The sequence below is a fragment of the Mangifera indica genome, chromosome 2 (genome assembly GCF_011075055.1).
Source record: "Mangifera indica cultivar Alphonso chromosome 2, CATAS_Mindica_2.1, whole genome shotgun sequence".
Taxonomy (NCBI): domain Eukaryota; kingdom Viridiplantae; phylum Streptophyta; class Magnoliopsida; order Sapindales; family Anacardiaceae; genus Mangifera; species Mangifera indica.
Window position 1 is genome coordinate 10,265,270 of NC_058138.1, and position 72,089 is coordinate 10,337,358.

The 72,089-nt window shown below is 32.1% G+C and overlaps 3 protein-coding genes across 14 annotated transcripts; all 3 read left to right on the top strand.

Moving 5' to 3' along the window:
• The first annotated feature begins 3,956 nt into the window (after positions 1–3,956).
• On the top strand, positions 3,957–6,155 carry LOC123202107 (benzyl alcohol O-benzoyltransferase). The gene is made up of 2 exons (XM_044617857.1): positions 3,957–4,489; positions 5,125–6,155. Exons 1-2 carry the CDS (start codon positions 4,043–4,045, stop codon positions 6,055–6,057), a joined length of 1,380 nt encoding a protein of 459 aa, XP_044473792.1. The 5' UTR covers positions 3,957–4,042; the 3' UTR covers positions 6,058–6,155.
• Positions 6,156–23,025: 16,870 nt separating this feature from the next.
• Positions 23,026–57,020, top strand: LOC123208309. 12 transcript variants are annotated; one of them, XM_044625734.1, is made up of 23 exons: positions 23,027–23,204; positions 23,376–23,454; positions 23,690–23,766; positions 23,992–24,092; positions 24,233–24,317; positions 24,408–24,485; positions 24,597–24,656; positions 24,783–24,887; positions 26,639–26,749; positions 29,235–29,276; positions 32,374–32,436; positions 32,554–32,723; positions 37,479–37,612; positions 37,685–37,791; positions 37,894–37,936; positions 38,024–38,115; positions 38,653–38,701; positions 39,342–39,412; positions 42,607–42,723; positions 43,227–43,312; positions 51,796–51,871; positions 55,560–55,605; positions 56,770–57,020. In XM_044625734.1, the coding sequence occupies exons 4-22, from the start codon at positions 24,028–24,030 to the stop codon at positions 55,566–55,568; spliced, it is 1,563 nt and encodes a 520-aa protein (XP_044481669.1). In that variant the 5' UTR covers positions 23,027–23,204; positions 23,376–23,454; positions 23,690–23,766; positions 23,992–24,027; the 3' UTR covers positions 55,569–55,605; positions 56,770–57,020. The 12 variants fall into 12 exon arrangements, with proteins under 12 accessions (XP_044481674.1, XP_044481675.1, XP_044481669.1 ...); XM_044625731.1 differs by having other exon boundaries at positions 23,028–23,204; positions 23,908–24,092; XM_044625732.1 differs by having other exon boundaries at positions 23,028–23,204; positions 23,407–23,454; positions 23,908–24,092.
• A 4,138-nt stretch (positions 57,021–61,158) lies between these two features.
• On the top strand, positions 61,159–62,441 carry LOC123207756 (RING-H2 finger protein ATL51-like). Its single transcript, XM_044625215.1, has one exon. The coding sequence runs from the start codon at positions 61,308–61,310 to the stop codon at positions 62,259–62,261; it is 954 nt and encodes a 317-aa protein (XP_044481150.1). The 5' UTR covers positions 61,159–61,307; the 3' UTR covers positions 62,262–62,441.
• Positions 62,442–72,089: the final 9,648 nt, after the last annotated feature.

Here is a 72,089-nt window from a genome sequence, read left to right on the forward strand (position 1 = left end):
GTTGTGAATAGTATTTTTATGATGTGGATATCGTCAACGTGTTCCCACTCGAGGTTAATAATATGAGGGTATTTTGGTATATTTGAGATCTTGAAAGATGTTTTTATTTAGTTGCCATGTGAATGCATGCTCAAAGTAAACTATGTAATGACATCTTCCTCTGAGGGGCAGTACTTCTAAATAGGGTTGTTACATCTTATGAGTCTTAGGCCTTGTCAACTAATCTTCTTAGGAAAATCCTAGTCACATGCATCAAGAAAGACATGATATAGGCACTGATTTCTTTCATAAGCCTAAAAAGCCTTAATATATAAACCTTTATTGTCTCATATACGGTTGTAACCAATTGCTAGTTAGGGGTGTTACATCTCATGAGTCTTATAACTTGTAAGGTAATCTTTCAAGGAAAATCCTAGTTGCATGCATCAATAATGAGATGATATAAGCATCGATTTCTTTCATAAGCCTAAGAAACCTTAATATATAATCCTTTATTGTCCCACATACAATTATAACCAATTGCAAGCCTTTTTGAGCCTTGATTGCAAAATGCATGTAGGGTGGCCATGCAAAATTATTCTTGTGAAAACAAAATTCACCCACCAAGCCATTGAAGAAAATAGTCTTACCCTTGCATGAGTATGTTAGTGATGAATGAGAGATAGACGTGAGGAAATTTTATTTGAAGGAAAGAGATGTGGGCAAATTTTCAAAAGAGAGCTTAGTCAAAATGAAAGTCAAGTACCCCAATTACGCAAAGAAATAAGTTTGGTGGAGAAAAAAAAGGAAAAAAAAAGGTGAGTTGATGCTTGTGTTTGATTGAAAAAAAGAAAAAAAAAAGGAAAGAAAAGCAAAGAAAAAGGTATATGTATGAATAAATGCATCATTGCCTTATCTACGAAAAAGAAAGAGAAAGCTCTTATGTAGGAAGACTTCTTCATTAATGATGTTGTATAATATTGATGTCTTGATCGTAGTCTTTATTTATGTGATCATGTTTTAGTGTTCATAATCCTTTATCCCATTCGTTTCATAGCCAATACCTCAATCCACATTACAACCAAACAAAAGACCTATTGATTCTTCGAGATGTTGCATCTACATTAGTAGAGATAGGTTGCATGGTTTTGCCTATGGGATTCGATTTGAATAACACTTAGAGACCATGGTGGTTATTGAGTACCTATATGTCTATCTAAAGTGGAACATCCTTGGTTGTGATGGTTACAGTTTGTATTTCCTAGTTAGATTGCGCGGTTGTGTGTCTTTCCAAGTTGAAATTGGAAGTGTTATAAACACTTGAGAAATTATTTTCTATCTTTTTAATTAACTTGACCATCTTGAAAACTTGAATTTTTGGATTTTGTTGTCTCATTTAGTGCATCATTTCATTCTTATTTGATTTTAATTTGCTTGAGAACAAGCAATAGTTTGAATTTGGGGGAATTTGATGTTTGCATATTTTGCACACATTTAGGGTCTACACTAATAGTTTTTAAATGCATTCCAAGCAAGTTTGGTTATGTTTAGGTTAATTTTATGTTAAATACATGATAATTTTCTCATTTTAGGTTTTATCTTTTGTTTTTAAGATTTGCGGAGAAGTTTAAAGGTAATCAGAAGCAAGTAGAACAAATTAGGAAACTTAGATATCAAAGCAATTCACGGAATACAAGTCCTAGAAGGATTATAATACAGGAGCTAAAATAGACAGATTAAATCGAGATTTCTAGAATCTAGAAAATCCAGAAACTCAAAAATTTGCTCTAGCTAGCAAACCCTACCTATATATAGAGTACATCATGTGCTAAGAAAGGGAGCCAACTATTTTGCAAATTAGCTCTTTTTCTGGTTTCAAGACTTAACAACCACTAGAGATCAAGCTTTCAAATGCAAGAACAAAAACACCAATTTTCAAATCTGTGGTAAAAAAAATTGACGTTTAAGTAGTTGATACAACACGCACATTGAAAATCTTTGATTCTTTACTCTTGAACTTACTATGATTTGCTTTGATTATTTGCACTGCGTTTTGGAAATTATTATGAGTGGTTGAATTTTTTTCTCTATGGATTAAGAGAGATCTTTCAATCCTTACTTCTTGTAATTATTTTCAGTTTTAATATATTTTCATGATTATGTATGATTTAATTGATGAGTACTTCATATCTTGTATTGAATTAAGGGTCCAACGACATGCATGTTAGTAGGTTAACGTAGATCATTGAGACTTGAGAGATAAGTGCGCAATCAGTTCATGCATATGTTAAACTTTGAATTTCAAGTATAGAGATCTATTAAAATCCTTGTGAAACCATTGATTATCATATAACTTAAAGGGTCTATATTAATTGAGTGCATTAAGAGTAGACATTCATTTAATATTTACACGTTTAGTCAATCTCAAGAGGGGAATTAGGGTAAACTTATCAACTATGACTGCATCACGTTTAACTAAGGGCAAATGGTAACACTACAAGTTTATGAGGAATTGTTGGTGAAGTTTAAACCCTATGATACATTATTAGTGAAGTCTAGATAGTAGGTAAGCAAGTTGTGTTAGTTGTGTTGGTTGATAGTTAACAACATTGTTGTTAGATAGTTTGGTTTAATTTAGACAACAACTTCAATTTCATTGCCTTAGCTAATTTAGGTCATGAAACGAACTAGTAGTTAGCTTCTTATCCTTATGAGTTCAATATTTAATATATTACTTGATTACTCGTGTATTTATGAGCAAAACACAATAAGTTTTTCCCATTGTTGTTGAAGATTTGTGTTACGAAATAATATTAGTATAATTTATAACCTTCCTAGACTTTTCTATTCTTCTTTTTTAGAATTTTTATTTTTACTTTTTGTTTTTCTTTTTTTTTTAGTTAAACTCTTTTGCATGTACCAAGTAATTTATGACCAGATCGAGAACATTTAAAATACTAGATTTTGATCTTGAGATTGAAAGAAGTCTCAAACACCTAAGAAGGAGCAAGCAGGAATAAGGAGGAGAAGATATTAAAACAGATATTAAGTATGTAAATAATATATTATTATTTGATTGAATTAATGATAATATAATACTCAATCTTATAACGATATATTATTTATATACTTAATTATATAGTCATAACCATATAAGCATTTTATTGCTTTATGAGTTTTTGGTCCTTGGCCTGAAAACAATTTGACCAATTGTAAATGAAATTGCAAAGAAAATGTATGCGAATAAGTTTATCAATATGAAACCATGAAAAAACAAGGTAATGCAGGCATTGACTTGGTTGATTTAACAAATAGTATATGAATTGCCAAGAAAATCTACACAAATAAGTTTATCAATATAAAAATATGAAAAAGCAGGGTAATACAGACACTGACTTGGTTGTTGAAATGTAAAGACGGGCTGGCGGCTAGTATAGTCACTGTCATGTCTATTTTAATAGTAATATAAAACTGGCTACTTCTGGGAAGCTGCGTTGAGCTTAAATATCCTCCATTCTACTGAGAGTGAAGAGGAGATTGGGTTATTACCCTCAACAACCCATTATCTGTTTTTCACCGAAACAAGAAAAACATATCCTTACCCTACTTGCCTGGCCACCACCAACCGACCAATTGGATTTTGCCTTGCTCTCAAGAAGGCACTTTCTATATATATATAACAGAGTTTGATTAAGGTAATTAACGAAAATTTACCAATTTAAATATTAAAATTAAGGTAGAGAGATAATTTGATATGATAAATACTCGTTTCACTTCGTGAAATTTTAAAAAAATAATTTCTTTCATCGTTGCTGTTGTAAAAAAATTTATATGAATTATTGAGCAGTGGGGCATAGAGTTTGATTAGTCAAGTCAATAATTAAGTCAATTCTAAGCAGCAGCATGGAAGCCACCATGCTTTTTCACAGTCACACTGCACTAGTTGCACCACCTTACGCTTGCCCTTCTCTCATTATAAATGCCTCTATCTAACCACTAAATTTTGCATGACTCAAACCTGATTAACACTGTTTTTAATTCTCTATTTCCAGCATCCAATCACATGGCGCCACCATCCTCCTCCCTTGTTTTCACAGTGCGTAGATGCGAACCTGAGCTTATTGTCCCTGCAAAACCTACCCCTCACGATCTGAAACTACTCTCAGACATTGACGATCAAGATGGCCTTCGTTTTCAGATTCCTGTGATTCAATTTTACAGGTACAATCCTTCAATGCAAGGGAAAGATCCGGTGAAGGTGATCCGAGAGGCCATTGCGAAAACTCTAGCTTTTTATTATCCATTTGCTGGTAGGCTTCGAGAAGGGCCTAAACGTAAACTTATGGTGGATTGTACTGGAGAGGGTGTTTTGTTCATTGAGGCTAACGCCGATGTTACACTTGACCAATTTGGAGATTCGCTTCAGCCTCCATTTCCAGGCTTGGAACAACTTCTTTATGATGTTCCTGGCTCTGCTGGGGTGGTCAATTCCCCTTTGTTACTTATTCAGGTATCAGTTTCACTTTCTCACGGTTAAATTATTCTTTTAAGATGTGCACTCCGAAAAGACTGGTAAAAGAATCATGGATTTGATTGTCCTTACTACTGTTGATTAATATTAAAAAAATAATAATAACAAAGGTAAGTGCATAAATAATTTATAAAATTTTATTAATAAATAATAATATATTATTGTATTATTAGATAATTTTAAATTAAAAATAAATAATATTAAACTATATAATAATATATTATTATTTATATTCAAAATAATATATATAATTTTTATTTAAAAAACTATAAAAATTATGGTGTTTGTCAATATAAGGACTACAAAATTTTGCTATATTACAATTAATTTACTAATTTTGTAATTTATTTTAAAATATTTAATTTAATTTGTAATATATTAAACAAATTTTATTGAACTAAACAGCCAAAAGTTTTGCCAGGTAACAATGAATCTATTGATTATATAAACAATAAAAATTATATATATTTAATTTTAAATATTTAAATTACATATTTATATATAATTTTAAATTAAAATTATATACTTAAAAGCATATATTAAATTTAAATATATTTGAAGTATCTTAATCAAAAAATATATATATTAATGATTTTATTGAAATGATACGATAGGTGACACGTCTCAAGTGCGGTGGTTTCATATTCGCGCTCCGGCTGAATCACACAATGAGTGATGCAGCAGGTTTAGCGCAGTTCATGTCGGCAGTTGGTGAGATATCACGTGGGGCTGAAGCTCCCTCTGTCCCACCAGTTTGGGAAAGACACGTTCTTGACGCTCGTAACCCACCACGTGTCACTTGTACTCACCACGAATACGATGAAGTAGCTGACATCAAAGGCACGATCATACCACTCGATGACATGGACCACCGTTCTTTCTTTTTCGGCCCCTCCGAAATTTCCGCTATTAGAAAATGTGTCCCTCTTCATCTCCGCGGTTGCTCCACTTTTGAAATACTCACCGCTTGTCTCTGGCGTTGCCGAACTATTGCTCTCCAGCCAGACCCCACTGAAGAAATGCGTATAATATGTATCGTAAATTCACGTTCTAAGTTTAACCCTCCATTGCCTTCAGGTTATTACGGTAATGGGTTTGCATTTCCTGTTGCTTTAACCACTGCGGATAAGCTTTGTAAAAATCCCTTGGGGTATGCTTTGGAGTTGGTGAGACAGGCTAAAGCTGATGTGACAGAGGAATACATGAGGTCGGTGGCAGATCTAATGGTGATAAAGGGTAGACCACATTTTACAGTAGTGAGATCATATCTTGTATCAGATGTAACAAGGGCTGGATTTGGAGATGCTGATTTTGGTTGGGGGAAAGCGGTGTATGGTGGACCTGCCAAAGGTGGAGTGGGAGCCATTCCTGGAGTGGCTAGTTTTTATATACCTTTTAGGAACAAGAAAGGAGAGGATGGGATTGTGGTGCCATTTTGCTTGCCTGCTCCTGCCATGGTCAGATTTGTCAAGGAGCTTGACAGCATCTTGAATGGCCAAACAGTTGATAGTGAGAGTAAATCCACTCTTATCATTTCTGCTTTGTAAAACAGCAGTATTTAGTTTTCTGTGGCCACAATTAATAAGGTGAAGGCATGTTAAATTTTATGGCAATTTTTTTTCAGTGGATTACGCTTTTATCCCTAGATTTTGGGTGCCCACTTTGCCCAACCGCTATTGAATACAAACAGTTTAGTACTAATGACATCAGTGCAATTAGCCGTACCACTTTTCACCCAAGTTCTGAGATAATTTAAAACTAGTAGCTTAATTTATTTCAATGGTACTTGTAAAATGCTCCCTTTTTGTGTCAAGTACCTGAAATAAATTTAAAAAATTGAATATACAAAATTTTAGTATTATTAATTTTCCTTTGACTTGACAGTTCCAACAACCAAAACTCTTGTTTGTTTTCACTTAAACAAACAAAAATTATAGACATCTTGGGTGCAATAAGAGCATCGTGGATCTCTGTCCAAGCATCATTCATGACAATAATTGACATTTCCATTCATACAAATCCCAACCTGTATACATTATGAGATGCAATAGAATCATCAAAGCTATTCACGATTCACAACGTTTTAAATTCTCCTCCGTTTCTCTTTTTCCGCTTCACCCGTCTCCCAAACACTCATCCAAGCCTTGCAAAATTGCAAGATCAATTTCAATCAATACCCTTATAAGGTTGTGTAATTTGGCGAATCTTTCTTAGCTTAAGAATAAAATAAAATATAAATCCATCTTTTTCATAGAAAAAATAAAAGAACTTTGAATCTCTACCACTTTTTTCTTTGAAAAAAGCTAATTTGATTTTTTCTGTAGAAGTTCAAACTATTGATTGCGTTATGAGTTTTCACTATGACTCTTTTTCATATACAAACATATATACAATGAATTTCTCCCCATCAAAGAACATATTTGGATTGGGAAGACAATTCTCCATAGCTGGTCATCTTGAACCATCATTGATAAGCTCTAAAACCCACAAGTAAACTCATGAGGTCAGGTATGAGCATCCATATTTTTTATCATATAAATCAATTTGTTTTTTAACCATATTTGTTTTATACACACCCATTTTAATCTAGATTGTACTTGGCCCAACCTATCCATTTTATCATTTAAAAACCATAAATTGACCACGTGTCTTTTTGTAGTTATTGCACCTCACTTGTAAGTACATAAGTCGTCAAATACTATAATAGATATCAATCTCACATGAATTGTGAGTCAACCACTAATTCTTTTCATAACCAAAGTTAGCTAGGAAACACAAACTAATGCTAAGATGAAATTAAGCTAATAAGATTAATTTAACTTCCAGTTAATCTATTCTATTAATGCAACCTATCTGCTGCTCACTGAACTTTGATAATAACAAACTCTAGGCATTAAGATTTCATTGACAATCTTATATAAACTTGTAGTTAACTATACACATGTTTGGTACTCGTGATGTTGTTAGTGTAAGCTCTAGAAACCATTTCTGTTGTCGGTTTTAGGGTAGTTTATCTTGAATGTATACTTGCAATAACTTGTTAATAAAAGAAGTAGTCTTTTTGTTCATATGCATAAGTAGTTTCTTTTATTTGCAATAATATAAAATATGTATGTAAACTATTCGGATGACTCACTTAAAATATAAGCTTAATCATCAAAATGTTCACTACAGACATGATATAAGTTAGACAATTATATCACATAGTAGACATATTGAATATCTTTTATCTAATGATCCTAAAATGATTAGACAAAAATGATCCTAAATTTGATTATTTTTTATCTAATGATCTCCTAACTTAAAACCAAATAAGATCAAAAGAAGAATTGAACTACATAAAACAACAATGTCTAGGCTCGTAATTTTTCAAATATCCAAATATAAAACGTAGTAGAGAGTGATTTTCTCAAAAGTTAGGACACATAAATATTCAATTTCAGCCTGGAAAGTAACTAGATTGATTTTAAGTGTTATTGGTTGACTATGTTAATCGTGGATCAGAATAATTAAAATTAAATAAGAATAATTAATTTCAACTTATGAATGAATGTTTGTAAATCCATGAATGTTCATGCATGGTTTCCATATTAACAGGATTGAAAGGAGCCACATATGCAATTTTAAACAAAAGGAACAAACATTCACTCGTAAGAGGAATGCCTATTCGTTTTGTTACGGAAATTATGTTTAAAAGTGGTATGTTCTCATGATTTTGGAGATAATTTCCCAAAGGCACAAAAATACCTAAACCTAGAGGAAAAGGGTGTTATGGAAAAGAAGTGTAACCTTTTTACTCCTAATTACAAGCAATAATTTCTAATGAGGCCTTTAAGGCGAAAATTATAGAGAGAGAAAGAGAGTTCAATAGTCTTAAGTGTTTGCTAGATTTCAATGAGAGATAAGTAGGAAGTTGTTTAACTTCTTTTTTGTGTCGTTCTTTTGGTGAATTTTAATAGATGCAATAACACATGACTGAGTATGAGTCTTGTGATGATGGTTGTACTACTTTGTGTGTATGTATATATATATGGATAATTTTGTGTTGCAATGCTAGCCAAGAGTTCTTAGGTACTTTAGAGGTCATTTTAGGTTTTGTGAATGGTAACATGATGATTCATATGTGTATGCTATTTTGATCATGAGTTGGATAAATGTTTGTATGTGGAAGCATGATTTAGGGTTTGAGTGAATATTCAAGTTTTGAAGCATGACAACATTAGGTTAGTTGTATTTGATGTATGTTTCTATATTTTGATGATACAAGTATGATTTGTTGAGTATTATATGATGTGCAAGGGTTCTATTGAGTTTAGATGAGAAAAACAACATATTTTAGGCTTTTCAAACACCGGGAACATTCATTCCCTTAAGATGAATGAATGTTTTATGCCTAAATAGGGTGTTTGAAAATTCAATACATAAAACAACTGCATAAATACAATCCCAAGATAAACACATAATAAACTGGCCCAAGAATGCAAATAACCAAACGTTTTTCGCTCATGCAATATCTCGAGTTAACCCATTGGTTCCTCTGCCACTTTCACTGTTTTATAATCTTACTTGCAAAATCATAAAAGGAACATGGTGAGTGAAATACACTTACTAAGTAGGTGACATCTTGGCATTAAGCTCACAACATCATAAATATCCATAACATCTATTAGTGTTCCATAACCAATCCCTTTGTGGTATTTTTGAATATTTTCCTAGATCCTAAATGCTTTCCAAACTTTTTTGGCACCTAATACCCAATTTCTAAATAGTGGTGTCATCCTAGATGACTAATGTCAAATGATATATATCAATATTCCAAACGTCTAGTGAAAACATATGATATCTTATATGTCAGACATAAAGTACACTTATCGGTCAAACTTCAAGCTAAGAATACCCTATCACAAGAGGATTAAGACCCCAAACCTCTCTTAATATTACCCAAACATCCTAAATGCTAAGACACCTAGTATCAATACATTCATGAGCATCCTAGATGCTAAGGCACCCAATGTCAACACATAATTATCAAATAGGTATCAAGGTCACTCAAACTAGTTGTCACACCACTAAGATCAAGACCTAGAAGCAAGGCCAATTGCACACACAACAAGCTAAAATAGGGCACGTGTAAGAGGTCATATTAAGGCGTAGGTGGTATTAACAAACGAAATGCTCAAATGAAGCTAGGTTGAGGCATGTGTGTGATGTCAAGCAAAAATCGAGATAGGGCACAAAATGCCAAAGAATGGAAACATTTGAAGTAGCGCTCATTCAGTGCCAAATAATGGGTGCATATGTGTCTAAGACAAACAGTGTTATCAACCTAAAACAATAGTTGGTCCAATGGATTGGCTAACAACAAAGTTACAACCAAAGATTACAGACTAGTTTAGAAACAAGAAGTTTAGATAGGTCTGCTTGATTTCACATATATAGTTTGATGCATTTTAGCAAGATAGTAAATAACATTGCTAGGAGCTACTAAGTGTTGGTTAACAATTGAAAATGTCCAAGATGTTGTAGTTACATGAACAAGACCCAAAGAATATGTTGTTGGCATTTTTGTGTGTAAAAATTGCCCTTGTTCAAATTCAAACATGTGACCTACTCATAACTGTCTAATCTAAGTGCACTTATAAATAAGGGTAAGTGCCCTACACATGCAAAAGAAAGTGTTGGAATGCTTTTACATGTAATTTTCCTTTGTGATCATTTTCACACAAATTAATAAAGCTTGGGAAGAGTTATTTGTATATGTTTTGTTTTGATATATTTATTTGATGCCTTTGCTGTTTTACATATACTTGTTGTCTTAATGATTATTGATGAACTAATGTTGTTGCATGCACTATTGTTGCCTTTCGTTATTGCCTACTAAACCTCTTTTGTCTTAGCCCAAAATCATTATAGAAATGTTGAACCAAGTTAGGCACCAATTCTTAACACCATTGGTATTGAAAGATTGGCCATGTGACAATTGGTAACAAAGCCTATAGAAGAAAGTAAAAAGGTTTGTAAAACATGGCTAGGGGAAATTTTGCTTTGAATGAGCAAATTTCTAGACTTAAACTTTTATTATGAGTTCTTTCTAAAACTTCTAAAATGGGGGATTCCTTTGATCTTTTAAAGTGCATTTCAAATATTGAGGTAGACATTGTCAAAATTTAGACTTCAATGATGATTGGAGTTCATAGCCTTGGCAAAAAGAACTACAACATTCATTTAGAACTGACCGTACTCAATTAGGTCATTGGAAGTATTGAGGGAAACTGTAAGGGAACTAAGAGGGTTAAATTACCAGAACCAAACCTTTCAATGGCACTAAAAGTGCTAAAGAACTTGAGAACTTATTGTGGGATGTTGAACAATATTTTGCAACCACTTATTTACCTAATGTAGAAAAGGTTACAATGATAGTAATGTATTTGAATAGTAATGCCAAAATATAGTGGCACATTAGTACATAGGAAGGTAAACTTATAGATAGGTTGAAAATAAACAAGTGAAAAACTCTCAAGAAGGAAATAAAAGATCAATTCCTTCCCTTCAATTCTTCTTGGGTTGTAAAAGATGCATTGAAACACTTAAGGCATACTGAATCATTGAGGGAATATGTAAAAAAAATCAGTTCTTTAATGTAAGATGTAAGCAATATGTCTGAGAAAGATAAAGTTTTTAATTTCATGTCTCGGTTACAAAACTATATTCAAGCATAACAAACTATACTTGTTGCCTCATTTTTCTTTCGTTAGGGCCTAATATTCATAATAGCCCTTGTTAGGGTCTTATTATTCATTTTCCTTATATTTATCCCTTATAGGGGTAAAATAGTTATTTTCATAATTGTATTCAAGAATAGCTAACTTCATATTTATACACTTCCAAATTTCCTAAACGTACATAGGGATATGTCTTTCATACATGAGGGTGTACTTTATCCCACTTACACGACCATGCAACTTACATGCACAAGTATGCAACTTTGAGCAAAGTACACAACTGTGTGTGCCATACTACACGAGTGTGTGCTTGATTCCAAATTAACATGCATGTGAATTAACCTAACACGAGGATTATTCATGCCCAATTATACATGGTCATGCATCCTCTCATACATAGACATGTAAAGTATTTTATAAAATTACAACTTTTCCAAAATTCACACATTCCAACCTTCATACCCTAATTTATCAAACTTAACCAATTTCAAAAAGTTTTATATGTTTCAAACACTTCCCTTTATCCTTAGCTACAAGTGATCTTGCAACGAATATGTGAGTTATACCTCCAAATTCACAAATTCGAGAACTTCATATTCAACTCAACATAATCATCAGCTTTATACATGATATCTAATCTACAAGCATACAAATTCATTTAAAACTATGAACATATCATCACTATGCATATGTGTGTATGTGTGTGTGTGTATATATATGCAAGTCTTCATGTAGCAAGGCAATTCTCAAACGATCCTCTACGACTTATTTGGTTCTAAAAATCTCTTTAGCTTTTTAACGAATTTTTTGATTTTTTATGAATATGGTAGCAAAATGAGCCAATCTTATTTTTATCTAAAAATTGTTATACATAAGCATGTAATCCATACACATGGGCTTGTATGTTGGTACCCATAATGACAGTTTTTGAAACCATCATGAAATTGCTCCTTATCTAAAATTCAAATGTATTGACCATACACGAGCATGTATTATAACATACATAGGCATGTGTGTCTTCAAGACTTAGCAACTTTTATGCATCATAAGAGAAAAAACTATTTTGCCCTTGTCAACAGACACAGACAAGCATATGGCCTTTCCACATAGTCGTGCACCCCAATAGTCACACATTTACAATAAATAAACATAACTCATATATATATATATATATATATATATATATATATATATATATATATATATATATATATATATATATATATATATATATATATATATATATATATATTATGTTGTGAGCTTTATATTTTTCATAGGTCAACCCTACCTACAAGGCTTGTTACTATGTAGACCTTAACGTGACCTAACTTATTGTGGTGTCTAGTCACGACCATGACATGCTTGGAAATCATATTTTCATGTGCCATGCACACTTATGTGCATAATTGTGTACCTTTATACATGGTATATAATATTTTCTAGCACACTAAATGGCTCACATAGATCATGTACGATCGTGATTTGTGCTTGTGTATTAAGACACATGATCGTACATAAATTATAATGAAAAATTAACTCTAAGGTCTTGTGTTCAATCATGAATCAGAAGAATTATCATACATAGAGTGTGATGCACACCCTGTACTTAACTGTGCACACCCATGCTTCACACCTTAAGCATGCATGCTTGTAAGTTGATGAAAGTGCATGACTACACCCCTGATAATGTGTAACAATGCATGATAGAAAATAAAACATAAAATTGTAAGTAAGAAAAAGTTGAAGTTTATTAATCTTGAAACTCAAGTTTTGTAATAAAATTCTATAACCATAGAACACTGGCTCAACAGTCTAAGTATGAACAGTTATACTTTTAGATCAAGTAAGTTGAAAGTAGTTATGAGCTTATAGTTAGGAAGCTTGAAAGTACATGCATAATGCAACCATACCATGGTTAGCAGTGTAGGCTATTAGGGTTGTTACGAGAGGACACCAATTAGATACTCCTTACACCAACCATAGTAAGGTAGAATGGTTTGCAATAAAACTTGATCACTTACAACAAGGTGTGATAGGTCACAATAGGCCTAAGTTATAAACGCAATCCATTACTTAATGTAGGGAGAGGACTACATAGCAAACATACTAACGTCGCCAAAGTGTCAAATTCTTGTATTGACTTAGTTCGATAAGTAAATCAATTAGAGTTCAATTCAGTTATAGTTAAGTAAGCTTTCGCTTATGTGTTCAAGAATTATAAAGTCATCCTAGGTAGAATTTGAGATATCAATGGGTGAGAATAATGAAATATAAAAGTTTCTAAGGTAGGTTTTGTGTAATACCCACAAGTAAACCCCTAGGGGTATAATATCTTTTCAAAAATTTCAATTCTAAATCTAGTCGAAATCAACGATATTATTTTTGTTGGACCAAAATCAAATATGAAAGTTTTGTTTATGCCTAATGGCTAGTCCATATAAATAAATCCCAAAAGATGAATTTTTAAACAATTGCTCAAGTTATGCACTTATCTTAAGAATTTAGATATTTTTCAGACATAGTATTTTTAATTTATGGATTTATATTTATGAAGTTTTATTATGACTATTTATTAAATAAGAATTTCCATTTGTTACATCTTTTGTACGCATGAGTTAAGCATCTTATTACATGCTTATTATTTTTGTTGTATTATTTAGGAAGTTAAGTCATGCACATCTCATCTGGTTATATTCCATCTAGAGGTATGCTTTTGGAGAAAGATGTTACATTTGTTGGTATCAAAACATGTTCTTAAAATTGAAAAGGTTTTGAGTCATAGTGTGTCTGAAAAATAAATAAGCTAGATAAGTAAAGAAAATGGCCCCCTATGCTACGCTGACTACTCTCACATGTCTATCATTGTAAGTCATTTTTAACCTACATTAAGATATATAATGTATTTGCTTGAGTTAAGTTTTAGTTCAAGATGAGAAAATCTAGGAGACTTATTATAGATGCTTTAGAAGTCTTTAATCTAGATGAGAGCCAAACAAAAGCTAAGGGACAAGCTTTTAGTAGTATAACAATACCACCGATTGATCCTGTAATTATTAGGCAGATTGTGTAAGAAGTCGTTAGAGAGAAAAAAGTGGTTTTAGCCTTACTAGTTATTGAACAACCATCCAAGTGGTCGAGTTGTCATTCTAGTAAGATAGAATGGATGAGGAGGCATAAAGATTCCCAGTTGTAATGGCGAGTGGTAGCAAAGGTCAACTTCACTCCATTTATAGTCTAACAAACAAACACTAGCCTCATGAGTTCAAGGGCAACTTAGTTCCGAGGGTAGTACTAGTAAATGAGTGTTTAGAAGTAGTTGAGGATATAGTGGTGAAAGGATAGACTATAGAAAGAAAAAAGTTCGGTTCTGTCTAGACAACAAAGATAAGTTCTTCTTTGGAGACGGTCGAATGCTTAACTTTTTTATTAATAGTGTCAAGTCTAGACAGATGTTTAACAATGGTTGTACAGGGTATTTAGCGCACATAGTAAGCAAGTTAAATGAGGCAATCCCAAGTGTAAAGGATACTTCAATGGTGCAAAAGTTTCTAAATGTTCCCTGATAATCTCTCAAGGTTAACACTAGAAAGAAAAATTGAGTTCAGTATAAAGTTAGCTCTTACAACAATGCCAATATCTAAGGCACTGTGTAGAATGGCCCAAGCCAAACTTTAAGAATTAAAAAAATAGTTACAAGAGTTGTTAGAAAGTGGCTTTGTCAAACTGAGCAACCCATCATGAGGTGCACTAATCTTGTTTGTTAAGAAGAAAGATGGATTAATAAAGATGTGCATCGACTATCGGGAGTTAAATAAAGTCAAAGTAAAGAACAAATACCTACTATCAAGGATAGATTATTTATTTGAATAACTCAAAGGTACCTTAGTCTTTGCTAAAATTGACCTGAGATCAAGATATCATCAAGATTGGGTGACTAAAAAAGACATACCAAAGAAAATGTTTAGAACAAGATATGAGCATTATGAATTTATGGTTATGCCTTTTGGATTGACTAATGCCCTAACAATATTTATGGATTTTATGAATATAATGTTCCATGATTGTTTAGATAAGTTATTATGGTGTTCATAAATGACATTCTAATGTATTCCAAAACTCGAGAGAAGTATAAACAATATTTAAGAATTGTGCTATAAAAGGTTAAGAGAAACACAACTCTATGCTAAGTTTTCTAAGTGCAAGTTCTAGCTAAATAGAATGACTTTCCTTAGACATGTGGTTTCTATAGATGGTATCTCAATGGACCCAAGTAAAGTAGAAACATAATTAGAATAACAGAAGCTTAAGACAACTAAGGAGGTAAGAAACTTCCTTAGGTTGGTAAGGTACTACAGGTGGGTTGTAGAAGGCTTTACAAAGTTAGTCCAACCATTCAAAAAATTGACTCATGGAGATGTACCTTTTAAATAGTCTAATGCATGTGAGCAAAACTTTCAAAAGTTAAAGAGAAGGCTAACCTCAGCTCTCATATTAGCCTTGCCAACAAAAGGTAAGGAATATAACATCTACACAGATGCATCATATCAAGAGTTAGGAGTATTATTAATGTAAAGAGGTCAAATAATAACTTATGCCTCTAAATAGTTAAATGAGTACGAGACTCAATACCCTATACACGACTTGGAGTTGGCAGTGGTCGTATTTGTCTTAAAGATTTGGCAATATTTTTTGTATAGGTTCAAGAGCAATATTTACATAAATCACAAAAAATTTAAGTATTTCTTTTCCTAGAAGAAGCTCAATATGAGAAGAAATCAATGGTTAGAATTAATTAAAGGCTATGAGTGTGAAACCAGATAATAACCAAACAAGGCTAATGTAGTAGTAGATGCCTTAAGTAGGAAATTAGCCTTGTCATAAATCACAAATCACCATGAATTATAATAAAAGTTGGTGAGACAATGGATTAAAGTACTGGTAGGGCAATTGGCCAATTTACAGATTTAGTTGATCCTTCTAGATGAGATCTATTTCGCTTAAATAATAGATGAATGGTATATTCAGATGAGACAAATTGTCATAACGGGTATTGGGGGATATTTTAGCATAGTAAATGATATTTTAAGGTTTAAAGGTCGAGTTTGTGTCCCCCATGATCGGAATTTAAGTAATAAAATCCTCATGAAAGTGTACAATTTTTTTTACATTACCCACCTTGAGAGGTAAACATGTATCAAGATTTAAAAAGATATTTTTGATGGTCAGGTATAAAGAAAGATGTAATAGAGTTTGTGGCTAAGTGCATAGTTTACCAACAAGCTAAGGCAAAACATCATAGACTATCAGGACTTTTGCAACCTCTTAGTATCTTGAAATGGAAGTGGGAGCATATCTCGATGAATTTCGTGGTTAGGTTGTCGAAGTTCAAAAGAGGATATAATGCTTTGTGGGTGATAGTTAATTATTTAGCCAAGTTGGCATATTTTATAGCAGTAAATGATAACACAAGTATAAATCAGCCAAGTTAGTTGTACGTTAAGAAGATAGTCAAACTCCATAGAGTACCTAGGACAATAGTGTCAGATCAAGACATAAAATTTGTCTCAATAGTTTGGAAATGTTTGAATAGGTCCTTCGGTAGCAACTTAGCTTTCAACACAACTTACCATCCCTAGACAAATGGATAGACTGAAAGGGTCAATTAGGTGATTGAAGACACATTAATGATATGTTGCTTAGATAAAAGGGTAAATTGGATTGAGGTGTTGCCTTTCATGGGGTTTGCATACGATAATAACTATTAGACAACCATCATAAAGACTCTGTATAAGGCACTTTATGGTAGAAAGTTTAGATTACCTTTACATTAGGATGAGATAGGTGAGAGAAATGCCTGAGTCAGACATTAGGGCTTGAGATTACCTAGAGAATGATAGAGAACATTTAACAAATCCAAGAAAGAATAAAGCAAGTTAAGACCGTTAAAAGAGTTATGTTGACAAGATGAAGGAAGATCTTGAGTTTGTAGTAAATGATAAGGTCTTTGTGAAAGTAACCTACAGAAGTATGTCATGAGATTTGATAGAATAAGAAAGCTAGTACTAAGGTTTGTAGGACCATTCAAAGTATCAGAGCACACAAGTCAGGTAGCTTACTAACATTGGATAAATTTTACCATTGGCTTGGGCTCAAATACAACAATGCAAAGAGTTTGGGAATTTCTAATGAAGATAGACAAAGATATGGTTTGATCCTTGGTATAGAGAAAGGTACTCTTCTATTCAAGTATCTTGGTATCCCTATAATTAGAGGTGCGCATAATTCGGTTCAAACTGTAAAATCAAACCGAATCGTTTAAAAATTATGGATTGATTTGTAAAATGGTTTAGTTTAAGTTAGAATTTTTCAAACCGTTTTTTTAGTTTGGGTTATGGTTTGAGCGATTTTCAAACTGAACTAAATTGTAAAACATATTTTCTTTATATACATATATATATTTCACAAAATTTTCCAATAAACAATTAGATATACAACTTGTTTTTTCATATTTATTTTGTGATTTTTTTACATGTGTATTGTATATATATTTTATATTTATTTTACACTTGTATATTATGTTTTAGAAAATATAATTCAATTAATTTTATTGAATGATATATATTTAGAAATGGATGATTTTAAAATATTCAAATTTTGATAGTCGAATCTGTATTGTATCATATATCAAAAATTTAATTTACCATATTGTGTATTATATCGTATAATATGCTTTTTAAAAATTAAAATAATAAAATATTATATAGACTTGTTATCATTTTGAAAAATATCAACACCTTTAACATTTAAAAATTTTTCATATACATCCTTAGTGCACTATCATTTTCTCTAAAAGTGTATCAATTCATATCGGTAATATGTATCATATTATATAATACATTTATAGTATTGTATTAGTTTGATACACTTTATGATATGTATTATTTTCCATTTGTATCGTATCAAATCGTAGAATACGATAAGTATCATGTATCATAAAATGCTAATAACTATGGTTCAAATCATAAGCCAAATCAAACCAAACCTTATTTTTTAGATTAGTTTGGTTTGGTTTGAAATATAAAATTATTTGATTTGATTTGAAATTTTCTCAAACTATTTTTTTAGTTCGGTTTAAAAAAATTTTCAAACCGCACTAAATTGGATCGTGAACACCCTTACCTATGATAAATTCCAAACTTTCCTATAATGAGTGTAAACCCTTGTTGGAAAAGATTTTGAATAAAATAAACTTCTGGAAAAACAAATTCCTTTCCTAAGCGGGTAGATTGGTCATCATCAAGACAATTTTCTTTATTGTCCAAACCTCTTGGTCTTCTATTTTCATCCTCCCTTCAAAGATTCACAAGGAAATTGATAGCAAGTTTAGAGACTTCTTTTGGGCAGGTGTAGGCCTTGATAAGAATAAGGTCAAAGTTGTTTGGGAAGACATTTGCATCCTTAAAGAAGAAGAAGGATTGAGTCTTATTAGGTGCAAAGATTAAAACAAGGGAATAATAGCTTGACATGTATGGAGTCTTGCTCAACCTATGAGTCCTTCTATAATTATGAATTGGGTTAAAGTGGTCATGTTGAGAAACAAAAGATATTGGGAAGTTAAAGCCAATAGTGACATCTCTTGGGCTTGGAGAAAAATTTTGAATATTAGAAAGGAGCTTCGAGGAGACATTAAAATTAAAATAGGTAATAGTATAGGCACTCATCTTTGGTTCAACAAGGCATAAAAAATGTCCCTTCATAATCTGTGATTCTAGGCTTGGTTGTTATGCAAAGGTAAGCTCTATCATAGAAGAGAATATATGGAAATGGTTGACCACTAACATTATTGAGCTTATAAAATTAAATTAAGGTATTATGGGGAGCCTACTTATCACTTGGATGACCATGAAACAACAACTTATTACCAAAGACAAGCTCGTGAGGTAGGGTGAATTGGATAGGGCTACGTGTGTTCTTTGCAATAAAAAGGACAAGAGTATTGATCACCTATTCTTCAAGTGTGATTATAGTTGCATGGTTTGAAATAACATTCTTAAAGGTTGTGGTCAAAGCTACTTTATAAGGGATATAAGGGACAAAGCTTTAGACATCACCAAAGTTAATTCTATGGAAGAAAATTTTTGGCTTATTTCTAATTGGTTATTTCCTTGTTGCATCTTCAAGAAGCAAGTAGATAATTGCCCCCATAATTGGGTCTAGTGAGGAGTTTTAGTTCGCCAGGACTTTGTTCTTCGGAGTTGTGGTTTGCTTGGCTCTCGTTAATTTCTTTTTGTACATGGTCTATTTTTGTTGGCTTATGCCTTTGGTTTGTTATTGTATCGCCTTTAAGGTTTTTTGTGCTCTTAGCTTAACCTAGGGGTTTGTCCTAGGTAGCCCTTGTACATTTCTCTTCTTTAGTATAAAATTATTATTTAAAAAAAAAGGTAGCTTACCAATTTGCGTTACTAGTGAGTATAGATCGCATTCAAAAAGTGTTTCATGTATCATTATTATACAAGTATATTAGTAACCTGACCTATGTGCTAAGAATTGAGGATGTTGAGGTCAAGGACAATTTAGTCTATCAGAAGTGTTTAATGCATATTTGGGACAAACGAGTTAATAGCCAAAAATTTCCCCAGTTAAGATCCTTCAAAAGAATTATCAAGTTGAAAAGATTGCATGGGAGGTCAATGAGGACATGATAAAGAGATTCCCCTCATCTCTTGGGGTGATTTTTGAGGATGAAATTCATTTAAGGGGAGGTGAAATGTACTACTTGTAAGTAAACTTACGGGTATTAATGTCTTTTTAGAAATTTCAATTATAAACCAAGTCAGAATCAAAGATATTATTTTTATTAGGACAAAATCAGATATGAAAGTTTTGTTTGGGCCTAATAGTTGGTCCATTTAAGTAAATCCTAAATAGTGGATTTTTACTTAGCTAAAATTCATTAAAAACTCTATTAATTATATGGACCACTAGGGGTTGGTGGCCTATATAAGATATCTTTTGCCCAAACTGTAGGGTTTTTTTGACTATCTTGCTAAAGAAAAGAAAATAGAGTATTAAAGGAGAAAAGAAAGAAATGTTAGCCCAGAGAAGGGAGCGTCGACAAGCCCAAGGAAAAAAAAAAAAAGAAAAGAAAGGAGAAAAACATTTTGCTTAGATTTTTAATGCACGTTCATGAGATATTTTTGTATTGTCTCAATCTTACCATTGGATTGCTCTGATGTTTGGACTGCTTGTTGAACACTCATTGTTCTTCATTATGAGTGGTGGAGATTGTGTTTTGTTTTTCTAGTAACCTATTATATGTGTTGAAACATGATTGAAAATTTAGGTAAGTAGAGTAGGGGTTTTTCCCTCAAGTTATTGCATCTTGATTTAGTTTTCTTAGATATTTGGCATAAGATTATTGTGAGTTTGTTATCCTTGAATCTTGGATGTCTTCTTGATTGGTTTGTAGAATGCTTTGACAAATTTTATGGCTAAAAACCTAGAAAATTCCCATATTGTTCAAGGAATAGCATTCTTGAAAATAAAATGTAGTTAGTGCATTAAGGATGGCTTAGGTTTAGTTTGGTGGTAATTAAGGCTTGCACTGATGAAGCATTGTAGGTTGTATTTTCTCAAATTTCAATCCAATAACCAACCAAGAGAGAAATTCTTGAAAATCTTGTGTCGAATCACTAAGATATGCATACATGTGATAAAGGTTTAGGGTAGCTTGCATAGAGGAATCTGTAGGTGCATGTCATGAGATCTTTTTTTGGGAAAATTGCATGGTGCAACCAAGAGTTATATGAGATATTAAGTACTACTCTCTTGGCTAGAAAATTCCAACAAGCATGGGCCAAGTTTAGGCCACGAAATTATGTTTCTTAGGGGTATTGCCAAACTCTCAAACGGTACCATGTGGGACGACTTTATACACTTTAAATATGAGATATTCATTTCAAAATTTTAGGATGAGTGAATGTTTAATATAGGACGAGTGTTTATTCATAGTAGCAATTAGTGAAGGAGGGAAAAAACACCTAGTGTCATTTGAGGTAGACAAAAGTACATTTGTACCCTTATGTTAAGTGTGTAATAGGGATTTAAAATGAAAAAAATTAGAAAATTCTTAGAAAGAACGAAAAGGGATAGTTAGCCAATTAATGGTGTCTGATTGTATGGAAGACGATATCAAAACCTGTTTAAGTTGAATTTGGGTTGAAAATAGTGAAAGTCTATAAAAGAGAGACATACCTAGACAACTATCAATTGTTTGCATAAGTGGCTAATTTTGTGAAAGAAATAGGGTTATATGAGAGATAAATACCTATAAGATGTATCGTGTACTTAGCACTGAGGTGCATTAGCTACACAGTTCAGTTCAGAAGTGCATGGTAAAAGACTGGCTTTATACTTTGTTCCTCATGTAATCAATAAGATGCATCACATAAGTGCTATGGTAAGACCCACCCAAAGGTTGTTTTTAGTTAGCAATCTCGTAGCTATGCGTATGTGGTAAAAAAGGAATTACGATTAGTTCCCTGTGTGATTGGGCAATCATCATAGTTAATTAGTCTGATAGCCTGACCAGTATGTGTGTGAGACAGAATAGATAGTTAGTTGACATGAAAGGTGTCAATTGCTTTCATGAGGCATCAAATATGCCAAGTTTAGCTTAGACCTTATTAAACTATATGAGATGACCTAAGTTTAAGGTACGAGGGTACCAAGTTATGATCACATAAATTTTTTAGTAGCAGAACACAAGTTTTAATTATGTTTTTGCTAGGTATTGAATATTACCTATTTACTTAATGTTTGGTTTTTGCAGGTAAAGGTGAGTAGTGAAACATATGAGGGAGCCAATGATCCAACTTAGTTCATTGCAAGAGGCAAACGGGTAAGATCATTATTTTCATGTTTTATGAATTAGAAATTTTGTTTTAGATAGTTGCTTGAGTTATGCACTTGTTTTGGGGATTTAAATAATTTTTAGACATAGTATTTTTTATTGATGGATTTATATTTATGAAGTTTTATTATGATTATTTATTAATTAAAGATTTTCATTTGTTACATCTTTTGCACATGTATAAGTTAAGCGTTTTATTATATGCTCATTATTTTCATTGTATTATTTAACACATCTTTTAGGTTATATTCCATCTATGGATCTGCCTTTGAAGAGGTATGTTACATTTAGGGGATTAAGTAGACTCCAAAACCATGGTTAGGTAATGCAGAGGTTCATGTTATCAAAGTTGGAGTATATAAAATACTCCTAATGACCAAATTAGAGTGAAGTGAGTTAAAAGGAAATATACTAATAATGAAATAATAAGGGAATTAAGATTAGTGTTAGAGGGGCATATATGCCATTTTTCATGGTTTATATATTTTGATTATCATATCGTTATCTTTAATTATCTTCAAAATCATCTAATGATTGAGATTTTGAATAGAAACAAAATCCTGCATGCTGAAATCATGGGAAAATCCAACGACAATGTGCAAGCGTAGGAGGGGTGGGCAAGAAATGTCTGGAAAATGAAGTGGTTCCTCCGTTCTACATTGACAGAGAATTTCGACAAACAATATTTTATTGACTAAAATTGTAAAAAAGAAAAAAAGAAGCTATAATATAATTAAAATAAGATTAAATTAATTATTTTTCTCGCATAAGAATGTCGTTATAAAAAATTTAACTAATTTTTGATTAGTTAAAAATAATAATTATAGTGTTGATTTAAAAAATTATTAAAAAACGTGAAATTAAAAACAATGGGAAACGCTTGACATGATTTTTATAGCAACCCCAACAGTAATCTCCCATATCAGTTGGGAAAAGCTTGACATGATTTGTATAGCAACCCCAACGACTAAACTCTTGACTTTTTGAGCGGACTCTCTCCCTTCCTCGTCTTCGCGGATCTATTAGCTATTAGATACGCGAATCATCGAAAATCCAGGTAAATTCATACTCATTTTTAGAAGTTAACAATATTTATAATCTGATTATAGTTATAAATATGCCAGTTTCATCAAGTTTGAAATTGTTATGCGCTTTTATTACTGAAACGCCGCATTTGATAACATGTTCTGCTTACTATCCTCATTAAGAAATATTTTTCCATTAAAAGGATAGTGAGTGTTGCAAATTTCTTCATACAGTTTGCGGTTGATAAGCGGGAACTTGTAGATTGCACAAATTGAAAAGAGGTAAGTACTCTAATGCATTTATTCCTAAGCTAATTGATTCCGACATCGGTTTCAAGTGTTACTTTATGGAAACCTAAATAATTTCACTGGGGTATCGTAAACGTTGAATACCATGCTTAACTTTTGAAAGATTGAGACTGAATTTTTTGCTGGGTATGTGGGGGCATAGACTCATTGAATATAGATTTAGGCTTCCTTTTTAGTTTATATGCCTGATATTGCAATATGATTATAGGGCTCTGCTAATTTGTTCAGTTTTCAATTCTTGGAAGATACTGCCTTAAAAATTATCAAGAGTGTTGTTTCTTAGAGGTGTTTTCTCTTTCCTCTGAGCTCTACTTTGTTACTTATGCATGTTGTCAAGTATGGTTTGATTATGTGAACACATTTTCAAAATAATAATTCTGGCTTAACATTTGATTATGCAATCTCTTGGTACTTGGCATTTCAAAGTGAAACAAGGAACAGGAGATTAAAATGAGGTCAAATGCAAGATTTCATTAGTGATAATGGACATGTTGGTTGGCATGCTATTAGAATTTGTCTTGAAAAGGACCTCCCACTGCCATTGCAATGTCTTCTAGCAAAAATTTCAACAATGATGGAGTTCAGACTGAAGGCTCTGATTTCGTAAAAAGGTAATGCCTTAACAAGGTTCATCAAAAAAATTTGCTTATGATTTTTTTTCATGTGCATCTGAAGTTGGCACTTTTCTAAAATTTTAGATCTTGGGTGGCTTTGCTATTGTTTTGAAGTAATCTTATGTTTTGTTCATTAGGCATAGTTTTGAAATGCATCTTGCTCAAAGGAAGCAGAAAAATGACAATTTTAATTATATTCTACATCAAGATCAAGAGGCTATGGTATTGTTACTCCCGCATTTTTCATGCAAAATTTTCAGTGGTAAGATCACAATGAAGCTTGTTGTTCACTTACACAAAATTTGCTGGTAGGAACTTTATTTGCGAGCTACAACTCAAAAAGAAGAGATCCAAAATTTGCGTGAACAAATTTCTATTGCCTGCGTAAAGGTTTTAACTTTTCTCTATATGGCTTTGGTTGTAAGCATATTGACAATTTATGGTCAATGCTCCCCCATATTTCTAGCATAAAAAGATATGTATTTGTCTTTATGGTTTCAGGAATTGCAGTTGTTAAATGAGAAGTATACACTGGAGAGGAAATTCTCAGAGTTAAGGATGGTTTGTCTATCTCTTGAAATATAATATACTTTTTCTTGCCTCAGCTCCCTGTATTGTTCTTAACGTGAATTGATAAACATAATTTGCATGATGTGGAGGCTAAAGTGGCAATGGTTTGAATGGTAGGCAATTGATGAGAAGAAGAATGAAGCTATTACTTCGGCTTTGAATGAATTGGTTATGAGGAAAGGAGATCTTGAAGAAAATTTAAAATTGGTTCATGATCTAAAGGTAAATTGTAGGTTCTATATGTCCTTATGCTTTTAATTGCTTGCTATGTAAACTTGAAACCTAGGAAACTTTTAACAAAGATGTTAATTTATGGTCAGATTTGAATTTTGTAAATTAAATGTGGACATGGTAACTATGTTGTTATGTCTCATGATAGTTCTTGTTGTACCTGTGAGTAATTTAGGAATATTGCAATTAAAACAAGATTTTAACCTTATCAGGAATATTGGGATTGGAATCAACAATTTAGGAATATTAGAATTCAAATAGGAACTTATTAAATTATTGAATACAATTAGGAATATACATTAGAATTAGGAATATTATATGGAGTCCAATATATATTCAAATAATTATTGCCAATTAGGGTTAGATTCCTATTGATATAAATAGTAAGATGTTGGAAGGTTTGAAGGGGAGCTTCTAAGAATTAATTGCAATGTAGAATTGTATGATGGACGGCAAAGCACCGCTAAAATCTCTTGGCAGTGTTGGCGAATTTTATCTTTTTAATTGTAATCAATATCTTTTCATTCAATAAAACTTCATTATATTCAGTATTAAAATTTAGAATTTCAATTGTACAATCCGAGGTTTGCAATAGTTCCCCCTCGTATCAGTTTTTAATGTATGAGGCAAATTGTTGAACAAAATGATCAGATAATACATAAATCAATTTACTTTTACTTTACCTTTTTGTCTATGTTGAGGTGCTAAGGGGAGAGAGAGGATGTTGCTTTATGAGGAAGTTTGGGAAATGCAACAACAATTGCCTTTAAAGCATTTTTCCTTTAAAAACATAATCTAGTCTTTCTCATTTGACATAGTTTGGCCTCATAAATTGGGTCCAAAGGCTAAAGATACCCCATTTTATGCACAGAATATGGCTGTTTTCCCATTTGATCACTGGTTCATTTTTGGACTTCTTTCTTGATTATAGTATTTCCTGTTTAACTGTAGAAAAAAAATCTAATAAAATTGTCTTCTTAATTCTTATCAAAGATTTTTGCCTCTTGTTTGACAAATTGCATGAAGCTGATCTTATTGTTTTGTTTCTAAGCTTAGTCTTATTATGAGTACTGGAGCATTTGAGGCATACCCAGAATATATGACAAAAGTGAAAAATGATGTAACCTTGTGAACGTTATCTGTGTTTTCATATGAAGTTTTAAATTTTCTTCCTAATTATATTTTTATAACCTTTTTGCTAAGTTGAGGGTAAGTTGGTGTCCATGAAGTTGTTATATTCTATACTTTTAGCCATTTATCCACATAACCAGACGTGTTAAAAATAAGGAAAATATCAATGATAATTCATGAGTAGCCTGTCAGTGTTTCTGGTTCATCATTAGGCTAGAAAGTACAAATGTAGCCAACATACCTAGAATTCTCTGAGCTCTCTGCCCTGTTGCAAATTAGGTTTCATGAATAATTAATTTGTTAAACTTGTTTATACATAAACACCTTTTGATGTCTTCCTCATGAGGTAGATTATTTCTTGCATGTTTCTGATGGAAATATTTCATTGAGTAATCAAGCAGTGTCAGTATAAGAATAGATTTTTGTAAAAGGTTCTGAAGAACTGGTTTCTGAGTCCAATATGTATTTTTCAGTTATGTCTTGAAATACTTGGCCTAGAATAAATATCAATTCTATTTATTTTTTAATGCTACTGAACTATCACTTTGTCTCTTGTCTTTTGTTTGTATATAGATATGCACTGATACATTGTAAATGGCATTATGTTCCAGGTTATTGAGGATGAGAGATACGTTTTCATGTCATCAATGCTTGGACTTTTGGCAGAATATGGTTATTGGCCTCATGTAACAACTGCTGCTTCTGTATCCAACACTGTCAAGGTATTACATGAACATGTCTTTTGTGTAACATCTAAGCATCAAGAAAACAATAAGATCGATTTTGTGAAAACTCATCGAGGGAGAGCCTAGCTTATCTTATTACATGTAAAGGTATTACATGAACATGTCCTTTGTGTAACATCTAAGCTGATCTTATTGTTTTGCTTTTCATGTCATCAATGCTTGGACTTTTGGCAGAATATGCTATAGTTTAAATACAGTGACCTTTGTGTAACATTGTTCTTTCTTGATGCTTAGATGGTTCGTTGAGAATCGACTATTCAAGGAATAATTAATACTTATTGTAGTAGAATCTCAAATATTTGTCATGCTTCTTGACAGTGTATTATGAATAGGCAATGTTTCTTATTTGTCTCCAAAAACTCTCTTATTATTCTTTATATGATGTTATCATTTTTTATTTTATTGTTTCTTTATGTTCTCTCTTAGAGGCGACAAATGACAACTTTATTTACAAAATTATAGAGTAACTAGGTTAAGGATGTAGTAAAGGTAATGTTTGTTTGTGCAAAATTGATCCATTCTTATCATAGACACTTAATTTGGATTTTTTGTTGAAGTGTGCTAAAGAATATTACTTTGTTGAGTCATTCCTATTTTTAAGCTTTTAACTTTAGTGGTCACTTAACTTGGTATTGAAGACAATTTGAGTAAGAGGCCATATATGTTCAATTGTTGTTATTTTAATGGAACTACTGTAAGTAGTTTTTGTTGTTTTGGTGTGCTTGGATCAATGTTTCTACGTGGCAGGGTATGTTAGATTATAATATTGAACCCCAAATTTTAATCCTGAGTTTTTAACTTTAATGGTTATTTCATGAGGTATGGTTAATTATTATTGTTACTTTTGTTATAAAATCACAAAAATTAAGTACAAATAACAATTTAGGGAAAAGATCCTTAATGGTTAGGTGGTTTGTGAAGACTTTCAGATGGACAGTGGTAATTGTATTTACCACATAGTTAAGAGTCTCTATGAAAACAACCCTGGGTTATAAGCAAAAATGTGACTTGGATGGAACTTCTTATGTTGGCGCTTTTTATAGGACTTTAAGTTCTTTTGAGATTCTATTAGTGGTATTAGAAACTTATTTATCAACTTTGCTTGTCTAGATATTTTTTATTTCTTTGAAGTTTAAGTATGTTGCTTTTTCAGTTTAGTATTCTTAAATTTGGAATGTGTCTTACGCTTATAAATTAAGGGTGTGTTTACGAGTATTTCATGCATAACAATTCAAATATGCCCTAAATGTATCTAAACCCTTAAAAGGGCCTTGTTGTGCTATCAAGTTGTGTCAAAATTGAAGTTTTGACTGAAATTGTTGATGCCTTTTGGTGTGTGCTTTATGTTAGAGCATGTGCTTTGTGCGGAACACCTATCTTACTAATTTATAGAATTTGTGTTTGATAATTATTTAAGAGTCTAATTATCGTTAGTTTTTGGGAGATATTCTATTTGTGGTTTTTACTTATTTATGTTATTCTTTATCTTAATTAGTCCTCTCTCTCTCCCTGATTATTTTTTCTTTTTTTACTCTTTAATTTATGTTTCCTTTTATTTTTTTCCTTCTTATTCTTAGGGTTAGATTTGAGCTGAGCTAGCTCGAGCTCGATTACCAGTTTAGCTCATTCAAGTCCAAGTTGAACTGCCATGGCTCGAGCTCAAGCTAACAAAATGGTTTTTTTTTTTTAATATACGACAAATTATTTTTAAATTTATGTTTTCTAATAAAAGAAAATGTGGAAAATAGTTGAAATGTGATGAGAAAATATGGAAAGAAGTTGAAATGTGATGAGAAATGACAATGTTAAGCCTTTTAAAGTCTCACATTGGAAAAATGCGTTTTCAACAACTTCTTCCACTTTCTATCAATCAACAATCAACCAAATTCCTAGTTTTCCACATTAGGTGAGAGAAATATCAACTACTCACTCCACCCATTATAAGTAGACTTAATGTTTCATTTCTTATCACATTTTAACTTCATTTCATGTTTATTTTTTAATTAGAATATATAAAGTTAAAAAAAATAATAATTAATAAGCCAGGTTTGAGCTTGAGCTCAATAAGAGCTCGATTTTGTGAAAACTCATCGAGGGTGAGCCTAGCTTGATTCCTTTGAGCCAAGCTGAACTTGAGCAAGCCCAAGCTTGAACTCGGCTCAATTCAAATCTACCTTTACTTAGTCTTCCCACCTAGATATGTAGAATGCAAAGGTAGCAATAGATGGGAAAAAAAAAAAGGAAAATAAATCGACAAATAGACAACACATCAAACAAATTTGGGAAACATCTGTATTTTGCAAATGAAAGGTGAATTGGTAGTGACAGATTGGGATTCCTAGAGACATTTATCATGTAAAACATTTGTTATTTAATTTTGCAACAACTCTATACTCATTTTAAATTTGATATATAATCATATCTAACCATATTTGTCTTTCATTTTCTCAAATGTGTGCAGCACCTACATGATCAACTGCAATGGAAGATTAGAAGTTCTTATGTAAGCTCGCTATCTCAAACTTTCATGCCTCCTTTATTTGTTGTAATACATCATATAAATACATGCATTACTTTCTTTGCACATACTTGTTTAACATCAATGGCCTAAAAAGTATCTTATTTTTCACTTAGCATTGTTGAAAATTATTTCAAAGAGAAGATTGGGTTTAATAAAATTATAGAGAAGGATAAATTTCAAATTAATGAGAATTAGATAGAATAAAGAGGGACTACTAAAGTAAGATATGGAGTTTATCAAATTCTAAGCTGTTGTCACATTTTGAAAATCTAATTAACTAATTGTTGTGCAAAACCTTATAGAACATTGCAATGTATATAACCTAAATTGAGGATAAAAAGAAATGATAACAAATCACATGTAATTGAAATTCTAAATTAAGGAGGAATTATTGTAGGAAAGAGAATATAACTTAATCAAAAAGAAGAATATTCCGAAATAGGGATCAAAGGATTAACTATTATTCTAATAGACACATCTCAACAAAATAGTATAGTCGAGAAAAATAGGCAGATATTGGAAGTAGTATCATTGCTCTTCCAAATGTAAGTACTAAATGAAAGTTCCCAATTAGTACTTGAGAGAGTTTGTTTTTATAGCAACATATCTCATAAATAGTGTGCTTTTTCTAGCAATTAATTTCAAAATATCCTTAGAATGTCTAATTAGGATATTTCTTTCTGCAAAGGCTTTGGGAATTTCCAACAAGAGTTATTTGAATGCACTTCATTTTATACATTTGTGATGAAACCAAGTCGGACCCAAGGCCTTGATGAAGTGTTTCTTTCTTGGCTATTCTCTTACCTAGAAGACATATAGTGTTACCACCCTCCTACTAACCATACTTAAATTACTATGGATGTCATAGTCCTTGAAATATAACCCTATTTTATTTCCACCTTGCCTTGTCTTTGCTTTTCATTATTGCAGGAACAATAGATATGATTCCCAACATTTCTATGCTAGCCAAAGGTACCTTGCCCTCAAAGTGAAAATCATAAAAAAGGTGCCTAAAAGTTGTAAACAATTCCCATGAGTTCTCATTGTCGGATAATTGTTGCCACAATAAGGAATAATGGTAATCCATTACCTCCAATGGTTAGATCTCAAGTTTTGCCTTTTCGGCTAAACACTCAGGCAAGGGTTGACTAATAATGGTTGGACCTATTTGTTTCTTCAATTGAGATACATGGAAAACGGTGTGAATTTTCGTTGTTAAAGGTAGGAACAACTTATATGCAACTGTTCCCACTCTTTCTAAAATCTCATAATGTCCAAAAAAATAGGGATAAGTTTTTCATTCGGACATGAGGTCGATGAGCGAAAATGATAGGGCTGAATTTTTAGAAAGACAATCACCCACTTCAAAATTTTTTTTCTCTTCTACCCTTGTCTGCAAATCTTCTTATTCTTTCTTGGGCATTTGTGAGATTTTCTTTTAGTTCATTAAGAATCGCATCTCTCTTTAACCAGCATATTGACTTCCTCCCCTTTGATTCCTCCTCCACTAATCAAAATGTTGTGGGGAGATTACTCCCGCTCACGGCTTTAAAGGGGGTCATCCTATATTGTTCTAGTACTTTGCCTGTGCTAACCATATTGGTCATTATCGTGGCTGTTGTAAACAAAAACACCGAAGGTATGTTTCTAAACTCTTATTCATCACTTTTATTTAATTGTCAGTTTATGGGTGATAAATAGATTTGAATTTCGAAGGGGTCCCCGCTAATTTAATAATTTAGTTGAAAAATTACTCAGAAACAACCTATCATTGTTCGAAATTGATATGCGTGGGTAGCCATGAAGGCACGCCACCTTCTGGACAAAAATCCCATCCACATCTTTAGTCGTAAATGGGTGTCGAAGTACAATAAAATTATCGTACTTGGTCAACCCATCAATAACAACAAAGGTGGTGTCCACACATGCCACCTTAGGCAACCCCAATATGAAATCCAACGAGATATCCTCCCAAACTCTAGGTGGTATCGAAAGAGACTGAAGTGATCTTGCCAATGAAGTAGCGTCATATTTAACATGTTGATAGACCTCACATTTAGCCACAGACCTTCGAACATCTGCTTTCATCGCCTCCTAAAACAAGACCAAGGCTACTTTTTTGTAAGTCTAGTAAAATCTGGGTGGCCCTTGTAAGGTAATAAGTGAAACTTATCAAAAAATTGGGGAATATATGTTGAATTTTTTGGAAGAACCACTTGTCTCTTATACAATAGGTTACCATTTCTTCTTGAATACCCCTCATGAGAATATTGGTCACCCAACAAGTCTTGAACGATGCTGTAAATTGAAGAGAAGACTTATTTTTATTAGTCTCTTTGATAAAAATGTATACATCATTGTCCTTTTATGGAGAAATACAAAAAATTAAAAAAGAGAAAAAAACAATATTATCGGAAGCTAATAACTATGTACAACTTTACATATTTAGTTTCCTAAAAACATAAGAGTTGACTTGGTTTTATTTAGAAACAAAATAAAAGAAAATTTATTCGCTAGTAATCAGTATCATTAATTGTTGAATCTTTTTGATTTTCCACACTTCCGCTTAAGTTGGCCTAAAGAAATCTTCCATGGCTAGCTTGCTCGTCAGCTTGTCAAATTGCCTTTCTATGCAGTCCCTTTTGCGAGCATATTAACAATTTGATTGCTAGTTAGGATGTAAGACATACATATCAGCTTGTTATCAAGTTTTTCTTTGATAAAGTGTTTGTCAATTTCCACGTGTTTTGTTTTATCGTGAAGCATTGAGTTGTGGGCGATGGATATGACAACTTTATTGTCACAATGCACTTTCATAGGATTAGAGTCACATACCTTTATTTCTTCCAATAACTTTTTGATCCACATCCTTGCACATATCCCATGAGCAACTGATTTAAACTTAGTTTCAACACTATTTCTTTCTACCACATTGTTTTTTCCCAACTCTTGGTTTTACCAAAGTTTTTGATTTCCCATTGCAAGATGGATGTCTGGCTTCAATGATAAGCTCAATCTGTACATGGAAATATAATATAACTATTAATTCAGTGGTATGGTATTGATGCATTTATCACAGGATAGAACTAGAGAGTTGACATTAGTGGCAGGAACTCATGATGCACCTGGATCGCTTGATATGGTACTGTTGCTTTCTTTACAACAGTGCATGCCTTCATATGATATTTTCACAATACTTTCCCCTTAATAATAAATATATATTTTTTTAATATTTAGTTTTCCTTTTTTGCAAGATCAGCATGGCTTTTCTCCTTATAATCCCTATGCAGATGTGCGTAATGAATCAACTGACAATATGCCGAGAAACTATAATGACAATGGTCATGCAGAAATGGAAAAGTTGATGCTCAATAATCAGATGCAGCAGCCATTCGATAATTCGAGTGGTTTCTCATTCAATACGAACCGGTTGGCTTTATTTCTTTTGTTTCATATTGCAGTTTTATTGTTTTTTTTGTATCGTCATAATTTCATTGTTCATCTGTTATTTATTTTTATTTTGTTTTATAATATTGTTAGAAAAAATATTTTGTTAAAAGAAATAACATTCGCAGCTGTAGATTAGAAGTTCACTCGATAGAAGACAAAAGTAAAAGATACAACTAATCTATAAAAGCTTCCTTAAACAGACTGAGGGGTTGTTTTTTTATTACTTTTGAAGTCTGAATCCAACTGAAAACGAACCATTTAGAATTTTATTCTGCTCTATTTAATGATTATTTTTTTTGGTTGATCACCTATTATCAGATTTATTTGAATCCAATTGCGAATCAATTCTCAGTTGTAGAGGATTTGACAAACCACCCCGAGGTATGCCTTAGTGTCAAACATGCAAAAGATGTTGGCTTGGTATAAAAGACCACCTCTGTAGCAATATATTTTATCCCATAAACCGAAAGTCATTATTTCATGATTTCATATTTGATTAAACCTCAAGGGTGCCATATAAAATTCTCCATTTAATTTAAACAATGTCTAACCAATATAATTCTACTCTAGCCCTTATATTTAATAGAATAGAATACATTTGATATTATTATAAATGTTTTCCCAACTTCTTAATTCAAAGTAATTAACATTATATCTTTTCTTTCTTTATAGTATTCAAACAATTTTGTTTTTAGTTTTTTTTCCAATGTTATTTATCTTTAAACTGTTGAATATTTGATTTCTAAATGTTTGTTATATAAAATTCAAATGCGTATAACAATTAACATGTATAAGGGTGTACATGAAGTATCTGTTTTTAGATTTTTTTGATTGTGAAAATAGGCAAAATTAACTTCTTATATTTAGATTTAAAAAGGAAAAACAAACATAATTTAGATCTATGTATGCAGATGTTGCAGACTTTAATTAAAATTCCGATCTACTTAGAAATTAGAAAGATTACAAATGCTATACAAGAAAATTAAGACATGATAGTTGCCCAATCTCTCTGAATAAGTGAAATGAAAATCCCTTTGAATTTTTCTTCTTATCAATGTCTAGAAGAGCAGAAATGTGAAAATTTTCTCATAGTGTTGTATAACCATTAAAAAAATGGCCAAATCTTGGGCAACCTTGATTTTGCTATTCATTTGCACAATGACACATTAAACAATGATATTTAAAGTTTTTTATTCAGTTGCGTAATTGTATTAATTAAACAACAGTAGTCAATAATTTTCTGTGGACAACTTGTACATTCTTTTTTACTTCTTTTTTAAATAGAGTATCAGTCTTTCCTGGCAAAAGGAAATAAATACTTTGGTATCCTATAGCACAATAATATTCAATACTTCTGTATGACATTATAAACATCAGCCTCTAAAAATTTGTTGACAACGGAAATTTAAACTTGAAACAATGTTAAAAAAAATGTGAGAAATACTGTTTAGATGTTATCGTATTCATATTTTGTCGATGGAGAATGTCTTTCCATAGTACTTAAATAATTTGAATTGATGGTCATGAGCATGCTGACATTATTCTACAAATCCAGCCTGGATGTTGATGAGGCAAGGATGTCCAAATGTTAAATCAAATGTGCATAATCTATATTGAAAAGTCATAAGCTAAAAGAAATTGTATTTTACTATATGAAAATTACATGAGAATTAGCTTATTCTTATGAGGAAGAAGATCTTTTATTTAAGGAACCACATTTTAACTCACAGAATATTAAACAATTCATATTTACTACTTCACAAGATATCCTAGCTAAGGACAAGAAAAAATCTCTAAAAAATTAGGAAATTAAGATATTTGAGATATCTGGAAAATTAAGAATTGAAATATTTGAGATTGTGAGAATTAGGAATCCCAATCTAAAGTTTTATCATTTCCACACTCTCCCTCAAGTTGGCTTGAAGATATCTTCCATGGAAAGCTTGCTAACTAGGTTGTCAATTTGTTTCTTGCCCAACCCTCTTGTTAGAGCTCCCAATTCTTTAATTTCAAGTTCACCTGCCAGTTTGCTCTTCGAATCTTCAATTTTAATGGTATCACTCCTTGTCAATATTTTACCATCCACGTGCATAGTTAGAACAACATTCTTACCGAATCCGGAGTGTTCATAGAATATTGTGTATCAGCTTGGTTTTGGGAGTAACCATAGCTTGGTTTTGCTAGTTTGTTCCAAACCTTTCAATTTCAAAGACCGCACAAGGATATTTTCAATCTACATACCTTGTCTACTCCTAGGTCTTCTTTAAAGCCAGGTGGGAGATTCATGAACACCTCTTTTTTCAGATCTTCATCCAAGAAAGCATTTTTTAAAAGTTAATATAATGACCAATTTTAATTTACTTCTAAGGGGAGAAGCACTCTTATTGAGTTTATTTGTGCAATAGGGGTGAATGTCTCCTAATAGTATCTCATAGGTTTGGGTAAATCTGTTAGTCACGAGCTTTTCCTTGTTCCTCTTAGTGTTGTCATCTACCTTACATTTTACGGTAAAGACTTGCTTACATCATACTATGGTCTTATCTCTTGGTAAGTTAACAATCTCCCAGGTTTCATTTTTTCGAAGAACATTAATCCTTTATTTGATTGCTAACATTTAGGTCCTATCACCTAGTGCTTCTTGAATTGTTCTAGGCACAAATAAGTTGGAGATTTTTGAAAGAAAGGTTCTATGTTTATTTGACTATTTTGATGTGACAAATATTTTGGAATATGATGACTAGAACATGATCTCTCTCTTTATCTAATGGCAATGGGAAGATCTAAATTAGGCATGTCAAAGTTTAGAGACTTGGATGTAGTAATAAGTTTATAATTAACTTGAGTATTTGGTGCATCATCCCTCGAATTCTAAGATTGACTAGTTATTAGAGGAATAGATGGATCAATAGTATCCTTATAAAACCTTCTCTTTGTATAAACAAAAAACTCAGAGTTTGGCATTTGCTAATCCTTTTGTAGTGGTTCTCCTCCTGTTTTAGATACATCAATGTTTGGTACCTATTGATTAAGAGTCTCCATATTTGCATTATTTTCAGCATCAATGTCTTGTTCTTGTTTATCAGAGTAGATTGATGACAAGAATATTATAAAAAATTATCTTCTTTTACCATATGCTCCCCCTGAAGATGATTTTTGTTGAAAAAAGTTTTTTTTTTTTTTTCATGAAGGACACATCAATACTTACATGAATCTTCTTCATTACAAGATCAAAACACTTATAGCCTTTTTATTAGGAGCATACCCAGTAAAAACACCTTTTCCAGCTTTGGGATCTAGTTTTGAACGAAAATATGGGGAATGTAGACAAAGCATGTACATTCGTAAACTCTTAAAAGGTAAATCTGAGTATAGTTGATAGGTTGGAAAAAATATTTTCAGGTTGATTAATTGAGTCCGAAATTTAGTTTATCAAATAAGATGTTAAAATTGTTTCTCCCCAAGGAGATTTTGGAACATGCACTGAAAACATAGTAGCCCTAACTACTTCAAGTAGATCTCTAGGTTTTCGTTAAAAATTTTTCAGTAACTGAACAAGGAGAGTAAGAATGAAACAAATTGGACAAACTAGTCATGCAATCAGAAGCTCTAGGGAGTGGAATTTGTGGTAGTAGATAAAGCAAAAGGATTCTACTGGTATGAGCAGTGAACAATTAGGAGTTCCGGATGTCAGATTGGATTTTAGAAGTTTCAAAAATTGATCAATCTGTTCTTTGCTAAAATGACTTGACTCGATTTCATTGACAGTAGTAAACCCCGAAGAAGCTTTAAACATAGCGATGATAAGTGGGACGATACCAAAAAGCAGCTTAGAATTTGATAGAATTGTGGATTTCATTGACAGTAGTAAACCCCGAAGAAGCTTTAAACATAGTGATGATAAGTGGCGACAGTACGAAAAAGCAGCTTAGGTTTTGATAGAATTGTGGATAGACAACAGTTGACTTTTTCGATGGTTTTTTGCTTTTCAAAAGCTTCTTCGACAATTTTTTCCAACACATGGACAAGATTTTGGCCTTAGGATCTTTGCTCAGATCCCATATAAGCTAACGGAAATTGTATTTCAGTGCATGAGAATTATATAAGATTTAACTCCTGGAGTATGAGACAATTCCTATTAACTATATTTACAGGATATCCTAGCTAAGAACATGAAATCATCTTTGAAAAATTAGGAAATTGAGATATTTGGAAAACTAGGAAATTGAGATATTTGTGATTGTGAGGATCAAGAAACCTGATCTGAATTTTTGCACTTTCCCACTGTTTTTCATCTGTCATCTGTTATGAGTTGATTTGTCTAGGTTCCAACCAAAAGATTATCATTTCAGATTGGCAGATTCACAGGTCGATTGGCCCAGTCAGTCCTTTTATAACAATGCTTTCTATGGTTTTTTGTATCATAATGTTGTTTATCACTTTGGAGTTTTAATATGGATAAATTTACAGATAATTGTAGCAGGTGCTATTGCTTTTGAAGAGTACTCATAGGCTCTGAGTAGGCTTACTAATTTCCTAATACCTTCTCTTCCTTTATACTTTCTAACTTATCTACTGTACTATTGTTTTAATAACATAGCATGTTTATGCATATAACATAATGCAAGGTGTTTTTCTTAAAATCTATTGTTGTAAGCTAAAAATTATTTTACATAATGAAGACTTTTTATGTGATAACGTACAACTGCTGACAATCTATGAATCTTTATCTTACAGACAAGGTGTCAACGTCATTCCTAGTAGTACATTAGATAAAGTTGTTTCGGGAAAGATTCCAGGAGAAATGGCAGGTAATGTCTTGTTTCATTCGCACGGTGCAAATGATGAGATTTATTCCTCTGTTTCGGAAGGTGATGGATGCTTATCTGTAAATTAGATTCTTTTACCTGTGGCAGAATCTAATATTGCTCATTGCAATGCAGAGGGACCTGGAATTGACGGTTTTCAGATTATTGGTGAAGCCATACCTGGAGAAAAACTTCTTGGATGTGGATATCCTGTACGGGGAACCACTCTATGTATGTTTCAGGTGAAGTTCTTTGAAGTTAACACTTGAAAAAATTGTCATGTGAAGCAGTTGTTTTACATAATGGAATAATAACCCTTTTAGTTTTAATATTCTGTGTTTTAGTGGGTTCGTCATCTTCAGGATGGCACCAGGCAGTACATTGAGGGTAAGCATTGAAATCAGTTTTGACTTGTGTTGTGCTTCTTAGTAAATTATTTTGATTTATCTTTCAAATTTTATATTACTGGTTCAGGAGCCACAAATCCAGAATATGTTGTCACAGCTGATGATGTTGATAAACTGATTGCTGTTGAGTGCATACCCATGGATGATCAAGGTCACCAGGTATATATATAGAATCATGATTCTTTTAAATAATAACTTTTTTTTTCAGGGGTACAGGAAAACAATGCGTAATGTTGTCAGCTGATGTAAAAGGTGGTTTTTATATGAATGTAGATAATTTCTACTGTTGCAATCAGCAGTATATGAGATAATATAGCCCTCTTAAATGAACTAGCTTTAAGCAATCCTACAATTATATTTATTTCAAATTACAAATCAGAGGTCTTTTTTTTCCCAAAAAATAAAAAAAGAATTCAATTCTTAGTTAATTAGGATCTGGATGTCACAATATAAACTTCTTTCAGTTGCTATAAATTAGATAACAATATAAATATAGGTCCAGGTGTTTGAATTTTCACATTCATCTGGAACTGAGACAGCCTTAAGATCTGATGGTGGTTGAGATTAATTCTATTAAAATAGGCCACAGATGATGTCTGGGATGATTGACAGACTGAATATTGTGTGTCCTTTTGAGGCTCTTATTGATGAATATATTTTCCTGATTATTTTTATTATGATGGTTGACATTGCCAGGGGGAAATTGTGAGGCTTTTTGCTAATGAGCAGAACAAAATAACGTGTGGTAAGTGCATATAGATATTCTTTAAACTTAAAGATTCTTATAAATTCTCTCAGTGTAGTGATCAACAATATTAAGATTTCTATATAAACCACAGGATTCTCTTTTTAGTGAAGCATCAAGCACTATGTCATTTTCTTATATGTTTTACATTTTACAAAAAATGGAAATAATTTTTTTTGGCACTTCACTAAATCTCTAATTTCAATAAAGTTAACTGGTCTTCGAAATGGTAAAAATGTTACAATTTTTGCAGTAGACAATTCCTTGATACTCCCATTATGCAGGCTTGTATTGTAGTCATATATGACTTCATAATTGTTTCTTGCATTTTTCAAATAATTTTGGTGGGACTGTTACCATACCGCTCAGTATTTTGTCGTTGTCAATGTTGGGGATTATACATTTGTTTACCTAGTAGGTCTCTGTCTTGAACAACTCAATGAAAATGATTGGCATAGAAATAAATCTGTCACCTGTTCCCTGTCATACTGATTTAATTCAAAATTCAACAAGTTTTGTTGATATGATGTAACTAATCATTTGTTGGTAGTACATTTAATATTATTTGTTCTGTATCTATAGCGTTTGTGCCTGTAAATTTCTGTTATTTTCATAGTGCTTTGATCAAACTATTTTGCAGACCCTGATATGCAGAGAGAGATCAACACACATATCTCTCAAGGTCAAGCTGCATTTAATGTTCAACTGCTGGTACGTTTTTTTTTCCTTCTAACGTTTATTTCTTTATATTGAAAGAGCTTATATCAGTCATCATAATGCCTCAAAATTGGTAGAATGTGGTAGCTTTCTCTTAGCGTTGGCTTAGAATGTTTCTTTATGAGGAAATGGTGCTTGGTGAAATCTAGCAAACTGATATTTAATTCCATAATTTAGTGTGTTATGGTAAAATAATCTTCATAAGGGAGCTAGAAATAGTTGGGTTACTCCTAGAAACTAGACTTGGTAGTTTGTGTTATTGGGTCGTGTTTGTATCGTATCAGTTTGAGTTTTGTGTCAGAGACCCTCAATATGTCGGTCTAAGTTCTCTTGCTTGGGGTCTAGTAAATACCTTTACCACTTTACAAAATCAATATTTCCTTTCTCTAGTTAGTCAAGGGTACACACTTCTATTTTTAGAATTTATGTATTCCATTCCCGGTGATCTTGTCCCACTAAACACAAATCTTTCTTTTCTTCCATGCATGGGACATAGAAATTCTTTGGAAATGAAATAGCCATTAAGTAACTCTATTAACGATAGAGAAAGGGAATTCCTCGTCCACTAATGAAATCCAGTAGTAATCGGACAGTCATTATCTTCTCTTAGGTAGCAGCTCATTTGACCTAAATTAAAATCGTGTTAAAAATTTTTAACCTTAACTTAACCCTTTAATATTCGAGTTGACTCCACCCACTCAGATTGATCTGAAATTATTTTTGTTTTCACTTTCAAAAGTGTTTTTATTGTTTTAATTTTTTCATTAAATTATTCAAACCTATTTTAATGAAACACACAATATAACATTTTGTTTTATTGACAAATTGTTTAAAAATTTACGTATTAAGACTTTTAAAACTTATAAATAATCTGACTAATCAAATCAAATTTTTATTATTTAATAATAAAACAAATATTTAAATAAAAAAAAAAAATAATATGAGCGATTATAATTAAACAAAGACACAACTTTATGCAATCTATAAAAATTTAAAATTTTTATCATACAGATATAACATGTAATTATAATTTGAGTAAGACTTTTAAAAACACGTCTATAATATGACTGACCAAATCAAATTCTTACTATTTAATAATAAAATAAAATATTTAAATAAAAATAAATAATAATATACGTAATTATGATTATATAAAAATACAATTATATGCAATCTATTAAAGTAATATTTTTCCAAAACATTTGTGTCGATTTGGATCCTGTTAGGCTGCTTTCGTGTAAACTTTAACACTATCCAATTTAATTTTAAGTTGTGTCGGGTTAATCTGAAATAAATTTCGTGTCAAAAAACTCAACCCTACCCTGATATTTTTTGTGTCGTGTGGGTTAGCAGGTTGTGTTAAAAATTGTCAACTCTCCTAAAAACTACAAAGATGTGGTTGAGGACTACATGTTGCTTTGGGAGAGGAAAGAAAGTTCAGACCCTATAGAAATTTTAGGCTTTCAATATACTATGTATGATTTAGTAATAAAGAAGTGGGAACTTTTAAAAGGGAAATAATATGTTTTGGATAAGATATAAATTCTAGTTTCTCTATGGGCCTTGGTTTCAGTTTCATCATTCTCCCCTTCCCTTTATTATAAAACCTGATGCTAGTAGACCCTCGACTATGTCGTAAACAATGAATCTGATTTTGCCTAAATTCGTTGGTCTAAGAGGAAAGACCTGGGAAGGCTCTTCTTTTCCTCTTCACCAAATAGTTCATGTTTACAATTGGAGGAATTCGTGGTGATCATTCAGAGGTCCAAGGCAAGCGAGTGGTTGGGTGAAAGGTGTGGAATTAGAGTAGATGTGGCCAGCCTGTGATGATCCAACTCGTGAGAAATTCTAATCCTATGTGGCAATGATGTGGCATTAGACACTTATATGCCAAGCAACATTCCAATTTTATTGAGTGTCTTATTTTGTTAAAGTCTCAAGATCCTATTTTGTTGAAGTCCTATTTTATTAAGTCTTTTTTCGTGAGACATTCCTATATTGAAGTTAATTAAGAAATAAAGAGTTTTTATAGGAGATTTTGTACTTAGGAAAGCTCAAGTTAAAAAAATTCAAGGTCTAGGAATTAGAGTTTCTTAAAAATAAGAAGGTTGAATTAAATTCAATGTCTTGAAGTCCAAGTTTCTTATAAATAGAATTTTTATTTCTAGTTAAACTTGTTTCACCCTTTTAGTGTTATCCTAATCTAATTGAGTCATAGTTTTCTAGTCTAAGTAGGATATTAAAGTCCTATATATAGGGCATGAGTCTTTGTAATTATCATTAATTCGAGCAATATTCAATAAAATTTCAGAGTTAATTCCTTAAGAATTCTGTGCAAGTTTAGCATTGTTTTTTCGTTTTGATCTCGTCTTATTGAACAAGATCAACCTCTTTCATCCTTGTGAACGAGATTGCAAGTCCATCACTCTGGTCTTGTGTCATTTACTCCTCTTCTTGACGTAAGGAAGGAGAAAAGATTAGAATTAGGCAAAGCAGAGAAATAGACAGAATGAGTGCATAGTAATGATAGAAACTAGCAGGCTTTGAGAATACTATGTATTTCATGAAATCACCAACATTTTATAGTCTGCATAAATACAAAGCCTATAACAGGCTTAACATGACAATTTATACACTGGTAAAATTAGTATAATTCTAAAAACAAGCCTATTATAAAGGGATAATGAAATCTAATCAAAATGTTGAAATGATCTCTAAACTATTTTTAGAAAAATAATAAGCATTTCATTCATGTCATATATCTAGACAAGGTTAGACACTGAATTCTTGTTACCTGGATAAGACTGGCACAATTTATTGGAGGGTTTAGATGCATGAGTACAGTGTTTTTCTATACAATTTTTGGGAAGCTAATTTACTGCAGTTGTTAGTAGACAGTGCTCCCCTTTGGATCGTCCGCTCTTATAATCCTTCATTGGTTGTCTAAACTTTATTATTTGTCAAACTATCCTGGAAATGAATTATACAGTCACCATGACCAATTTTTTTCCTGATCCCCTTGGCATTCTTACGGTAAATTATACCTTTCATCTTGTGTATGATTATTCTAATAGTGAATAGTGATTGATGATTATGGATGGATGTTTCCTCTATGACATAAAATTACAAATTCATCTACTTGATCCAGTAATTAATCTGTATTGATATTGTGTTTTAATACAAAAAAGGATTCTTCTGAGAATTGGGAGCCAACAACTCTAATATTAAGACGATCAAGTTACCAAGTCAGAATAAATACCACAGAAGCTTTGGTTATTGAGGAGAAATTTTCGAAGGATTTATCGGTGAGCTATTTAGATTTGATGCACTAGCATGAAAATTAAGATGTTTCCTTCTTATTGAAAGTGTGCATTATGTAGCAATTCAATTAACTCAGCATGTTTTAACCAGATATCATAATATGTTAATGCTCTAAAAAATTAGCAGATATATCATACTTGAAAAGCTCTTTAAATTAATCATGTTGGTGAATGAAGTTTTTGTTATGGGCAAAAGTGCTGTCTATATCACTTATCCCTCTTTTTGACATTCAAGATACTCTATATTGTTATGTTATTATTTTTTTCTAGAAAGTGCTGCATTGTTGAGAACTATAAGATGTAGACAGTTAAAAGATAGTACCTAAACATTAGATTTGTGGCCAGATCTTCATGGGATAAAAAATGCTTTGTATAATTTTTACAAACTTTTAGGACTAGTTGAGGACAAATTTGTTTGTTCAATAGAAAAGGTTCAATGATTTGTAGGGTGGACACTGACAATTATTTTTATCTTATTGATGTTGCAGATCAAGATACCTTGTGGGCTCTCAACGCAATTTGTTTTAACATGCTCTGATGGTTCTTTTTATCCTTTCAGAACATACAATGTTCGGTAATTGTTTTACTTTTCTAAGTTGAAATTGGGATGGAATGAATTTTTATCTTTTGTGTTTTCTTTAAGAAATTTTCATTAATTTTTTGTTATACCTTTCTGTATGTTTTCCCATGTGTTCTTATAAGTTGGTAATAACATCAACCTTGATGTCAACATATATCTACTATGTTAGGAAATTAATCTTGTAATTTGTACTTTGTGCTTTACTTCCATTAACTTATATGGAGTTGAAATATTTCTGAATTTCAACTATAACTTTCTGCATTTCATACTTTATGTACAATTCAAATTAGTCTTTAATAAAGAGAACTCCTAATATTGGAGGGATAGGATGAGTTTAAAGGATTAGAATTATTAGAATTCATGTTTCATCTGTATATGTTTTGACTAGCCTACAATTACATCTTGTATAAGTGGGAAGTGATAGTTGTTTTGTGGACAAAATTTTCAAAGGGCAAAAACAGTGGCATTTTATACTAGCCTCTAATTAGTTGAATTGCTTTTATAATAATTGTAGTATATTTTTTATAATAGTAGTTGTATAACAACCAAGGGTGAGGTGAATTTGTTGTTATGGAAAGGAGAGAGAGTTTGTTAAGTACTGTAATGGCGTGCCTACTATATAATCATGCATATTGTGCAAATTACAAGGAAATATAATTGGTTTTACTCCCTATGTCTACTATCTCCTCTCTTTGATTCTAGATTTTTTTCCTTTGATTTTGCTCTTTGTCTTTATCTTCTTCTTCTTTTAGTTTAGTCCACATCATTGGTATCACAGTAGTGATCCTTTGCCATGGCTAAAGAAACACAATGCTAGACATTTATTTGTATAGAGTTATAGTGGTTACAGGAAGCCTTAGAGGAATCATTGTAGGAATCAGAGAAATGCTCTCATCAAGTGCTAAAACAATCCTTTGATGAGCTCAAAAACTTAAAGAGGGTTGAGCTTTCAATGTGCAAATGAAAATTTTGAACAAAAGATGATGATCTCATTGTGGAAAATTTTGAACAAAAAATTCCAACGAAACTGGAGTTTCCTCACTTGAAGGAAGATGAATTTTGTTATAGAATATGTAAACTACCATATCAAAGTAGATTATGTAGATAATAGGGATTTAATTATGGTAGGATTTTATCTTGCCCTAGTGAGCAGTTGTCTTAGGTCACCCTTGTAGAGTGACTTTTTCACCTCACTGCCGATGTAGGGAGAAGTGCCGCTTGAAGACCGGCCAGTTCCCAAAATCTAGTCATTGGAAGCCCTATGCGTGAGCCCAACGAAAATATTGCAGAATCAAACTTAGAAATCTCAGTTAGCACATATTGTAGCCACGAACTCTACAATTGAAGAGACCATTGTGATTTTTGTAGATGAATTTGCTAAGTTCTCTCAATACTAAGAATCACTGAAGCCTTCATCTACTCCTTTCACTGCTATTGTTGAATCAGGTAAACCAAACATGTCTTGTTTCCTCATCATCCAAATGGGTCATTGATTCTGGTGCCACAGATCATATGACAAGTAATTCTAGTCTTTTTTCTACCTTCCAGTCATATGTATTTTTTTCTAGTGTTACTTTAGCAAATGGATTAACATCATATATTCTTGGTTCTGGCATTGTCAATCCAACTTCATTAATTTCATTGTCATCTGTCTTAAGCATACCGAAATTTTCGTTTAATTTCATTTTTGTGAGTAAGCTCACTCGAGCTCTTAATTGTTGTCTCATTTTTTCCTGATCATTGTCTATTCAAGGATCTTATGACAAAGCAGATTATTGGTAGAAGACATGAATTCGAGGTCTATACATCCTTGACATGCAAATACCAAGACCTGTTGCTTGTTCTAGTGTCTTAACTCCATTCAAAGCACATTGTCGGCTAGGACATCCTTCTCTACCCTTGTTGAAGATTTTATACCCTCAATTTCCTCATATACTGTCATTAGAGTGTGAATCGTGTCAGTTTGTTAAACATCATTATCTGTCTTTAGGTTCTAGAGTCAATAAACGAGCTGGTTCTCTTTTTGAATTAGTTTATTTAGATGTTTGGGGTCTGTGCCTTTTGTGTTGAAATAAAAACACAATTTAATGTTTCTGTGCATACTTTATGAAGTGAAAATGCTAAGGAATGTTTTTCTGAATTTTTCCAGTCATACATGCTTCAAAATGGCATGTTTCATCAATCCTCTTGTGCTGTTACACTATCTCAAAATGGTGTAGCTGAGGGAAAAAATAGACACCTCTATAAGACAGCTCAAGCTCTCTTATTCTAAAGGCAAGTTCATAAACAATTTTAGGTTGATATAGTCTCCACATCTTGTTTTTTGATTAATCACATGCCTTCATCTGCTATTCAAGGTCAGCCTCCTTACAGTGTTTTCTTTCCAAATAAAGCCTTACTTCCTATTGGACCTAGAATATTTGGTAGTACTTGTTTTGTTCATGATATTCATCCCTATGTCACAAAGTTAGATGCAAGATCTTTAAATATATCTTTCTTGGTTACTCTCATCTTCGAAAGGGTAGGTGTTTTTGTCATACTCTTAACTGATATCTTATATAAACTAATGTTATCTTATTGGAGAACACTCATTTCTTTTCCACCTCTCTTACTTGTTTTGCTCAAGGGGAGGACGATGATTTGCTTGTTTATATTGTTGCATCTCTAGTTCGCTAGAAGTGTTTCCATCTGCTAGTTCTCTAGAGGTTTCTCTACTTGATGATTCTACACCTGCTAGGCCACATATTACCTAGGTTTACTCCAAACGTCAACAACCTTCGGATACACGTCTTGAACCGGTCTCTTCGTTAACAGATCTAGTCTCGAGTGATCTTGAGTTTCTATTGCTCTTCGGAAAGGTAAATGCCAGTGCACTTATCCTATTTCATCTTTTGTTTCTTATGATCACTTATCTTCTTTGACTTGTTCTTTTATTTCCTCTCTCTGACACTATTTCTACTCCCAAAACTATTTAGTAAGCCTTCTCTCATCTAGGTTGGCATAATGCTATGGTGGAAGAGATGAATGCTCTAGATGATAATGGTACTTGGGACTTGGTAAACCTACCTGTAGGAAAGAGAGCTATTGGATGCAAATGGGTGTTTGCTATTGAAGTTAACCTTGATGGATTAGTGGCTTGCCTTAAGGTGCGTCTTGTTACTGAAGGATATGCACAAACTTATGGAGTGGATTACTTTGGCACTTTCTCCCCTATTGCTAAAATGACATCTGTCTGTCTATTCATTTCTTTGGCAGCTACATATGACTAACCCTTACATTAGTTAAACATCAAAAATGCCTTTTTACATGGTGACCTTTAAGAAGAAGTTTATATGGAGTAATCACCTGGGTTTATTGCCTAGGGGGAGTATGGGAAAGTTTGTAGGCTTCGTAAATTCTTTTATGGTTTGAAACAAAGTCTTCGTGTTTGATTTGAAAAATTTAGTCAGACAGTTCAAAAATTTGACATGGTAAAAAGCAAGTGTGATCATTCAGTTTTCTACAAACGATCTAAAGTTGGTAGTATTCTTCTAGTTGTGTATGTTGATAACATTGTTATTACTGGGAGTGATGCTATGGGAATTTCATCTTTTAAATTGTTTCTTCACATGCAGTTTCAAACAAAAAATTCGGGAGTATTAAAATATTTGTTGGTATTACAGTGATGAGGAGCAAGAGATGCATCTTCTTATCCCAAAGGAAATATGTACTCGACTTATTGACTGAGACAGGAAAATTGAGAGTTAAACCATGTCGTGCACTGATGATTTCTAATTTGCATCTTACAAAAGGTGGTGGATTATTTGATGATCCTAAGAAATATAGAAGACTGGTGGGAAAGTTGAATTATCTTACAATGACTTGTCCTAATTTTGCATATTTTGTCAGAGTTGTAAGTCAATTCATGTCTTCTACAACAGTTGATCATTGGGCAGCTTTAAAATAGATCCTATGCTACTTAAAGGGAGCCCTTGGACGTGGCATACTGTATAAGAATCATGGACATATATACATTGAATGTTTCTCTGATGCTGACTGACCAAGTTCCAAGATAGATAGAAGATCTACTATTGGCTACTGTGTCTTTGTTTGAGGGAATTTGGTATCTTAGAAGAGTAAGAAAAAAATGTTGTGTCCCTATCTAGTGCAAAATCACAATATAGAATTATGACACAATTTGTGTGTGAAATAATGTAGATATATCAACTTTTGATTGAAGTTGGTTTTTAGATCTCATTATTAGCGCAATTGTTGTGTGATGACCAAGCAACTCTTCACATTGCTTCTAATCCTGTGTTTCATGAACGAACAAAGTATATCGAAATTGATTGCCATTTTGTCCGTCAGAAAATTCAGCAAAATTTGATTTCTATATGACGTGAAGATGGAGAACAACTGGGAGATATTTTTACTAAGACTGTAAATGGAGCAAAATGTTTCCTCTTATCTAAGAAACTGTAAATTCTTACTATTTTGTTAAGGATTTAGGTGCAATTTTATTATTCAGTTTAGATTCCTTTATTTGTTTTCTATTTTTCAGTAGGAAAGTTAATAAGTTAGTTCCCAGTTTCTATTCTATGTTCTATTTTCAATTGTATACAACTTGACATTATTCCTAAAGAATAATAGGATCAATTTACCATTCAACTTTTATCATTTCTTTCTTTGGTTTCTCTGTTTGTATTCGTCATCTTCTTCTTTTAGTTCAGTACACATCATGTTGATTAATAAATATCGTTAAGAGTTAGTTTGCCTTGCTATCTTTCCTATGATTTTGTGTCTAGGATTTTGGTGCTGAAGCTTTAAAGAAACAGATCAGAACTTGCCCTTATACAAAATTTATATGGGGGAAGGAAATAAAATCAATTTTACTTCTCTATTTATCTCTCTATGTCTTCTATTTACGCTCTTTCTTGATTCAGGATATTTCATTCTTTGGTTTTGCTCTATCTTCATCCTCTTCTTCTTTTAGTTCAGTCCACATCAAGCTGATTAATAAAATATCCTTGAGAGTTGTTTGCCTTGCTTTTCTTTGATTTTGTGACTAGGGTTTTGGTTCCAAAGCTTTAAAGAAACAGGTCAGAACTTGCTCTTATACAAAATTGGAGGGGGAAGAAGTATATAAAGATAAATAGTCAAGAATCTACTAGACAGTGAAAAAGAATTAGAGAAGAACAGATAGGTTATGAGGAGAAATAAAAAGGAAAAATGGTATCAGGGAAAACAACTCAATAATATTCTATTAATAAAGTTTAACGTTTCCCAGGAAGACAAGATGGATTTAGGGCCTTCACATAACAAATCCTAGTGAAACATGAATTCTAAAAAGTCTAATCCTAAAAACTAATCCTGTTTCTCCTACATCAATGCAACATTAGAAGTCACTTATAATATGCTAGTTTAGGATGTGAGATAGTAATATAGTAGTAACTGCTTGACTACCTTGGGAGAAAAATGATCACCCAATTTTGTTAACAATAATTGCCTTTTTCAACAGTTGACTAAGCTTGTTAGCCAACAATTTATCATTTGGCAAGTAATCTATAGATGATTATATAAGTGGTTAATTCTCTAGTCCTCTTAAAGTTGAGAAGCTATTGTATATAATATTACTCTAAGGGGGCGTTTGGTTTGGATAATGTTTTATTACCAAAATGGACAGATTACCTTGAAGATAGATTACTGAGTATAAATGATTACTATGTTTGATAAAATTTGATAAGTATAAATAATTATTGTGTTTGGTTAAAGGTAATAAAAGATTACTAGTAAATTATTTTACTTAAATGCCTTTGAATATAATTATTTTTAAATATTTATTATATTATTTGTCATATTAATTAAAAATAAATTTATTTTTATCTCAAAAAATTAATAAATAATAATATAATTATAATAAAATCAAGATTATCTTGGTAATCTTTAAATACCTAAGGTGAAGGTGGTAATCAGATTACCACCTATATTACCTGCTACGTCAATATTGGTAATAGAAGATTACTGTAATATTTTATTACTGACAAACCAAACAAGGGAAGAAAAGATAGATTACTAAGATAATCTTTGATAACTTGAACCAAACGCCCCTTAAAGTTTGAAGTTCAAATGGTACAAGAGTTTGTCTAGAAGATGATGTGGGTCATAATAAAATGGAAGCCAAGCAAGAGGACAAAACAGAAAACGTTGAGATTTTGCCAGTTCAAAGCAATTTTGTGGATTCATTCATATTGTTCATAGATCCTACTAGAGTTAGCGTTGCATCAAGATTGCTCTCTATGCCTAAGCTATATGATTTTAATTTTGCCATGTAGGTTGATTTTATCCTATGCCTACGCAAGGTTGGTTGTGGTGTCATCTTGTTCATTTGAAGCTTTTGTTGGATTAAGCCTTTCCTCTAATTAACTTGCTAGAAGTCGAGTTCTTTCTAATGGAAGAGTATTGGTGTAGTAGGAATAGATTTAGTCTAATTAGAATTTATGTTTTATGATTTATTTTGTTAAGCCTATAAATACATCTTGTATTTCTTGGAAAACATTAAAGTTGATTAGTGAAATATGGTCCAGAGTTCTTCCCTTGCTATCTTTTCTTCTTGACTTATTTTTTAGTCTGATTCTTGACTGTATGTCTCTTCTTTCGCCCATTCATCAACTTTACTCATTTTAATATGTGTTGAGTTATAAATGAGTTGTAAATGGATTAGGAAGTTTAATTTGAAATCCCTTAAATGAAGGGATTTAGTTAGATTAGGAGGTTTAATTTAAGATCCCTTGAATGGAGGGATTAAACAGTTTTCCAGATTTAGGAGTGATTTAGTTTTCTATTTTTCTCTTGTAATCTATTTTATAATGCTATGTAATATCAATTTAAAGATTAGAAGAAAAAATTCAGAATTTTTTTTATCTCATATTTCATTACATGGTATCAGTGCTCTAGGGCTTTTTGAGATTTTCGCTTTTTGAGATTTTCTCTTTTTCTTCTTCAAGCAACCTTCATTGCTGTCATTCCTCTTGATTTTTCTTCTCTAATTCCTGTTTGGGCAGCCTTAATTGCTGCGAATTTTTTTCACCATGTCAGCTTCTGAAATCACTATCTCTAGCACGTCTAACCATCTGAGTCTAATTCCTATTTGGGTAGACTTAATTGTTGTGAATTTCTTTCACCATGTCAGCCTTCAAAATCACCATCTCTAGCACGTTTAACCATCTGAAGAATCTAATTCTGTTAAAAAAATTGGAGATTTATAGAATATTCGGGTCTCTTATAGGCTCAATGGGAAAAACTACCTAAAGGGCAAAGGAAGACTTAACCATCTTCTTGGAACGGGACCAGTAAAGGATGACCCAATGTTTGAAGCATGGGATGAAAAGGATTCCATGGATCCCATGATTAGCGACACATGCATGTTTTTGGCTACAACAAAGGAGATTTGAGACTTCATTCGTCGCACATATTCGAAGGCTCGTGATGTTGCTCAAGTGTACGAGATCAAGGTCAAAACTATAGCTACTAAGCAAGGAGACAAATTTGTTCCAGAGTATGCAAACCTACTACAAAATCTGTGGCAAGAACTCGATCATTATTAAATTTTCGAGATGAAATGCCCTGAGGATGCTACTATATTGAAGAGCTTCATTGAAAAAGACTATGTCTATGATTTTTTGGCTGGATTGAATCTTGAATTCGATCAAGTTAGGTTACAAATCCTTGGCGAGGACACACCGTCTCTAGAAGAGACAATTTCATTGATTCGAGCAGAAAAAAGCTGGAGTGTTATGCTTGGACCGCAAACTGTGGAAGGGTTAGCCCTAGTAGCAAAAACAGATCATGAGGAGAAAGGAAAGAGTGATTTGCCTAAATACTCGGGGAGAGAAAACCAGTGGAAGGAGAACAAGGACAATCTCTAGTGCACCCATTGCAAGAAACCGAGGCACACAAAAGAGAAATGTTGGAAGTTGAATGGTAGGCCACCAAGCCGAGAGTGGGGAAATCGTGGAGGGCAATAGAGAACTCAAGCACACATGGCAGAGCAGTTGAAAACTAAAGAAAATTCTGTAACAGGGGGGTTCAACAGTGAAGAAATTGAGAAGCTAAGAAGTTTGTCGGGGTCTCTTGAAAAGCCTTTTGGAGCTTGTTCTTTGGCTCTTTTAGGTAAACCTTCATTTCCTCTTTGCATGAATGTCTTAAATAAATTTTATGCCAATTCTTGGATAATAAACTCTGGTGCCACAGACCATATCATCCTTACATCTCAACTCTATCACACCTATACCCTATGCATGAGTAACAGAAAAATTGTAATGACCAATGGTTCTTTAACTACTGTTGTAGGGTTCGGAGATATAGATATCACACCTACCTTTATTCTTAAAGATGTCCTCCATGTACCAAAACTATCGACCAGCCTTATTTCCATTCAAAAGCTTACCCATGATGTTAAATGTTATGCTATTTTTTTCCCTTCTTATTGTGTTTTTCAGGATTAGGGCTCGGGGAAGAGGATTGGACTTGCTAAGGAAAGAAACGACCTTTACTATCTTGAATCATCTCAAAAGGGTAGGAGTAATTTGTCTTTGTCTTTTCTCAGTTCGTCGAATAAAGATACCATTTGGCTGTATCACCTACGCCTAGGTCATTCATCTTTTAGGGTTTTAAAAGTCATATTTCCTTATTTGTTCCAAGGATTAGATGTTTCTAAGTTTCATAGTGACATTTGTGAATTGTCTAAACACGTGTATTTTTTTCTATTAGTAATAAAAAAAGTTTTCATCCTTTCCATTTGATTCATAGTGACATATGGGGTCCTTCTACTATACCGAATGTTTCTGGAGCTCTTTGGTTTGTTCCTTAATTGATGATTGCACTTGGGTTACATGGCTCTTTCTTCTTAAACAAAAATTTGATGTTAGCATTGTTATACCTAATTTCCACTAAATGGTTCAAAACCAATTCGGGGTTAAAATAAAAAGCTTTAGAACAAACAATGCTAGAGATTACTTTAATTAGATTTTGTCACCCCTACTTTCGATCACAAGGCATTATCCATGATTCATCATGTGTTTACACACCTCAACAAAATGGGGTAGCTAAAAGAAAAAATGGACATTTACTTAATACCACCCGAGTTTTACTCTTTCAAGGAAATGTTCTTAAGTTTTATTGGGGAGAGGCCGTTCTTACTGCCACATACATGATAGATAGACTTCTCTCACGTATGTTAGACAACAAAAGTCCCATAAAGATCCTTAATAGTTCTACCCTCACTTTAGAACCTCTAATGGCCTCACACTTAGGGTATTTGGGTGCATTGCCTTTGTTCATGTCCACAACCAACATAGAGGCAAACTAGACCCTTAAGCCATCAAATGTGTCTTCCTTGGTTACTCATCGACTAAAAAGAGATACAAGTGCTACAATCCTTCATCCAAAAAATTTTACATCTTTGCAGATGTTACCTTCACATAAAATACACTTTTTTCCTCCAAGTCCTCTTTTCAGGGGGAGATTTCAATGATAGATGACGGTACTTGTGAGTCCTTTGAACCTCTTAAAACCCTTGACCTTCCTCATGTTCCGGCCGGTGTTGTTGAACCTGAGTCCTCTGGGCCAATCGTATTTGAGTCACCTAATTCTGCCTATGAGTCAATCACATCTGAGTTACCCAATTCTGCCACTGAACCTAAGTCATCTCTTGTCCCAACCAGTGTCACTCATAATTTTCTAAGGATTTCTCAGGTGTATTCGAGGAGAAAGGCCGTTCTAGAACTGACATAGATTCAAGGATCCAACTCAAACTCTGGGAATGAAATCATGGTAAGATCTGACCCACCTTTACACATACAATCTATTGAAACATATACTGACCTAACAGATGACCTAAACCTTCCCACTGTTGTTAGGAAAGGTACCCGAAAGTACACTAAACGACTACTCTATCCACTATCTCACTGTCTTTCTTAAGCGCCTGACACAAGTCAACAAAAAGTTCATTGTAAATTTAAACACCATTGCTATCCCTAACATGGTTTCTGAGGTATTGTCAAAAAGGGAATGAAGGGATGCTATGAGAGAGGAGATGAGTGCATTAGAAAAGAATAAAACATGAGAGATTGTTGATAAACCGAAAGGGAAAAACATTGTTGATTGCAAGTGGATTTTCACACTGAAATACAAGGCTGATGGATCACTTGAGAGATATAAAGCACGATTGGTGGTCAAAGGGTATACTCAGACTTATGGGGTTGATTATTAGGAGACTTTTGCTTCAATTGCAAAAATAAATACTGTGAGAATTCTGTTATCATTGGCTGCCTACTTCAATTGGCAACTCCTACAGTATGACGTTAAGAATGCATTTCTCCATGGTGACTTAGATGAAGAAATCTACATGAATATCCCACCAGGATTTGAAGGGGACACAGGTAACAAGGTATGCAAGCTGAGAAAGACCCTTTATGGATTAAAACAATCTCCTAGAGCTTGTTTTGAGAGATTTGCAAAAGTCATGAAGGATTCTGGGTACAAACAAAGCTAAGGTGACCACATTCTCTTCATTAAGCATTCAACTGTAAGGGGAGTGACTGCTTTTCTAGTCTATGTGGATGACATTATAGTAATTGGAAATAATTAGAAAGAGAAGCATGAATTGAAACAGAGACTAGTAAGAGAGTTTGAGATAAAAGAATTGGGGAAACTAAAATACTTTCTCAGTATTTAGGTGGCATATTCCATACAAGGGATCTTCATATCTCAGTAAAAGTACATGACTGATTTATTAACAGAAACAGGGAAGATTAGGTGTAAGTCAATCTCTACCCCAATGGCTCCCAACTATAAGTTGGGAGAAGCTAAAGGTGAACCAACTGTTGATAAAAGGATGTATCAGAGGTTGGTCGGTAGACTCATATACCTTGTTCACACTCGGCCAGACATAACATACTCAGTTCATGCATGATCCAAGAGAACCTCATCTTCAAGCTGTTTATAGGGTGTTGTATTACTTGAAAGGCAATCCGGGGAAAGGAATCTTGTTCAAGAAGAACGATACTCTTGCTTTAGAAGCTTACACTGACACTGACATGCAGGTTCTCTAGAGGATAGAAGATCAACTACAGGGTATTGTACTTTCCTTGGAAGTAATTTGGTAACTTAGAGATGTAAGAAGCAAAATTTGGTGGTAAGATCATCTGCAGAATCAGAATTCAGGGCTATTGCTCAAGGATTGTGTGAATTACTTTGGCTGAAGATTATCCTAGATGATTTGAGAGTCAAATGGGAAGGTCATATGAAACTCTATTGTGACAACAAGTCAGCTATCAATATTGCTCGTAATCCTATACAATATGATAGAACAAAACATATTGAAATTGATAGATATTTCATTAAAAAGAAATTGGAGGAAGAATTAGTGTGTATGTTCTATGTTCCATCAGAACGTCAATTAGCTAATGTTCTAACAAAGGGGTTGAACAGTTCAAAGTTCCATGATCTTGTATTCAAGCTGGGAATGAAAGACATCTATTTCTCTGCTTGAGGGGGAGTGTTGAGTTGTAAATGAACTGTAAATAGATTAGGAGGTTTAATTTGAAATCCCTTAAATGGAGGGATTCAGTTAGATTTGAAGGTTTAATTTAAAATTCTTTGAATAGAAGGATTAGACAGTTTTCCAGATTTAGGAGTGATTTAATTTTCTATTTATCTCTTGTAATCTACTATGTAATACTGTGTAGTATCAATTCAAAGATTAGAAGAAAGAATTTAGAATTCTTTTTATCTCATATTTCATTACAATATGCGAAAAGTTTCATTGCAACATAAGCATTGTAGGTGCTCTTCACACTTAATGTTCAAAGTGAATGGAAACATCTTGGTGGTTTTATGATTTTTTTTAAACACCAATACAAGGAATCTCAATTAGCTGGAGCATCTTTGTAATTCTAAGTTCTGGTTCTGTTAGAGCTGAAGAGAGTCAAGTTTTTGATAATAGTCGTTCAGTGAAGCATATGTATGGATACTGCATTCTTTCTTTCTTTGCAACAGATTGTTATGAAAGGAACACAGTTCCTTATGTTGATATTGTCAATTGTTGAAACCTTTAAATGTTTTCTTCTCTTCGGTTGTAATTCCTTATGCATATATAGCTTTGTCTTTCTTTCCACTCCCTATGATATATTATAAAATTGAATTTTTTTTGTTCTAGTCTAATGCTTATAACATTATTGATTTTATGTTTTTTTTTTCGTAGAGCACGTGATACTCTTGTGCTTACCGTTAGGATGTTCCAAGCCAAGGTATAGTTTCTGTTACATATGCTTACAAAAGTGTTGAAAATTTGCATGGTGAAAATCTGTTTCAGATTTTTAAAAATAAAAACCAAGGGTTAGCAAAATTGGTCTAGCATTAAAACTTTTAGGAAAAAGGCCTGGGTTCGAGTTTTTTTCACGTTTGTGAAACCCTCTATTTTAGTTTTCAAATATCTCTCTTTTTGTCCTTTTCATAATTCCCCATATTTTCTTCTCTTCCTTCCATTCTTCTCTCATTTAAAAAAAAAAAAAAAACTGTGCTCAAAATGGAGGAAAATATTATTGTTTTCTTATTATTTCTTGGACCTATAATACTTGTATAAATAATTGTAGATCTAATTAGAATAATTTACAGGTTGCACAAACCAATTTAGGGTGAGTTTGGGGTTGCTGTAGCTTCTTCCAGAATCACTTGTTCTAGAAGCTATCACCCGAATTGTGTTTGGTAAACACATTTCAAAAGTGCTTATGGGATAAATATATTGTTTTATAAACTTATTTATTGAAGGGCTTCAAAATTATGATTTCAAGCTTTTTAAATTCAAAAGTTGCCTTTAGCGGAAGTCAATTGCAAAAATCCCTGGGGAAGTGTGTAAATTCAGAAACAAGACAAGTGAATGAGAGATGAGGGTTTCTCAACTAGAACAACAATAATCCATTGAGGCATGCAGATTTGGGTGAACTAAATGCCCAATAATAATATCACCATATTTAATTATAAATAGAAACTTGAGGGGTCCAATTAGATTCAATTGTAGAATTTGCAACCGAAAAAAAAAAAAACTAAGCTGGACTGGTTGGTTTGCTTGTTAGCTAACTGATTTGTTGCATTTTCAATTGAGCATATTGTCTGGTTTCCTCAGCATGACCCTCTTTAGAATAAGAGATGCTGCATTCTCAACACCATTAGATTTAAGTATTTATTTGGTGCTTCCCCCAGCAGAAAGAATAATGCTCTTAAGGTTGTAGGATTGAGCAATATGAACGGTATAGGGTTGAGCGTCATATATTTTGTGATCTTACTCAGATAATCTCAGTCTGTTTGAAATTATCTTCTTTCAATTTCATTTATTTGTCATGTTTTTAGTTGATTCAATTTAAAGATGTTTTATTGAATATTATTGGGAACCTAACATTTTATCTTTGGAGTAGGCTTTGGACGACAAGAGGAAAGGAAGAGCTTAGCTAGCATACACGCCCGTTTCTCCACGTTTAGTAAATACTGTCATTATTTATTCATCCTTTAAATTAAATAAACGCAAGAATTGCACATTATTATGAATTCATTTTATTTTCATTTCTCATTTTGTTTGTAATATTAATCATATTGTAACATTATGGTATACCAATTTGTTCTTTCATAAACATTATTATAGAAGGGAGAATGGCAATTTCCTGCTCAAGTTTTGCTTTTCTGACATTTTTCCACCCACCAAGTTTTCAGGAAAACATTTTTCACCTATCATCCCGTTTCGTTAGGGAGATCTGTGTTATATTGGCTGTGACAGGAACTGTACCGCCTTAGGTCTTAAAATGACTCACCTTTGACGCTAGTTTTGTCCGTGTCGTTTTCGATTTGACTAATAAAATTCCAACATTAGGTTGATGTCCATGTGAGAAATTCAACCAATATGATAATGGATCTATTTGAAGATGTTATGGGAGAGTTGCAGATGCAGGAAATTCAAAAGAATAGAACTATGTGTATAAAAAATAAATATGACTAACTTTATGTATAAATTGAGATAATAATATGTTATTGATTAATGTAATTGATTACTTTTTTTTTATATCAAAATCACTTAATCAAGTATTATTACATCAAGTTGTATGAAAAAAGTTAATAAGATTTGTTTGTAAATGTAGCATTACTAAATTCAAAATGATAGAACAATAATGCAAGTAAGAGTTTTTAAGTGGTTTGATTCTCTAAGTGAAACCTATGTCTACTATTGTGTTATTACTTTTTATATGTATATCTAATCCTTTATGTTGATGAATAAACTTTCTAAAAAGAGTAATGTTATGTATACATACTGTTAAAATATAATTTGGATACATAGATAATATGTTATCATATGAGTGGGTGTTATTTTATCTTTAATTTAAAATCATTCAATTATATAATAATATATTATCTGTATATTCAAATTATGTATTAAAAGTGTGTTCATATAATTTTACATTTCTAGAAAATATACTAGATTGTATCAATTAATAAAGTGGACAAAAGTTCATTTATTGATGTCAAAGGGACTAATTGGATTTAAGTATTGATAATTTTGATATCACATATCTTAAGTTAAATCTATAAAAAATGGGTATTTAAATGAATTAACTAATTAATAAGATAACACATACTAAACTAATTGAGATCACACTATTTCCATTTCTATGGTAATCTTAATTTTATTATAATTATATTCTTATTTATTAATTTTTTAAAGAAAAAATAATCTTATTTTCAATTAATATAATAAATATTATAAAAAAAAATTAGAATAATTATACCCAAGGGTATTTAAGTAAAATAATATGTTAGTTTTTTTTTTATTATCTCTAACCAAACATAATAATTATTTATACCTATCAATTTTTACTAACTTTTACCAAATATAGTGATAATTTATACTCATTAATTTTTCAAATAATCTATCTTCAAAATAATCTTTTAATTTTGATAATAAAATATTTTTCAAACCAAATACCCCTTAAATATTTAAATGGCATTCTTATGCCTAAATGAAAATCTCATAATCACTTCGAGCTCGTTAATTTCACATTTATTAAATAAAGTTTATATTATTTATAAAATTCCCAACAAACTTCATAAAATTCTCTAATTGAGCCCAACAAAGTTTCATAAAAATTTATTATTTAGAGTTTTGGTTGCCAAATTATGGAACAAAAACATACGTAGCGATCCGATTTATTGCAATCAATTCCAAAGAGAAATTTTGATTAATATGACAGTTCGTGTTATTGGGTCATATTCGTATTATGTTAATTCGAGTTTTGGGTTAGACACCTTCAGCTTTAACATAACTCAAATTAGAATTGTTTAAAAATTTTTCAACTCAAATCCAACCATTCAATGTGTCAAGATATCCTGACACAACTCAAATTAATCCAAAATTGTTTATTGTTTTCACTCTTCTAAATGTTTTTAGTGTTTTAATTTTTTTATCAAATTATCCTAACTTATTTTTAATAAAACACACAATATAATATTTTGTTTTGTTTACAAATATTTTAAAAATTATATACTAAAAGTTTAAAACACAGAAATAATCTTACTAAATAAATCGGATTCTCACTACTAAATAATAAAATAAAATTTTCAAAGTAAAAATAAAAAATAATATAAATAATTACAACTATATAAAGATACAACCATATAAAATTTATAAGAATTTTAACTAATGTTGATATTATCCTTAGACATTTTTTATAATTTATCTCTAACAAATTTTACTAAGATACTATTTATCTAAGTCAGTTTTGGTTAATTTAAATTATTTTCATATCAATCTTAATATTACGTAATTTAGTTTTGAATTGTGTTAAGATAATCTAAAATAAATTTCATATAAAAAAATTAATTCTAAACTGATTTTTTTATACCATATCATATTACATTTACAAATCGTATTAGAATTTGTCAACTTAAAGTTTTGAGTCTTGTCCTAGTGAACCAGCTCCCTGAAGTAGAGTTGAGATTTTAGCGGAAGAGACTAACAACCACAAACTTTATCTTCAAGACTTCAACCGGGTTGGTGCCGTGGAATGATAATTTATATGAAACTGACCCGTGTGGGCCATGAACATCTTATCTGGCTCATATTTCTTCTTTTGTTAGGAATAGAGTTAGCTTACCTTTCAATCTTACATCCACCAACAAAAATATTATTTTTCATTTCATATTAATATATTTACATTCAATTTGACGCTCTTTATATAGAATTTTGAACAAGCTAGAGTCTCTCCTCCTACTTTTTTCACCAACCAATTAGAACTTAGAAGGTACTTTACCGCCTAATAAACACTTTTCGTCATTAAAAATAAGGGAAAACGACCAATTCCCCCTAAATTTTTTTTTTTAAAATAAGAGTTCCTACAGTTGAACTCTAAAAAAGACGTCGTTTCATCCTTCTATAAAAAATTTCCATCAATTTTGGCTTTAAAAAGGCATTTAGGTAATTTTTTTATTTTAAATTTTAATTATAATTATATAATTACAATATTTTTAATTATATCTTTATTTTTCTCTTTTTATTGTCTAATTTTTTTTATCTTCTTGTCTTGTGACATATCAATATAGACTAGTCAGAAATTGAAGTTGACAATAAGAGTAGAATCGATAGCATGATTAAAAAAGACATGATTGAATATAATCTAGAAGGGGAGGAGTTGGTGTTGCACAACTAGCGTAGGTAGGCAAAGGAGTGAAGGAGGACAATGATGATTGTTTTGATCTTGCCATTAGATAAGTAACTGAGTGGGGTGTGCTTGATGTAAGCAATGCTAACAAGGGATTCTTATTGTCAAGTTTGTCTATTCTACCACTAGCTTCCATGGCTATCAAGCTTGGCTGTAATAGCTAGGACACACAACCAAGTGACCATCTGGTGAAAAATGGCTTCCATGGTTTGCAAGCTCGGTTGCCACTATTGGCTTCAATAATTGTTGTGTGATTAAATTGTTTTACAAATGATTTGTATCAGAAGTTGTTTGAATGTGGTGGTGGTTTATCTATGGATTACAATAATTATAGTTGTTTTTCATGATTTTTTCATTTGTTTTCATTGGCTAAATTTTGAAGTTGATTTTAATAAATTGGTCAGGACAATTAAGTTTGTTTATCACTGGCAAACAAGTAACCACTAAAACATATTGCAATAATTGAAGGTGATAACTTACACGAAGATGAAGGTGCTACAATTGAGTGTTGGAGTCAAGCAAGCACATCGGAAGCTTTGTGACCTTCATCATGAGAAAGTTCCATATTAGGATCTTCCATGGCCATCGTTGGAATCTACAAGTGAAAGTTCAAAGGCTTACAGCTAGGAAAGCATTGAAAATGATGAGGAAAAGGAAAGTAAAATATCTAAAGACAGTACTAAAATAAATCATGAAATGATAGTTTCATCATGTAAACCCTATTATAAGGGTTAAAAGAATTGAAGCATACAACATTAATTGAAACTTCAAAAGTCAAACATTGAGAGTATTTTCTTCATTTAAATATTTTTATCATAAATTTTAACTAAATTTACAAACATAACCAAATGTAGGGTGGGAAAATGTTATTTCTATAGTTTGAGGGTAAAAAAATTTTACTTAGATGAAAATATTCGATCTTTCGAAAGATAATTACAAAAATTATCAAAAAGCCATAATTCTCAATTGACACCCAAAATAAAAAAGAAAATCAAAAACAAAAAACTTAAACCCAAGCAAACAAAAAGAATAAAGTGGAAGATAAGAAAGAGACACGTGAACTTCCTATGTCCTAAATTACCAAAAAATAAACCTTCCTATCTCCTCTAGTGCTCCTCCCCTCTTTCTCGTCTTTTGTTTTTCCATCCCCTTTCGACCTCTTACGCTCTCTCTTTCTCTTCCTTTCTCATTGCTCATATCGAGGAAAAATAGAAGTACATATTACAAGTTTACAAGATTTGAGATTGAAGATGAGTAGTTCTAATGACAATTCTCGAAATCCTTGGGCTCCCTATGATTCTTACAAAGATTGCTCTCAAGGAATTTGTAGCGTTTATTGTCCCCAATGGTGCTACATCATTTTCCCCCCACCCCCTCATTTTACTCTTCAAGATGATTCCGGGACTGATTTTTCTCCTCTCATTATCGCACTTATCGGCATTCTGGCAAGTGCTTTTATCCTGGTAAGTTACTATGCCATAATCTCTAAGTTCTTCCAGCGACGAGACCACGGTGGGAGTGTTACACAATTAAACGATCAAATAATCAGGAATGAAACTCCCCATCGAGCTGCTAATGTGGGATTAGATGAGGGTTTTATAAAGTCCATTACGGTGTGCAAGTATAAGAGAGATGATGGATTAGTTGAAAGCACAGATTGTTCAGTTTGTTTAAGTGAATTTCAAGAAGATGAGAGCGTAAGGTTATTGCCAAAGTGTAATCATGCCTTTCATCTTCCTTGTATTGACACTTGGTTAAAGTCTAACTCAAGTTGCCCTCTCTGTCGTGTAAATATTACTGCATCTACCAGTATTTTCCCCACCCAGGAAACTTCTCCACATTTAAATGATGGTGAAACAAGTATTTCTGTGAATCAATTGCGATGCCAACAGAGAAATCAGGGCGTTTTAGTGATCCATGACCCAGAGGAAGCTGTTGTTTCAAGACAAAACGTATTTGAAGATGGGATTCATCCAATTAGAAGGTCAGTTTCAATGAATTTTTGTGTTTCTAGAGGCCCTATTTTGGTTGCTGATATATTACGCAGTAGTGAAGATGATGATGGGTTTCAAATGGAAAGTAGCATAGATAAGAATAGCACAACAGTTGTTAGGTGTCGTCATTCATTACAAAGATGTGTTTCAACTGGTAGATTCATGTTCACAGGGTATGGGATTACTGGGAATTCTATTATCCCCAATTAGAATTAAGTTTTTTTTTTTTTCCAAGGTTGAGATCGATATTCACAAATTATGATACAATTATTAGGAATTTAGATCTAAGTATTGAATAGTTGAGATTTAAATCTGAATAATATCATTTTCAAAATGTATGAATCGTGTCAGTTATTTTAAATCTCGATCATCCGAAGTACTTGAATCTAATTGTTTAAAAATTGTACCATAATTTGTGTTAAAAATACAGTGGGGATGAACTTAATTGCATTTGCCTTGGATATAACTTAAACCTGATAGATAGGTGAGTCAAATCAGATATGGGTCATCTTGATATAGATACCAGTCAAAATAGAATGAATTATCAAGTCGGATATGAGCCAGGTTGATATAGATACCAATCAAAATAGAGTGGGTTATACCGGATATGGGTCAATCCACAAATTACTCACTAATATTAATTTTTTACTTTTTTTTTTGTTTTTATTATTTTATTGTATTTATTTTGTAATTTTCAATATTTTTCTCTTCAAGTATATAATTATTATGTTGAGGAATGAAATTTTATCTCAAATTATAAAAATGTTTTCTATAATGGATTTATGTTCTTTTCATGTCAAGAGAAAGATAAATATGTAAAATTTATATTGAGTGTGTTGTAAGTTTGATGTTGAAGAGGAAAAAGATGAATAGGCCAAAAAAAAAGGGTAATCCACGAGCATACCCAACACAACTATAAAATTCATTACCCATAGGTATAAGTCTAAAGTGGATACAAGTTCAAAAATCTAAATTCGTTTGGTGGCTTAGCCATGAGTCCTACAGATAACTGCATGTTTTGTTAGGTTTATTATTATTAAGTCAATTCAGTTTCTCTTTGCTTTAACTATAATGTAAATATATTATTATCAATAGAAATAACATGTTCCCACCCAAGGTTTAACCCTAGACATGTAAATGGGTTAGGTTAGCCTTAAGCTTATTTATTTAGCATGACCCACTATACATAATTATTACTACAACTATAGTGGGATGTGCTAGGCTTGTGGGTCGTGCCAGAGCCGTGGGATAAGGCCAGTGGATAGTTAAGCATGACTCATGAAAATTACTAAAAAATTAGAATGATTAAATATTAAAAGTTATTAAAATACTCGTTAAAGGCTAGGCACAACATGACCCAAAAGGTCTTGGGTCGTGTTGCAAGCCCTTTTCAACTGGTGGGTTGGCTTAGCCTATAAAACCCACATTATAGTTAGCTTTGGCACAACCCAGTCCACTAGCACGATTGGCTTTAAAAAAAAAAAAACTAATGGTGTAAGGGAAAAATAATAATTCCATCGTCCATAAATTTTGAAAAAAAATTAAAACAAAAAAACTCTTTTACATACCAAGTTAATGTTTTAAGCATGGTGCTTAGTCATTTTATAAATTTAAAATTCTATAATTAATTTCATGAAACCCTAGCAGCCAATAATTGGAATCTTATAATCTTCATTGATCGAGCTACAATGCAAAGATGGCCAAAAATGACAAGACCATGTGAATGAGAGGTGTAATAGAGACTAAAGAGAGATTGAGTCACATTATGGAGGAAGATCATAAGAGTGGCATTATTAGGCTTTGAGCATTGATGAGTAACCAATAGTGAAGTCGACATCAGATGAAGTAGTAGAAATGTCATATTTGTGAAACAAGTTGTTAGAAGACACAATTAGTGCTAAAGAGCATTGAAAAATGGGAGATTGAAGCGTCAGATGGGCGAAGGTTTTTGTTAGCATGAAATGAGCTACAATGATGTTATTGATGTTGGAATTAGCCTTTTATAGAAAGATCAATGTGAAGAGTGGGTTTTGAAGTTGATTCATTGCTGGATATGGCTCGTCAAAAGTGAGAATGGAGCTAGGGTTTGCTAGGTTCACAAGAAGAAAATTGTGTGGGTGAAAGAAAGGAGAAGTAAAGGGTTGCTATGTAATTTTGACATTTATAGTGTGTTTCTTTGTTAATTTAGGGTGACATAGTAATTTTAAAGAGTGAAATAAGTAGTAGTAATATTGTAATTTCACTACCCCAGAGGGTAACTTAAGTAGCAAAAGTGAAGGCTACATATATAAGAGAGTATAAGTTATTGGACTCCGAGTTTGTCTTGTTCGATATGGTTAATTTGACCCTAAAGGGGTGGTTTGATTCGGGTGGATTTTTTGTTACTAAAAAAAATATATTGTAATTTAACTTATTAAAATTATGGGGTCAATCATTAATCCCAAAATTTTATCTTGCTCGGTGTGATAAATTAGACCTCAAAAAGGCAATCTGATTTGGGTGGATTCCTCGTTATCAAAACATACATACACACACACACACACACACATATATAATATTATAATTTAACTTATTAAAATTATGTCAAGTTTCCTTCCTATTACTGGAGTTGAATGTTATTTACATAATTAAATGGTTAAAAAATATTTGGTTTAAATGTTAAACGGTAGAATGTAATTTACTCTCAATATTATTCTTTTTCTTTATTAACAAAGAACTTTTGCCCTAATTGATACGTACAACTCAAAAAAATTCCTTAATGAAAATTATAGCAGCTAGTATAATTAATAATTAAAAAAAAAATTACCATAACTAATGAACGTGATAGAGAATTGCATGATTAAATTCATTGTTTTTGTTTATGAATTTCGTTCAAGTTTGTCTAAACTTACGTGGCCGATCTTAATCCATACCACCTAACTAAAGAAAAAAAGAATGAGGTTAAGTAAAGTCTATGATGGCATTGCTCTCATATTCTTACCAAATACACCTTATTTTCCTTAATTTTTACTCAACTCCATCATTGGGCGCTCTTAATGACTCAGAATTGTTCTACGCGTTCCTTTTAATTTTAATTACAGGAAAAAATAATAGTGCAAAATATAGGAATATATACACACACTCACACACAATAAAGAAAACAACTATTTTCCTTAACAAGTAATTTAAAATCATTTAAGTAGTTTTAAAAGGGAAATTAATAAAATTACACGAAAATTAGGTGGGGAAAACAAAATTGCCCCACTTTTTGCATTTTAAATAAAAATGCCCCATTTCATTGTTAAGACGAAAGTGCCCTTCATCCAAATTCGAAGAAAACAACGAAACTGCAAACTCCAACACACTAAAACGCAAACTCCCGTGTGTCGACTTCACATACTCTTTCTGGCGATTTTCTCAAGCAAATTTGGCAATGTTTCTAGTGACAAAAATAGATAAAAAGGTTAGTAAAACAATCTTTATCATGTTTTTATATATTTGAGTGAAACAATTTGTGTATTGGAAATGGTATTTCGTTGTTTCCAATTAGGATTCTGAATTTAAATAATTGATGAAATCGATTGATTTGTTGTTGATTTAGATCAATTTTGTTAGGGCTTTTGTGTTAGATTACTTTTGGAGTTGATTGTTGATGAAATGGTATTTGAAAAACGAAGTTTGAGAGGTGAAATCTCACCACACGAAATTGGCAATCACCACACGAATGGAAATCTCACCACACAAATTCGCATGGTGAGATTTTGTGAAGACGGGGAGGTTTTGTGTATTTTTCAAACTTTTTGGACCACACATATTCGCGTGGTTGGGGGCCAAAATGTTAGTTTTCAAACAGTGAATCGTGTGGTAGGGCAGAATTCTAATTTTGAAAAGTTCGTTGACACGTGAATTTGCCAGTCAACCATGCAAATTAGTGTGGTGGACACATGAATTCATGTGGTGGGGGGCAAAACGTGTTTTTTCAAAGCTTTCTACCACGTGTGTGGGGGCAAAATGAGTTTTATCCAAAATAATGGGCTTTTTTGATATTTTTCATATAAGGGGCAAGTTGAAATTTTTGCATCTTAAGTTTTTTTATGTGTAGAATTCGAATTTGATATTTGTTTTTCTACATAGTGCATCTATGTTCAGAATTGAATCATTTGTAATATAAAATTAATATAATCACAATTTAATTTTGTTATAGGAAGCTCGACAAAAGAGAAAAAGGGATGAGGACAAGGATGAAATGAGATTTCCTATGGAAAAACACTTCAAGGCTCAAGTAACTAAACATAGATATAGAGATGTGAGAGCGGTGATTAAAAAAATTTTAACAAAGCGGTAATTACAGATTTCTCGACGTATCTATTTCGAACACTTCCTAGACCTCAAAGATAGTTGATTTAGTAGGGTTTTAATACACTCCTTTATCCTCAGAGCAGTAAATAAGAGGATCTCGAGAGAGGAGTTATGGTTTCAAATTAATGATGTTGACGCGAGGTTTAGTCCATACGAGTTTGTCATTATGACAGGTCTTCGATTCAATCATATGTTAGATATTAATATGTATATTCCATTGAAGGCCACAAATCGGATCTACCAAACATATTTTCATGGGTGTAAGTCCGTTACATATACTAATTTGAGTCGTGTTTTCTAGTAGAGGTTGTGGGGCGAGGACGACACTGATGCAGTAAAGTTGGCGTTGTTGTTTTATCTTCACATCAGGTTATTAAAGAGTGGTTTGAGAAAAACAATCCCCTATAAGATATTACAATTGGCTAATCATCTTAATGGGTTCAATGCATACCCATGGGCAGTACGGGTGTGGCAAATGACATATCGTTCGATTTGTGATAATATCTCTCAAATTTCTATGGATTCCAACCCGATAAAGAAAAACGAAAACCAGTTGAAACAATATGATATCATGAGATTTCCACTAGTGTTCCAAGTAATTGTGGCATTTATTAATTTAAAAAAATTGTGATTAAAATATAATTGATTTAATATGATTGTAAATTTATAGAGTAATCAATTTAAGTTGAAATTATAGTTTTAGATATATGAGACACTGGAGACACTATATCGATGGGTGGATATCTCGCCAGTTTCAAGAGTTGCCTAGATGTTGAGATGGCAACGAAAGACATCTCGGGATGGGATTTTATCTCAACTATCTTCACCGAAGATACAACAAGTAAGAATTTGTTATTGATTAAGATATGTATAAGGTATAATAACAAAGTTCACTTAAACAAAAATTTGCAGGATGATGTTAATTTTCTGCTAGTTTTATCTCTGACAGAAAAAGCTACAAACTAGTATGATGACATCATTTGATACATAAAGATGTCAGATAGTCGATCTTTTTCGTCCATATCATATTCATCCTCGTCAAGAGATACATCATCAAGTCCTTCTGACGTAATTTATCCATTGTTGCTCCACATGGATATTGCACACATCCCTTATGAGTATACCGCGTAGATGAAAGATCAATATAACTACCAGTTTCCTCTACTCTTCACACGATTAGTGGATGCAGATTATCCCCTGACTTACATTTGAAACCATGGGGTATGGTAGATGAAGTCAATATTTGAATTTCAATTACTTTTCAAGGATTTCTGAATAAAGGTATAATATATGTATTTTATCAATGTGTACAAGTATTTATCCCGTTAAACTTCAATAATGCATATTGGGTAGCACGGTTCTTGGATTTAAAAGAGTGAAAGATTACAGTTTACAATTTATTACAGAGTTTTACTGTTAACCCAAAGCTATTTAGTTGGAATATGTTAGGGTATACGTCGATGATACCATATTTGCTAGTTGCAACATCATTTTGGTCTCAAGCGAGTTAGACTCCTCAAGATGATCTATTTGCATTGCATAGGGTGGTGGATATACCACAACAAGCACCCCTATCAAGTGATTATGTGTGTACATGTTACGATACATCGAGTGTTTGACACTTGGCCGATCGTTATCTTTTGAGGGGGAGGACTCGTTACATCTACGCACACGTTTTGGCACACAACTATATTTTCAAGATATTGATTGAGTATTATATTATATCTCATTTGTATATGTATATATGTTTATTTATTCATATGTTTATATCTCGTTTATGTTGGTTCATTTACATGCATTTGTCATTTATGCAAAAAATGACTAATAACTGATATATGAAATCAACATTAACATATATAATGATTATAAGCCAAAATCTTATAGATATATTAACAAGTACAATCACACGTTTCAAAGATAGTATATTACAATCACAAACTTTATATATGAAGTAACAACTACAATCACAACTTTTATATCAAAATATATTATAATCACAAACTTAATACTTAAAGTAACAAGTACAATCACAACTTTTATATCAAAATGAATAACTACAATTACAAGTACAATTATCTTTCATCTCTTTTTTTACTTCCTGAACTTGATGGTACAGAACTAGGTTCGGAACAAGACTTTTGTGATTTTGTCTCATTTGTTCAGATTTGTGATATCAGTTACAAAGAAGTTGTTCAATAATCTCTCCTTATGAAGGATGTTTGTTTTTGTTTGTTGGATGTCTCATTTGATGACGATGGATGAAAGGTAGATAAATAACAATTGCATCCTCTAGACGGATCCAATCTGATTGATCTCCTAATAGATTAACGACCTCCGTGTAGACTGTACAGTAAAAGGCGATGTTATAGTATAGATACACCCATTGAACGCAGATGGTCATCTTTATATATCTGGTGACGGCAATGACAGTTATGCAAGGAATCTGTGATAATTGGAATTTTTTACATGTACATGTCCACTCCATATGGTCAACCAAAGTAGAACCTAGTATCATTCAAATGTAATAGGACGCACTTCCAAGTTTGAAGACTTTCACATATGTTTGACAATATTTTCCTCTGCCCAAAGTGTTATCAGACGGTGCAAGCATCTACAAATAATATAAACACAAATAGATATGGTGAATAATTAAGTATAAGTTTGCATACATACATTTATAATATGTTGTAATATTTAATATGTACTTACTTGCATAATTTCTGCTTTCATAAAACCATCGTTGTAATGTGCCTCTAATGCACTTGATAAACATAGTAATAGGTAAACCTTAAGTGTGTCTAACAAGTGCATTAAATGACTCAACGATATTGATAGTCATTATATTATACCTATGTCCTTGCCCATCAATCGATACCCACCTCACACAGGTATGTTGTTGCATCAGGATGCATACGGGACAATAACTTCATTATCTCTCGAAATTCATACTCCGTGTATGTCTTAGTTGTTTTCCAATACATTCACGCGACTTTTGCATTCTTTTTGTACTTAGAGCGCATGTTACAATAGAGGTGATGGCAACAATAGTCATGGTGCGCACCAGGGAATGCTTCAACTATTGCAAAGAATATATTAATATGTCGATCTGAAATTATAGCTAAATGAGATATCTCACCAAAACAATCCTTCAACTTTGTTAAAAACCAACACCATATGTCATGATTTGATCTTCCCTAAGGCCGATGCCAAAAGCCAATGGGTATATCTGATTATTACCATCCAATGCAATAGTGATAAATAACTAACCCAAATATATACCCTTTAAGATGACAACGTCAATACAAATGACTAATCAAATATATTGTTAGAATACACGGATACTACAGCCCAATGTCATGTAAAAGTATTTAAATCATTCCTACTCATCCATTAGTGTATGTATCACAATTCCCAGATTACAATGTACTAAATTGTAGCAATACTCTGGCAATAACATAAAAGACTTTTCTAGTGTACCCCTCGATGATCGAAGTGTCTAATTTCTCATCTATCATGCTTGTGTATATGATATATCAATTTTATATGGATCAGTGATGTTAGCAATGATCTTTTATGGTTGATAAACAGATCAACTAATATAAATTTGGTCCTCAAAATTTGTCTTAAAGCTCAGACCCTCGCTTGCCTATGATGAGGTAATATCTAATGTCTATGACATGTGTACTGGTTATCCAAACGACGTAATTCGAAACTATCACTTCCCCCTACCCTGATTACCTGTGCATGCCACTTACATTCCTTATTAGGACATTTAACCACCCATCTGAGTGTTTGACTTGTGCAATTTAAATCGATATCTCTTCTCAAGAGCATCTCAACTTATCACATCAATGACATGTTTTTTAATTGGAAATATTGTACATATTTTTGGAGAATCACTATCTCTTTGCACTCTTAGGCTTTTGGATATAGACGACTAATCAATAAAAGGTGGTAACTAATTAAATGCATTAATACGAATATTCCTACCACTAGAATTTGTTTGCGGAAAACTATTTGTACCTTTAACATCTTCATTAAACTTTGGCTTCTCTTCGACCTCTGATTCCTTAATGGGAATATCATGCATAACCTTCCCATTAAATTCACTCTAATATAGAAATTTATCTTCGTTGCCACGAAGAAATTCTTCTGTAATATACAATACATCATCATCTACATCATTTACGACTGCAAAGTCTTCCTCAGGTAATTCTTGTTTCGGATTGATTTGGATATTTTGAATCCCTCCTAAACCAATCTCTTGATCTTCTAGATAATTACTCGGTTCACCGCCCTGTAAATTCTCATCTGCTTGTTAAACCTTATAACTATCATCATAAACTGTAATTATTACAAAAATTGGAACACATTCTTTAAAGATGTTAGACAGACCAATAAGAACCTCAATATTTTTATCATTCGAAATTTTAATAGGGATGTCATCATCAAGATGCTTTGGTTTCATGCTTATCTGAAAGTTAAATATCCTTCGATCTATGTTACACTTGTCGCTCACCATTTCAATTAATCTCTCAAATGTCATGTGTTTTAGAATTTTAATTAATTTTCTATTACCTCCAATATATTTTATTACATTATCACCTCTTTCTATCCATTTTCTCTCGTATTTAATTGAAGCATATCCAACTATTTAGAGTAATCCTACAATAAAATATATAATCAATATAAATAATATGACCAAATATACCGTTCTCATATTTGTGGTACATTATTTTATTATTAAGTTTGAATTTCATGATTTTATTTCTATTGCACAATTATACATATTCCATAATTCGATTACATATTAATATACTTTAATTAATGTGATACTAATTTATGAAAATATCACTTTACCCCTATATTATAAAATATAATTTTACCTCCAATTATTATCTAATATATCCTAACACCTTTCATTATAATATATCATTTTACTCTCAAATATTATCTAATCTAATTCTCTAACACCCTTTATTATAAAATATCATTTTACCCTATACTATTATAATAATTACAAAATACCCCCAATAATTTTTATTAATTTCTTTTTACACAAACTCTACTTTATTATATAAAACACCACATATAATTGCATTATTAATAAAATAATAACGATTGAAGTTATAGCAAGTATAAATATTTCGATATTATGAACTTTTTTCTTCTCACTTGAAATCTCGATCACGACCTTCTTTTCTCTCTCTAGAAATCTCTCTCAGATAATGAGTAAAATCGTATATGTTAAAAATAAAGGAAGAGACATATTATATAGACATAGAGGAAGGGTAGTTTGGGTATTTTGTTGGGGCATTTTTGTTTAAATCCTTTAAAATATGAGTATTTTGTTTAAACCTCAAAATTAGGGGTGAACTTGTTTATTACCCTTAAAAAAGGGTAATTGTTGTAATTTTTCATTTTAAAATACAATAAAACTATATGTATATATTTTGTGTGTATAAAATAAGTACATAAATAATATATCATTATATGATTAATGATTTTAAATTAAATATAAAATAACATCTAATCACCTAATGACACATTTATCAGTGTATTTATTTTATATACTTAATATATATATATATATATATATATATATATATATATATATATATATATATATATATATATATATGTAGTATTGCTCTTTAAAATATATAGAAAAACTTAAAATAAATTTCAAAGTGTTTATAA

Excerpts from the sequence above, each read along its gene's own strand:
- LOC123207756 (XM_044625215.1), top strand. The coding sequence starts at position 61,308 with ATGAGTAGTTCTAATGACAATTCTCGAAATCCTTGGGCTCCCTATGAT.
- LOC123202107 (XM_044617857.1), top strand. The coding sequence starts at position 4,043 with ATGGCGCCACCATCCTCCTCCCTTGTTTTCACAGTGCGTAGATGCGAA. Across the intron at positions 4,490-5,124 it reads CCCCTTTGTTACTTATTCAG|GTGACACGTCTCAAGTGCGG; the intron begins GTATCAGTTTCA and ends ATGATACGATAG.
- LOC123208309 (XM_044625734.1), top strand. The coding sequence starts at position 24,028 with ATGTCTTCTAGCAAAAATTTCAACAATGATGGAGTTCAGACTGAAGGC. Across the intron at positions 24,486-24,596 it reads TTTCTATTGCCTGCGTAAAG|GAATTGCAGTTGTTAAATGA; the intron begins GTTTTAACTTTT and ends TTATGGTTTCAG. Across the intron at positions 29,277-32,373 it reads GGAAGATTAGAAGTTCTTAT|GATAGAACTAGAGAGTTGAC; the intron begins GTAAGCTCGCTA and ends CATTTATCACAG.